This window comes from Bos grunniens, chromosome 14, assembly GCF_055505025.1.
Source record: "Bos grunniens cultivar Pamir isolate PY7600 chromosome 14, Bosgru_T2T1.0, whole genome shotgun sequence".
Taxonomy (NCBI): Eukaryota; Metazoa; Chordata; class Mammalia; order Artiodactyla; family Bovidae; genus Bos; species Bos grunniens.
The window spans coordinates 72,071,860-72,143,948 of NC_141178.1; the positions used below are offsets into that span (position 1 = coordinate 72,071,860).

The 72,089-nt window shown below is 40.2% G+C and overlaps 1 long non-coding RNA gene across 1 annotated transcript; it reads left to right on the forward strand.

The window, feature by feature from the left end:
- Window positions 1–8,534: 8,534 nt before the first annotated feature.
- Window positions 8,535–14,092, forward strand: LOC147359667 (uncharacterized). Its single transcript, XR_015140267.1, has 3 exons — window positions 8,535–8,879; window positions 9,904–10,025; window positions 14,057–14,092. It is a non-coding gene; the product is annotated as an uncharacterized LOC147359667 (long non-coding RNA).
- The last annotated feature ends 57,997 nt before the right edge of the window (window positions 14,093–72,089 follow it).

A 72,089-nucleotide genomic window follows, 5' to 3' on the forward strand; every position in this document is an offset into this window, starting at 1 on the left:
AATACCAGAGTGGGTTGCCATTTTCTTCTCCAAGGGAATCTTCCCAACCCAGGGATCAAATCCACATCTCCTGCATCAGCAGGTGGATTCTTTACCACTGAACCACCTGGGAAGCCCAGAAGATCCCAGTTTCTCCCTATTAACAGAAAAGTTATAGCCCAAGGTGATACAGGACGAGTTTGAGGAGCCAGGTTTCAAACCCAGGCAACAAGGTCTTAAAATCCATTCATTAGGTCACTATGTTACAATGCCTCTCCATTCCATGAGATGAAAACATCTCTTTAATAAATGTGCAGATGGCATAAAACCAGAATAAAAGGCAAATGACAGAATCAATGTTTGAAAACATCCAGAATGTTTCTGGATGTTTGGAATATGGTTCAAAATTTTGCAAAAACATGCAACAAATATCCCCTAATTCTATGTATTGGTTTTACACTAGATACTATTAAGAGAAAAACTTCATTAGCAAATGATTCCCGTTTTCATGAATTTTCCATAGTAAAGTCCATGTTCCATGATTAAGAAAAAACAAGGGTAAATATAGAAGTTTAAAGAGCAAACTTTGGAATCAGCCAAAACTGGACTTAAGTTTATATCAACTGCAAATCATATCAACTCACCCACATTATTTTTAGCCTTGGAAGCAAAAAAAAAAAAAATTCATCTCTGCTGGTCCAAACTTGTTCACCAAGACTAATGCGTGATATACCAAGACAGATTTCAATTCAGGATGAGGAAAGCTGCCCTAACAATTAGAGCAGTGATAAATAAAGGCTGTGCCATCTTCAACATTGGGTGCACTTACTTGGAAATTAGATGATTGTCCTCCATTGAGTGCAGAACCTATTCACTTTCTCCATCTCTTTTCCTCTCTTAGTATTCTTGATATCCTCCAGGAAAACTGAAAACCCTTGCCCTCCCTCCCCTTTCTGTCTTCTTTTTCCCCTTTTGGTTCACTCCATCAGTGCCGAGTGGTGTCTCTCTCTCTTACCTTCCCCTTTGCCCAGTGCTGGAGAGCTCCATCATATAGTTTGGTAACACCACAGGATGGACTGCCTGGGGCCATAGTACCTGGGTTCAAGTCTTAGCCCTGACTTTTACGTGTGTGTGACCTTGAGAAAGTCTTTAAACTCTTTGAGCCTCTCTGGTAAAATGAGAATGAACAGTGGTTCACACACTAGTGTGATAGTTCACTGTGATTTTACTTTGAGGACTTATTCAGAAGTCAAGTATGTGGATATGCATTTGCCTGTTTATTGTGAATAAAAATGGGTTGGAGACTATGGCTTGAGATATTATCAGAATCAAAGTTTCTCATGTAATTCCTGAGGAACAGACATCTCTATAGAACTACTGGCCTCCTCAATCCAGACTAGAGCATGGAGGAACCAAGAATCTGTGAGTCTCAAAAAAAAAAAAAAAAAAAGCTCCTCTGCAAAATTAAAGAGAAAAGAAGGTTAGATGATGCATATTAATACCTTACTAATTTCACAAACCCACTAAATAAACTTATTCCTATGGAAAGAAGTGAAAGCAGGAATGGAGGAAAGGGCCAATGCTTCTTCTGAGAATGATGCAAAGTCAATTTTATGGACCCAGACAAACACTCTAAAAGAAAACAGTACCGCCTACACAAAAAGGCAATAAATAGGAATCCAGGTATAGGATGCTATGGTGCTCTAGCTGTATGCTGCTGCTGCTGCTGCTGCTAAGTCACTTCAGTCATGTCCGACTCTGTGCGACCCCATAGACGGCAGCCCACCAGGTTCCCCATCCCTGGGATTCTCCAGGCAAGAACACTGGAGTGGGTTGCCATTTCCTTCTCCAATGCATGAAAGTGAAAAGTGAAAGTGAAGTCGCTCAGTCGTGTCCGACTCTTCACAACCCCACGGATTGCAGCCCACCAGGCTCCTCTGTCCATGGGATTTTCCAGGCAAGAAAAGAGAGCTTTGCTAGTGGATGGAGTCTTGGGGGAAAAAGAAAAGAGGTTTTCTGCTTCAGTATATTACTAGAGCAAGTGAAGTCATAAAATCTATTTAGTCTTGTACCTGAGACTACCCATGTACAAAGAAGCAACAGTTTAAGACAAGTCACTTCAATTCATAGATGATGATGTTATTGATGGAGACAGAAAGTCGGGATAATGAAAACAGTTTGCAATGAATGTACACGTTTTCAGCTTTTTATGATTATTTTACCAGTGCCACTTATTGATATTGACTATCCCTCTCTTGTACTATTTATGCTTTGCCAACATGTGAGTGCAACACATCTTAACATTTTTATTTACCTAGTAGTTTTGCTATAGAGTTCTCAAAGAGCATTATTCAGAGAGCAAAGCATTCAAGGGAGATGCTTCATGCCAGAAGATTCAAGTATTGAAACTTCAGATACTGCCTAACATATTATTTTAATATCATTATCATGCTGCTGCCTTCAATGAGGTTTTGCCACAGCTGGCTTTTTTCATTTGTTGTTTTTGGGTTATAATAGACTATAGTAGCTTCCAAGGACCAAAAAAAAAAAAAAAATCAATATACACTGCTAAAAATACCTTGGTGTTATCCCAGCTTGTAGTCCTGCCAGCCTTAAAAGGGAAGGAAAGAACAGCAGAGATAGGTTTTCAGACCTTGGCATTTAGGATTCTATTTGATGATTTCCAAATCAATGCACCAGAAATATGGTCTTTGTTTCTTTTGTAAGGACGGCTCTCCTGCCTTGTTTCTCAGTAGCAGAAAACCCATAGTAGATACTGCACTGTTGAGGTTCCACTGTGCATTTCTCTGTGTCACCCCACTTTCAGATTCTTGCTCACAAGGCTGGGCATGGTAAAGTTCCATGGAAGGGGTGTGTGAGTGTGTGTGCTGGGGCTGGGGAGGCACGTGGGCGTTGACTGTTCCCAGAAGCTCAATTTCAGAAATTAGGGGAGTCTGGGAGTAATGCCCAGAAGCACAAGTTAAAAACTCCTTTTCTCAGCCTCTGTCCAGGCAATGAGGAACTTTGCTTCTTGGGATTAGTCCAAAGTGCTCTCTGGCTTATGACGTTTTCTCGAACTAGAGAAAGTATTTTTTGGTAAATGTGCCTTCACTACTGCTGATGGGAGAAACTGGAAGTTGACAGGGGTTGACATCAAATTTGACATGATTGAGCTAAAAACAACTACTGAGACCCTTTCAGATGTCCAGAACTGTATTAGGACCTGTGGGGAATAGAAAATTTCAACAGGACTCTCACTCCCCTAAAATTCAACTTATGCTAATAGTTAGCATCAAACTATGAGTCTTGGGTGAGTTTGTGGCAGAATTCAAAGGAAAATCTATCATACATACCACCTGGATTAGCTTTTTGGATAAGGTGGTGAGTGTGATGAGATTTTAAGGATGAACAGGATTTGAATGAAATGAAGTCCAACATATAAGACATGTTGATAATACAAGGTTATGGGTTCTTCTGGATAACTTGAGCCAACTAGGGCTGAGCTTATTGTTTTGAATTACTTAGGGCAGTTATTAAAATGCCATTTGAGCCAGAATTGATTTAACTAATGAGTTCTGAAATCAACTAGGCCTAGATTTTAAGCCTGGATTTTCTCTCCTACAGTCCTGGGTAAATTAACTTAACCATTATCAACTTCACATCCCTGAAATAGGTAAGTGATACATACCATATGAGGTGGTGTTGAAGAAAAAATTTTATCATTTATTTTTTCAACTACTATTCTTTATGCCATATTTGTACAAGGTATATAAAATTCAAAAATTCTAGGCACTAAATTATACATGCAAACAGACAAAAATGATTATGTAAATTGTCCACCTCATGGCAAAAAAAAAAAGAGAAATCCACTAATGATGGCTTTTAATTTGATGCTTTGAGCTTTATGGAAAGAGGAGCTGAAGTGGGAGGAATTGTGATTAAGAAATATAGATCCATCCTGGATGAGTAGAATAGAGAGGCCAGCTAAGAAGCTATTGTAACAGACCACATAATAAGAGTGTCAACTAGGGTGGGGGGGATGAATAAGAAAATTGCTGAGGGGAAGAGTTCAATATGGCACTTTCTCCCCTAGAATTTTATGCCAACATATCCAAGAATAGTTCTGAGTTCCCAGTCTCACCCATCACGAAAGAATCATCACTAGACTTTCCACTGAGTATATATTAAGGCATCCTGACCTTTATTTACTTCTGAGAACAGCAGTTTTCCCAGGATCCCAGTTGGGAAAGAGGCTTATAAATAAACCATTTTGCTTGTTCACTGAACTAGACTGTCATTTGCAACGATATGCTGACTCAGGTAATGCTGAGTGAGTCCGACTGTTAACGTGAAGGTCTTTGAGGGGAAAAGAAACAATACTGCTCTTCCCCTTAAGTCAGACAAAGCAAAATCAAGGAGGTTGTGGTTTCAGCTCATTAAATGATCCCAAGTGTATTCATCAAATGCCTTGTCAAAAGTTGTGTTATCGACAACGGGATTCTCTTTTCTCTAATTTTGTATAGCTTGGAGCCTAAGAAATTGCCTGTTCTAGAAGCAAGTAAACCCTTTCCTCCCTGCAAAGGTAGGAATTCTTGATTTTTAAATCATAAGTACACTTGGAGGAAGAAAGCAATGACAATAGCAACAGTAAACAGTATTTATGGAGCTCTTACCAAATGCTGGAGCATTTACTATTTGTGAGGTGCGTTATACACCTAAATTAATTCAAATAACAATTAATGGAAAACTTACTATTATGCCCCATTGTAAGGAACCCAGAAACTTGATTAAGAATAAACAGTATAGTTATCATCAAGAAAAGATCAACATCATCTTAAAGTAGAAGCTTACATGTTAAACTATCCTTTCCCAGTAAAATACTGATAAGAATTTGGCAGGAGCCTACTATCTGCCACAGGGAAGCCTGACTTGAAATCCTGGAAATGCTCTGGAAAAACTGCAAGCTCTCCTCCTGTTTTCCAAGTCAGGACCTCCTGCCACACCCTTTTTTTCCTTCCTCTCTTTGACTTCATAACTTTTTGCTCCTTCTTGTCAGTCATTTCCAGTTCACCCTGATCGTTACCATCCAATCTCTTTCCTCTTTTTCTTAATATTTATTTACTTTTAATTGATTGATGACTGGTTTACAAAATTGGTTGGATTTCTGTCATACATCAGCATGAATTAACCATAGGTGTACGTATGTCCCCTCCCTCTTGAGTTGCCCATTCCCATCCCTCTAGTTTATTACAGAGCCCTAGTTTGAGTACCCGGAGTCATACGGCAAATTCCCACTCTCTATCTACTTACATATGTTAGTGTCTATGCATCCAGGCTACTCTCTCACCCTCTCCCTTTTCTCTCCAATCCTTGTCCATAAGTCTGTTCTCTATGTCTGCGTTTCCACTGCTACTCTGTGAACAGATTGGTCATGAATCCCTTTCCTCCTATTTTCCACTTCTCCACCCTGCCAGGGAGCTTAGTAGTGCAGCTGGGTGAAACCATAGAGTAGCACTGCTCTGGGGTCATAGTGTCTGTGTTCAAATCTTGGCTCTGATCTTTATTATCTGTTTGACCTTGACAAATATCCTCAACCTGAGCCTCATATGTAAAGGGAGTGAACAGTGCTTAACAAACTAGTGTGATAATTCAGTGTGATTTTAAATAGATAGAAAAATAGAGATACATACATATATATCTATATAGATATACAGGCATCTGCAAGTATATCTCAATATCTATATACATGTATGTTAATGTTGATATATACACATATAATTGAGACATAAATTACAATCTGTAACTTTCTTAATTAGCTATTTATTTACCTATTTAACAGTTTTCTACTGCAAAACTACAAGCTGAAGTAGGAAGGAAAATTGGTCTGTCTTGCTATTGTATCATCCTCAACGCCTAGAACAGTTTCTGGGACATAGTAGGTTATTTATTAAATATTTTTGTAAATAATAAATGGATGGATTGCCAATGCTTAATAAACGTTTGTTTCTTTCTGAGCTTCAAGCAAACATTGGGGAGTTTTGCTTCTGTTCCTCAGCTGCAACCTGGCGGAAAATCGCATAATCATGCTAATTAACTTCATAACAAATTTATGATTTCCAGTCTCAACCAGGCTCTAAGTGTTTCTTGATAACACTTTAATGTGTGTCTACTCAGTATCCTTTCTTTTTTCCAAACAGCTCTTTATAATGTCTTTTCTTGAGTTTTCTCATTCTCCAGTCTACTCTCCCTTCTATCCATCTACAGAGAAAGACCAGAGCCCCTATGGCTTCACTCAGCCTTTGCTGTCCCTTCAGTCTCGTGATGGTTAATTTTTTGTGGGAAGTTGACTGGATTAAATGATGCCTAGATAGATGGTAAAACATTGTGTCTGATGTGTCTGTGAAGGTGTTTCTGGAAGACTTTAGCATTTGATTCCCAGACTGAGTTAAGTCACGCCAATGTGGGTGGGCCTCATCCGGCCCACTGTTGAGGGCTGACCAGAACAAAAGGGGATAGAAAGGGAGCATTTGCTCTCTGTTTAAGTCAGGGCATCCATCCTCTCTTGCTCTCAGACACTGGTTCTCAGGCCTTTGGACAGGGGCTGAATTACAGTACTACACCAGCTTTCCTGGGTCTCCAGCTTATAGATGGCAGGCTGACCTTCTTGACCTCCATAATTGCATGAGTCAATTATTATAATAAATAAATTATACCTATATATCTAGATAGGTAGATAGATACTATTGCTCTGTTTCTCTGGAGAAGCCTGATTAATGCATCTACTTTCTGACCATTCTCCAAGTCTCTCCTACCTTCAGTCTCTTTCTTCCCCCTCAAGTTATATGAAGATACCCTCTACTAACTGCTGACAGAATTCCTCAAATGAAATTATTTCTTGTTGGCTTCACAAGTGTGAATGGAAACACAAAAGCAGACTATGAAAAAGAAAGAATGGTTGTTGTTTTAAGGATTAACATGAAACCTATAGGTGAGCAAGAACTAAGCCTAAGGATATAAAAAATATTCTTACCTATCAAAGCTACACTTCTTGGTAGCACCTGACCCCTGGGATCTAGAAGAAACAAAACACAAATATCAGATGAAAGTTGCACTATTGTATCTTAGGGGCTTCCCTGGTGGCTCAGATGATAAAGAATCTACCTGCAGTGTGGGAGACCTGGGTTGGAGACCTGGGTTCGATCCCTGTGTTGGGAAGATACCCTGGAGAAGGGAACAGCTACCCACTCCAGTATACTTGCCTGGAGAATTCCATGGACAAAGGAACCTGGTGGGCTACAGTCCATTGGATCTCGAAGAGTCGGACATGACTGAGTGACTAAAACTTTCACAAACTTTCATCTTAGGTTTATACAGCCCACTGAAATGATGCTTGCTGCAGCATCAAACCACATCAACCCTTTGAAGGTTGAGAAGCAGATGTTATTATTCCCATTTTACAAATAGAAAACAGAGGCTCAGAGGACTGAAATGATTTGTCCATGGTCACAACCTTGATAACTTTCATGTCTGCACCTGGACACTAGATTGTCTTACATGAAATCCCAGACTTCCTCCACCAGAACTCTGAACCTCTATTGGACTGAGCCTATGTCACAGACCCACAGATACTTATTTTATGTTCCAACTTTTGCCCCAGTCATTTCTTTTATGACCAGACTCCAAAAAGACTAATTCCAGATGCATCTATTGTAATAACTAAATGTACCATCTCAGGAGCTAGGCTTCTGTTTTTATAGCCTGTCTGTAACAGTCACTAGCTATGCGAGGCTTAGCAATTTCCTTGATCTAGTTGTCCCTTCTCTGTAAAATGGAGAGGATAATATCCTAATATCACACACTCATCCAAAGATAATATGAATGAATACACATATGTGTGTGTTACTCAGTCGTGTCCTACTCTTTGCAATCCCATGAACTGTAGCCCGCCAGGCTCCTCTGTCCATGGGATTTCCCAGGCAAGAATACTGGAGTGGGTTGCCATGACCTTCTCCAGGGGAATCTTCGTGACCCAGGGATTGAACCCAGGTCTCCTGCATTGTAGGCACGTTCTTTACCACCAGGGAAGCCCTAAAAGGACTCTATGTATATGAACTCATCTTATGTAACCAAGGAATGTGTGGTGAGTTTTTTCTTCCTCTGTGTTAACACATGGTTCAGTTTAAACAGCAGGTAGTCAGATACACATTTATCAAGCATCTACTAAATGGCATCTTATTTTTTTCTTGACTCCGTCCTGGTATGTTTTACCTGATTTCTGAAGTACTGATGTCATTCCTCCATTCTGCTTTGGCATATTCTTGCTGCCTGACTTGATCCCCTTTGCCTCCCTGTAAATCTTTCTCCTATCCTTGTCCTCAGTTTTAATAAAGGACTGTATGGCAGGAATTATTTTTAGGAATGGCTCCTAAGATCCCATGCCCTAATACCCAGTTTGTGAATTCCTCCTATAATTATTTTATACAGCACATTTGACCTTAAAGAGAGGTTATCCAGGTGGTTCTAATCTAATCACATGAACCTTTAAAATAAGAGAACTTTCTTCAGCTGGCTGCCAGAGAGGAAGTCAGAAAGCTTTTGAGCATGAGATAGCACAGGGACATGCTTTTATTTGTTTGAAGCTGGAAGGGGCCACATGAGAAGGAATGTGGGCAGCTTCTAAGAGCAAACAACAGTCCCTGGCTGACAGCCAGCCAAGAAACGAGGACCTCCATCCTACACCTGCAAGGAACTGAATTCTGCCGACACCTGAATGAGCTTGAAAGTGGATTCTCTTCCAACACCTCCAGATAAGAGTCCAGCTGGCTTACAACTTCGTTTCAGCCTTGTGATACCCTGAGAAGAGCCCAGCTTAGCCTGCCAGGACCCCTGACCTACACAAGGTAATGAATGTTATATTAAAACACTAAGTCTGTGACCTTTTGGTGGTGATAGAAAACTGATTATGCCAGTTTCCTCTTCAAAAAATGTCTATACTGCTGTACTGTCGGAAGGGAACTAAACGCATGGGTCTTTCTTCTTGAAAACAGAAAATCTTTACTCTGAATCTGATGTCTTCCTTTTGTGTCTGGTAATTGGGGCTGGGGAATAAGGACAGGAAAGAAATGTGGCAACAGACACGCTGCTTAATCAAAGCCTCCAGGTAGGGTTTTGGCATCTTGGCAACTCAATGACTGCTCTTCGTAGATGACATTTGTAGAAACATCTTTAACGTACGCCTTGGGAAGATGAGTTTGTAGAGGAAAGTGTTAGGGGTATCAGCTGTGGCATGAGATATCCCTTACTACCACTCAACTGCTGTGTAACCTTGGTTAAAACACCGTATCTAGTCAAGCCTCACTTTTCATATCTGTGAAACGGGGAAACTAAGAGCACCAAATATAGTCATCTGTTGTGAGAATTAAATAAGAGAATGCTTACGAAGAATTTCCTTTGATCCCTGGCACGTATTACATGCTAAGTAAATGGTTATAATTATTCATGTATTTGATGTGACGAGCCAACTCACTGGAAAAGACCATGATGCTAAAAAAGACTGAAAAAAAAAGCAAACAGAGAAGAAGGTGGCAGAGCATGAGATCGTTGAATAGGATCACCAGCTCAATGGCCACAAACTTAGACAAACTTCGGGAGATGGTGAGGGACAGGGAGGCCTGGCGTGCTGCTGTCCATGGGGTCACAAAGTGTCGCACGTGACTTAGCGACTGAACAACAACAACATTCATGTATTTATTCAAAAAAAGTATATATTAATCATCTGCTCTGTGCCAGGCATTGCTAGACAATAGAACACAAATATGAAAAAGGAATAGCCTCCAGCCTCAAAACGCTCTCAGTGCACTGTGTCCATATGTATCCTCATTCATTCATACATGTAAATTTTCGTATGTGTCTATGTGTCTTCAGGCTGTGAGTGTTGTGAACACTGCATTCCCTGAAACCACTGAAGAACAAAGCACTGCATTCAAGCCTAAGGGGAGGGTGGAGGTTACAGATCCAGCCATCCGTCTTTCTTCTTCTCCTCAGAGGTAGGCGGCTGTTTACCCTGGGAACACTGACGGTGTAACTATTAAATCATCTCAGAGCCGTGGAGCTGGGAGGTCCCAGCACGGCCTTCCCTCACACCCGCCCGGTTCTGTTCTGGCACAAAGAGGGATATGTTATGCCTCATACATGCCGAGAGCCATGCCACAGGAAAAGCGCTCCCCGTGCCAAATAATTTTGCCCAGTTCTACCCTCAGACCAGGGAAGCAAAAAGTGATCCATCAGCTTAATTGTCTGGGAGTCCCAGGGCTGTTCAGTACAGATCCATTAGTTAAAAGGATAAATATTTACTCTGGGCTCATCAGAATAACCCAGAAAAGGGATTCTGTGTTTTATCAGTAATAAAAAACACTCCCACCTAAGCTTGGATTTAGAGTTTCTTGGTCTTTAAATCTTCCCTGCCTTGAACCAGTCAGACTTCCTGTGAGAGACTAGATTAGGATTTCCTCCTGGCCTCGGAGTCGTGCTGGGGGGCCGGGGGCGGTGGGCGCGAACATGAGCACAAAGGGAAATGTTCTGACAGGAGAGCCATGTTTTCTTTTCCTGAGCAAAGTATGTGTGGCCTCAGCCTGGCTCCTAGGACACAGGTAACTGAAATATTTGCCCTTGGGAGATAAGATGCAGAATGCGCTCTCCAACGGGTGAAATCAGAGATTTTAGATAAACAGCTTTTGAAGGACCCCGTTTCCTGAGCTATGCTTTGATCACAGGACAACAGCGCCAGGGAAAACACTTTTGTTATCCTTTCAAGGGAGAGGCTCGAGAAAGAACACTTGCCTGGGTCGCAGAGGTGAGGGTATGGTCAGGATGAAGGCGGACTGGGGAGGGGTCTGGGGTGGGAGCTGGTCCCTGGCTAACCTAGGGCGCTTGTCTCACATCCTCCAGCCCCACTTTCCGTTTCTACATCCCCACCCCCCTCTCCTTTCTGGTAACTGGACTGACCTGGCAGAAAGAACTCAGACTGTAGAAGCAGACTAATTTTCTTCAAAAATAGGCCCTGAGTGGAATAGACACTCAGAACGTGCTGAATGAGTCAAAGCGTCCCTCATTTTTCTGTCGCAGGGATGTTCTTTTCCCCCTCCCTCTGAGGAGGCCTCCATTTCTCTGTCTGTATTGTGGGGATATTAATGCTACCTCGAGGGCTGTGTAAAGGCAAATAAGCAGATTTGATATATACTGAACACAGAGACTGGTGCATTGTGGGGGCCCAGTGACTATTTGTGTGTATCTCATTGTCAAAGGGGCTTTGAAACTTAGGAAATATACTGGAACCAGATAATGTGAAAACGTTCCACCAAAGGCTTACACAGGAACTCAGGCTAAGCTTTGCTAGAGATGGTGAGGAAACTTTGATCAGGCGAACAAAAGTGTCCTTTGGGAAGGTTTGCATGCACTGCCACCAGCATCCCAGGCTCTCTGGCATACAAACCAGCCAGCTTCTTTAGAGCCAGGCAGAGGCTTCCCATGCACTCACTCCAGGGCACTTTTATATCCTGCAGACTTGATCTATGGATTGTCAATGCAGTAATCAATAGGCAAGTCCTTCTCTGTCCTTCATCTACCAATAAAATGTTTCCACTCTCCTCCCACCACAGGGGAGAGTGCTGTGCTAGTTCCACAACATGGATCAGGCACCTATAGTACTATTATAATAAGTATGAAATTCAAGTTTTCATAAAGGAATGAGTGAATGTAAAGATGTGATATAAATCTCTGTAATTTCCTTTAGATTTATAATATGCTTTCTAGCCATCACGTTGGTCACTTGACTTCCAGGTTGATGTAGAGCTACTCCTAGCTGCTTTGCCATCATGTGGGGACTTTGAGCTATCATGGACGCTCGCAAAACATCCATCTCCATCTCCAGTCGTGACTGGAGAGGTGCTTAAGGAAGGGAAGGAAAGCTTGGCTCTGTCAGTGTTGTTGTTACCTAAGGATGCTCATCTTGCCCGTGTCTTTGTGCCTGTTGTGATCTGTATCCAGTGTTCCTCCAAAGACGCAAGGCATCGAGATGCCTTTCCCACATGTGATTCCACTGCAGGACAGCTTTCCCGTCTCTTTCCCTCCCACCTCATAATGAAAAATTTTCCCAGAGAGTGAAGTAAGTCTGGCTCAGATTCCAGGAGAGACCATATCCTGTCTTGGAGTCTTGAGTTGTTTGTTTTGGGAGCCTTTGAGTTTTGATCCTACAACCCATCAGAATGGAGAATGAGTATATGATTTTAATATGCTCATATCATTAGCCTATTTATTTTCTCATGTTAATATATTCATATTTATTATTATTTAATATTTACATTCTTCCTTTTTTCTAAAGATTTATGAAAGGTATAATTTGCTTGGGCATTTTTATGAACATGATTGAAGGGGTTCCTGTCATTATGGGACTTATGACTCTAGAAGAGGATACACTAAACAAATAAATGAGAAAATAAACTGTGACTACTACAGAGTTTCCCTTAGGACCATTTTTATTCTATCACTTATTCTTCAAAGTGCCTGCCATGCACAAACATCCTTTTCATGTGCTGACGATAGGGCAGTGAATAAGATATTAATATAATGTTTGTCCCCAGCAGCATATATTTAGGGAATCAGAAGTTAAATATCAAATTATACAGTTGTTTTAAAGAAAACTCCAGGGCGCTAAGAAGGTATAAAATGAAGCGTTATAATTGAGACTGTCGAGAAATGCTTCTTCGCAGATATAGTGCTGGCCACCAATGAATATGTTTTGCTGAAAACACACTCTTGTGAGGACCCCTTCTACATTGACTTTGGGATTGGTCATGGTTAGCTTTGCTCAGGAAATTACCAAAAAGAATGTTGAAAATATATCAATTTTGAAATGTTGAAAAAATATCAATTGGCCTCTTTTGTTTGATATGTTTGTTTGTTTGGCTGCACTGGATCTTAGTTGCAACATGCAGGATCTTTGATCTTTCTTGCAGTGCACAGAATCTAGTTCCCCAACCAGACATTGAACCTGGGCCCCCTGCATTGGGAGTACAGAGGCTAGCCACTGGACCAGCATGGAAGTCCCTTGATTGGCCTTTTTTTGCTACATGTGGTTAGGTACAGGAAGACAGAGATGAGCTAAAGAAAGAACTACTCACTTTGTAAACACTTTAGAGGGACAATAATGTAACCAAGACTTTCTAAGTTGGAAAATAAAACTCTTTCATAACCTTTTTTCAAGTAAGAAATGGCCTCAAGTTCGATTAAATCAAGAATATAGCTCTATAATTCTTTGTTACTATCTCTAAAACATGTAAAGTTATGCTTAATAGGCCCTCTCAGCTAGGCAAAACTGTTTCTAGAAATTTTAGCAGCATCTTCCTATGCAAGCATAATCCCAAAACAGCCTGGATAGAAGGTTATCTCAGAAAGGAATTGTGGATGTGGATTTTGACTATTAGAGTGGATGCAATGTGATACATAGCAAACCCAAAAAAGTTTTAAGAAAGTTCCACAATCTAAGATTAAAGAAAATGGGACCTTCCTCCAAACCCCCATTTTCCTTTGAATAAGATGTCTTTATTCATTATTTATTCTGTTACAGGATAACAGTAGCCTGAGGAACCTATGGGGAGCACAGTCAGAGTAGGGGGTCCTGACAACTTGCACCTGGTTGTACTTTATAATTTTGATAAATCAGTGACTATTCTTTCTTCCTTCCATCCTTCCCTTTTTGAATGAAAGTATGTATTAGTTTTTGTTTCTATTTCACCACTGTGATTAGTCATTTGGTGGTAAATAACTTGTCTTTTCATGTCTCACGTCTCTGCATCCTTAAGGACCATAGTAAAGAACTGCTCTCAAGGAGTTTCATCTGCATCTAGCCTTAATGCAGATTATAAGACTGTAGACTTTTAGACTAATACCATGATAGAATGATACTTGGGGACCCTTCTTAGGGAATTAGTATGTTTTGCAAGTTAGAGGGACATGAATCATTAGGGTCAGAGGGAAAACTGTGATAAGTCCTCTTTTTATCATGACTCCCTATACGCAGGCCTTTGGGTAGTCCTCTCACGCATGACTCTGGGCTTGGCCACGTGACTGTTCACTGATGGAACATCATAAGATGTGATGCAGGCAGTCATTTTGTGCCCTGAAACGTTCTTTCTTGCTGCTGGAGACTCTGCATCCGTCAAAGAAGCTCAGGACAGCCTGCTGGGGACATGGCCCAGCTGAAAACTACATATGCCAGGTCATGAATTTCAAACTATCTATCTTCACTTGGTGACTTGGATGACTGAAAATGAGGCAGTGATCTTAGAAGCCAAGCACAACTGCCCAACCCACGCTGTTTGCCCATAGTTTCATGAGAATAAAATGGTATTTTAAGTCACTAAGCTTTGAGGCAGTTTGTTACTCCGCAAAAGTGTAATAGATTTTCTGAGGCAAAAATATGTCAATTGAAATATGAAGGCTTCCGGGAGATGAGTTAGGCAAGGCAGAGGAGAAGCAATTTTCCAGGTAGAGGAAATAGCATTGATGAAGAACTACCCATGTGGTGAGTTTGGGCCATATGGAAGCGTGTCAGAGCAGCTACAACAAGAAGAGTGAAAACAGTAGGAAGTAAGTTTGGTGAGGCAAGAGGCAGACAGATTATGCATGGCTTCTGTATTCATTAGCTATTGCCATAATACTGTTGTATACTAAGTGTAGTGAAAAGTCTCAGTTGCTCGGTCACGTCTGACTCTTTGCCACCCCATGGGCTGTAGGACCCCAGGTGCCTCTGTCCATAGAATTTTCCAGGCAAGAATACTAGAGGGGGTAGCATTCCCTTCTCTAGAGGATCTTCCCAACCCAGGGATCAAACCCAGGTCTCTCCTGCATTGCAGGCAGATTCTTTACCACCTGAGCCACAAGGGAAGCCCTGTACACTAAAACACTCCAAAATTCAGTGGCTTTAAGTGACTATTACCCGTAATGTTTCTGCTATCAAATTTAGGAGCAGCTGCTACAGCTGAGCTTACAAGCTGAGCTCAGCAGGGCAGTTCTGTTTCAGGATTCTGGTGAATCTGGGCTTTGCTCTTCACGGTTGTTTGAATGCATGTCTTTTCCACTTGTGTTTTATGCTTAGGTCCAGGCTGTGAGGCAGTAACTACAGAGAAAACTTTTTTTATTTAATTTATTTATTTTTGGTTGCACTGGGTCTTTCTTGCTGCATGTGGGCTTTCTCTAGTTGCAGTGTGTGGGCTTCTCATTGCCATGGCTTCTCTGGTTGCAAAGCACAAGCTCTAGGGCATGTGGGCTTCAGTAGTTGTGGCACACAGGCCCTAGAACTCAGGCTGAGTAGTTGTGGTGCATGGGTTTAGTTGCCCTGTGGCATGTGGAACCTTCCCTGACCAGGGATCAAACCAAGGTTCCCTTCATTGGTAGGTTTAACAATTAATGTTGTCAACTCTTAACCACTGAACAACCAGAAGAGTCTTGGAAAACTTTTCAGGGTGACAGCAGAGATGCAAGAGAGAAACCTAACCACACAAGCTTGGTTCTGTTTATCTGTGAATATCCCATTGACCAAAGCAAGTCACATGGATGAACCCAAAGTCAAGATAGGAAGTACATTTCAATCATTACTATTTACAAGGAAATACTTTTGGCCAAAGCAAGTCACACTGCTCATAACAGCACTATTTATAGTAGACAAAAAGTGGAAATGATCCAAATACCCATTAACTGGTGAATGGATTTAAAAAGACATATCCTTATAATGAAGTGGATTACAGAGGATGAGATGGTTGGATGGCATCACTTGACTCAAAGGACATGAGTTTGAGCAAACTCCAGGAGATGGTGAAGGACAGGGAAGGCTGGCATGCTGCAGTCCATGGGGTTGCAAAGAGTCAGACACAACTGAGTAACTGAACAACAGCAATTCATATAATGGGATAGTCTTTGACAATAAAAAGATAAAAGTGAAGGTACATGATACAATATGGTTGAACATCAAAGACATTATGCTAAATGAAAGAATCCAGATACACAGGACTGCATATCGTATGGGTATATTCATATGAAATTTCTTGAAAAGCAGATTAACAGAGACAAAAGCTATATCAGTGGTTACTTGGGACTGACGGTTAGAGTGAAAAGCACTGCAAAGGGACAAAAAGTCAATGGAAATGTTCTAATACTGAATTTGGGTAACGATTATGCTGCTGCTGCTGCTAAGTCGCTTCAATTATGTCTGACTCTGTGCAACCCCATGGACAGCAGCCCACCAGGCTCCTCGTCCATGGGATTTTCCAGGCAAGAGTACTGGAGTGGGTTGCCGTTGCCTTCTCCAATGGTAACGATTATATAACTGTATTAATTTACTAAATGGGCTTCCCTGGTGGCTAAGACAGTAAAGAATCTGCCTGCAATGCAGAATACCTGGGTTCAATTCCTGGGCCAGAGATCCCCTGGAGAAGGGAATGGCAACTCACTTCAGTATTCTAGCCTGGAGAATTCCATGGAGAGGAGTGTGGTGGGCTATAGCCCATGGGGCTGCAAGAGTCAGACATGACTGAGCTATTAGCACAACAACCACCACCGCCGCCAAGTCGCCAAGTCGCTTCAGTCGTGTCCGACTCTGTGCGACCCCACAGACTGCAGCCTACCAGGCTTCTCTGTCCATGGGATTCTCCAGGCAAGAACACTGGAGTGGGTTGCCATTTCCTTCTCCAATGCATGAAAGTGGAAAGTGAAAGTGAAGTCACTCAGTCGTGTCTGACTCTTAGGAACCCCATGGACTGCAGCCTGCCAGGCTCCTCCGTCCATGGGATTTGCCAAGCAAGAGTACTGGAGTGGGGTGCCATTGCCTTCTCCAGCACAACAACAATTTACTAAAAATCATTGAGCTACTTACTTACAATAAGTGAATTTTGTTAAAAATAAATCGTATTTCAGTACCAGTATCAAAATGTATAACTAATGGAATGGAAGATACCTTGATGTTGTGCTTATAACAATGAACATTTTCCAAAGCACTATTAAATAATTAATTTATACAGTGTATAAATATTTTCAAAACTCTGGCTGACTACTGTCTCTTTAAGCAACTGCTGAGGTTAAATTTTTTCTTTAAAGGTGTTATTCCGAATTTTAGTCATTTTCCTTAGTTAAACAACTTTGGCTGTAAATAATAATCATTATTTTTTGTATTTTGTTCTTTGAGCTACTGCATTTTAAATTAGTGCATGTGGTATAAAAAATTGGCATTCATAAAAGCAGCTGCAATTAATGAAGCATGCTGTACTTATTGAGTTCTCATATAATATGTACAACAGAAACATGCTCTTATAAACAGGTCAAGAACTGTAAAATGTTCACTAATTGCTGGAATTTGTTCTTCTGTCTGAAATAAAAATGGATTTAACAGTCAGAATAGCTATTCAAGGGGTAATAGAAGCAGGAAGAAGGGACCTCTGTTATTAGCTAATCTAGCAATTATTCCCACATTGAAGCCTTGTGTTCTACATGAATATCAACCGAGTTTGTTGAGGAGGTGCAGCTGGAGAGGTGAAAGCAGCTGCCTACTCTAATGCAAAATTCCTTTGGTTAGGAGAACGCACTAACATTAATCTAAGAGATGTAGAATGAGCTTAAATCTCTGAGTGGAAAATGCCTATCTCCATCACAGGCCAACAGCAATTTTTCATACTTCCTTTCAAGGCACATGGAGAATGCACCCAACGTGACATCATCTCATTTACAAACTCTTCCAAATTATGGTTTACAAGTTAAGCATTTATACTGAAGCAAGGTGAATGTGCCTGAGAGCCTAGTCAAGAGTGACCTTAGGAAATTTTATTCTTTTATTAAGAGGCTGGGGAGGAAGTCACAACTAAGACTCAACACAAGAATAACTAAATGTCTCGGCTTACAAAACATCATCACAGGCATTGTTTCTAAGTTGATATTTATTCGATAAATATTCACTAATTCTGTTAGGTGCTCTACTCACATTATCTCATTCAAACTCTCTGAAGAAATTCTTGTTCAAATCCTTAAGTAGTTTCTATACTTGGTTCTCAGTTTTGTGAATTCTGTGTCGTTACAATGTGCATTGAAGGGTTTAGGAACTTCAGGTGCTTATGTATTTTTTTTTTTAATGAGTTGATTTACAATGTTGGTTTCACTATGCATGACATAGTAGTTCCATGGTTTTACAGATTACACCCCATTTAGAATTATATATACACACCCTGTGCTTCACATTACATACTTGTATGTTATTTATCGTATTTATTTATCGTATACTTAGTAGTCTGTTATTCATTTTGTACCCAGGAGTCTCTACCTCTTAATCCTCTTTGTCTATTTTGTCCCTCCCCTACCTCTCTCCACTGGCTATCATTAGTTTGTTCTCTATATCTATGAGTCTGTTTATGTTTCTTGTATTCATTCATTTTGCTTTTTTAGATTCCACACACAAGTGAAAATACACAGCATTTGTCTTTCTTGTCAGACTTATTAAGGATATTCTCCAGGTCCATTCATGTTGTTGCAAATGGCAGAATTTCATTCTTTTTTTGACTATGTTCCAGTGTGCATAATCATATTCTCTTTATCCAATATTCTGTTGGAGGATGCTTAAGTTGCTTCCATACCCTGGTGATTATAAATAATGCTTCTATGAATATCGGGGTGCACATGTCTTTTCTAGTTTTCATCTTGTTCATATGTATTCCCAGGTTTAGAATTGCTAGATATTGTTATGGCAGTTCTATTTTTAACATTTTGTGAAATCTCCATAGTGTTTTTCTATAGTGGCTGCAAAAATTTACATTCCCACCAACATATGTTAGAGTTCCCTTTACTCTGCATCCTCACCAGCATTTATTATTTGTTGTGGTTTTGATGATAGACATTCTGAAAGGTGTGAAGCGATATCTCATCATGCTTTTGATTTGAACCTCATGGATGATTAGTGATGCTGAGCATCTTTTCATGTGTCTGTTGGCCATCTATATGCCTTCTCTGAAAAAACGTCTATTCAGGCCTTCTCATCTTTTAATTGGGATTGTTTACTTGATACTGAGTTTATACATATTTTTGGTATTAACCCCCTATTCAACATATCATTTGTAAATATCTTCTCCCATTCAGTAAGCTGTTTATTCATTTTGTTTTTGATGATTTCCTTTACTATACAAAACTTTTTAAGTTTGAATAGGTCCCATTTGATTATTTTTGCTTGTTCTCCTTACCTGAAGAGATAGATCCAAAAAAGTATTGCTAAGACTTATGTCAAAGACTGAACTGCCTTTTTTGTTTTTTTGTTTTTTTCTAGGAGTTTTATGGTTTCCAGTCTTATATTTATCTTAATCCACTGTGAGTTCATTTTTGCATATGGGATGAGAAAATGTTCTAATTTCAATCTCTTATGTATAGCTGTCTAGTTTTCCTAACACCACTCATTGAAGACAATGTCTTTCTCACCTTGGGTACATCTCCTTTGTTGTAGATTAATTGACCAGAAGCTTGTGGATTTACTTCTGGGCTATCTATTTTGTCCAATTGATCTGTGTCAGTTTTTATGCCACTACCATATTTTGATTACTTTAGCTTTTTATCATAGTCTGAAGTCAGGGAGCATGAAACCTCTAGCTTTGTTCTTTTCCCTCAAGATCGCTCTGGTAATTCAGGGTCTTTTATAGATTATTTGTTCTAGTTCTGTGGAAAATGTCATGGATATTTTGATGGGGATTGCACTGAATCTGTAGATGGCTTTGGGTAGTAAGGACATTTTAGCAGTGTTGTTCAAAGCCATGAACATGGGATATCTTTCTATTTCTTTGTATCATCTTCAGTTTCCTTGTTCAATGTCTTACAGGTCTCAGATCATAGGACTTTCACCACCTTGTTTAAGTTTATACCTAGGTATTTTATTCTTTATGACGTGATTATAAATGGAGGGTTGTTTTCTTTCTTTCTCTTTCCAATAGTTCATTATTAGCATACAGAAAAGCAACAGATGTCTGTTTATTACTCTTGTATCTGTAACTTTACTGAATTCATGTATTACTTCTAATAGTTTTCTCATGGAGACTTTAGGGCTTTGTGTATATAGTATTATGCCATCTGGAAATAGTGACAGTTTTATTTCTTCCCAACTAAGTTGGATGCTTTTTGTTTCTTTATCTCTTCTGGTTGCTGTGGCTAGAACTTCAAATACTGTGTTAAGTAGAAGTGGTGAGAGTGAACATCCTTGTCTTATTCTTGATTTTAGAGGGAAAACTTTCAACTTTTCACCATTGAGGAGGATATTAGCCATGGATTTTTCATAAATAGCCTTTATTACTTTAAGAAATGTTCCTTCTGTATTTGTTTTGAGGTTTTCATCATAATGGGGTTTTGAATTTTGCTAAATGCTTTTTCTGCATCCATTGATCTAATCCATGTGATTTTTAAAATTTATTTATTTTTTAATTGAAGGATAATTGCTTTGCAGAATCCATGTGATATTTTATCCTTCTTTTTGTTAAAATGGTGTATCATATTGATTTTTTTGGATATTGAGCCATCCTTGAATCCCTGGGACAAATCCCACATGCTCATGAGCATGATACTTTTTATGTATTGTATTGTGGAATCTAGTTTGCTAATATTTTGAGGAATTTTACATCTCTATTCATCAGGGGTATTACCTGTAATTTTCTTTTTTGTTTTTGTAGTGTCTTTGGTATGTGTGTAACTAATCATGGCCTCTTAACAGTGAATTTGAGAACATTCTCTTCTCTTCAATTTTTTTTTTTTTCTTTTTTGGTCTTAACTCTTCTTTATATGTTTTGTAGAATGCCCCTGTGAAACTATCTGATCTTGAACTTTGTTGGGAGTATTTTGATTACTAATTTAATTTCAATACTAGTAATTTTTCTGCTTAGATTATATATTTCTTCCTGATTCAGTCTTAAAAGATTGTTTGCTTTTAGGAATCAATCAGTTTCTTCTAGATTTTCCAATTTGTTGACATATAACTGTTCAGAGTATTCTGATAATTTTTTGTATTTCTGTGGTATTGATAATATGTCCTCTTTCATTTCATGTTTCCTTTATTGGGGTCCTCTTTTCCTACCCTTTAAGATTTATTTTTATTTTATTTTTTGCCTGTGGTGGGTGTTCGTTGCTGCACATCAGCTTTCTCTAGTTGCTGTGAGCAGGGGCTACTCTCAGTTATGGTGGGCAGGCTTCTCATTGCAATAACTTTTCTTGTGGAATGCAGGCTCTAAGTGTGGGCTTCAGTAGTCGTGGCTTATGGGCTCTAGAGCACTGGCTCAGTAGCTGTGGTGCAAAGGCTGAGTTGCTCTGCAGCATGTGGGATCTTCCTGGACCAGGGATTAAATTGATATCCCTTGCACTGCAAGGCAGATTCTTAACCACTGGACCACCAGGGAAGTCCCTGTCCCTCTTTCTAATGAACATACAAGCTTAACAATTTTGTTGTATCGTTTCGAATAACAGTTCTTACTTTCATTTTCTATTTTTTTTCCTCATTCATTTATTTTATCTCTGATCTTTATTATTTCCTTCCTTCTGTTGACTTGAGGCTTTTTTTGTTTTTCTTTTTCTTATTTTTAAATGGTAGGCTATGTTGTTTATTTGAGATTATTTTTGTTTCTTGAGACATGATATAAATTTTTCGCTTAGAATTGCTTTTGCTGCATTCCATAGATTTTAGAAAGTTATGTTTTTATTTGTATTTGTCTCAAGGTTTTCTGTGATTTCCCTTTTGATTTCTCCATTGATCCATTGAATTTTTTGTTGTCATGGTAATGTTGTTCAGTCATCGTGTGTTTGTATTTTCCCATTTTTCTTCCTGTAACTGATGTTTAGTTTCAAACAAACAGAAAATGAGGCAACAGAAGGCAACAGTTTTAAATGAGAAAATAGATGTGTTGGACTTGATCTATAGGACAGTCCATCCCTAAACAGAAAAAAAACAAGTATTCATTTCAAGTGCATATGGAACATTCTCCAGGATATATTACATACTGGGCCACAAGTCTCAATAAATTTAAGAGAGTAGAAAATAATTCAGACATCTTTTTCAACCACAACTGTATTCATGGTAAAAGACACATTGGTTGAGAGTTAGGAGGGCTATGTTTGAAGGCCCTACTTATTTGCAGGACCTACAGAATCTTAGGAGATCCAATCACCCTGCTGAGTCTACATTTTCTTATTTGTATCTGAGGGCTGCTGCTGCTGCTAAGTCGCTTCCATCGTGTCCAACTCTGTGCGACCCCATAGACGGCAGCCCAACAGGGTCCCCCGTCCCTAGGATTCTCCAGGCAAAGAAGAAGTAAAACTCACTATTTGCAGATGACATGATCCTCTACATAGAAAACCCTAAAGACTCCACCAGAAAATTACTAGAACTAATCAATGATTATAGTAAAGTTGCAGGATATAAAATCAACACACAGAAATCCCGTGCATTCCTATACACTAATAATGAGAAAACAGAAAGAGAAATTAAGGAAACAATTCCATTCACCATTGCAACAGAAAGAATAAAAGACTTAGGAATATATCTACCTAGAGAAACTAAAGACCTATACATAGAAAACTATAAAACACTGGTGAAAGAAATCAAAAAGGACACTAATAGATGGAGAAATATACCATGTTCATGGATTGGAAGAATCAGTATAGTGAAAATGAGTATACTACCCAAAGCAATTTATAGATTCAATGCAATCCCTATCAAGCTACCAACGGTATTCTTCACAGACCTAGAACAAATAATTTCACAATTTGTATGGAAATACAAAAAACCTCAAATAGCCAAAGCTATCTTGAGAAAGAAGAATGGATATGGAGGAATCAATCAGCCTGACTTCAGGCTCTACTACAAAGCCACAGTCATCAAGACAGTATGGTACTGGCACAAAGACAGAAATATAGATCAATGGAACAAAATAGAAAGCCCAGAGATAAATCCATGCACATATGGACACCTTATCTTTGACAAAGGAGGCAAGAATATACAATGGATTAAAGACAATCTCTTTAATAAGTGGTGCTGGGAAATCTGGTCAACACTTGTGAAAGAATGAAACTAGAACACTTTCTAACACCATACACAAAAATAAACTCAAAATGGATTAAAGATCTCAATGTAAGACCAGAAACTATAAAACTCCTAGAGGAGAACATAGGCAAAACACTCTCTGACATACATCACAGCAGGATCCTCTATGACCCACCTCCCAGAATATTGGAAATAAAAGCAAAAATAAACAAATGGGACCTAATTAAACTTAAAAGCTTCTGCACATCAAAGGAAACTATTAGCAAGGTGAAAAGGCAGCCTTCAGAATGGGAGAAAATAATAGCAAATGAAGCAACTGACAAACAACTAATCTCAAAAATATACAAGCAACTCCTACAGCTCAACTCCAGAAAAATAAATGACCCAGTCAAAAAATGGGCCAAAGAACTAAATAGACATTTCTCCAAAGAAGACATACAGATGGCTAACAAACACATGAAAAGATGCTCAACATCACTCATTATCAGAGAAATGCAAATCAAAACCACTATGAGGTACCATTTCACACCAGTCAGAATGGCTGCAATCCAAAAGTCTACAAGCAATAAATGCTGGGGAGGGTGTGGAGAAAAGGGAACCCTCTTACACTGTTGGTGGGAATGCAAACTAGTACAGCCACAATGGAGAACAGTGTGGAGATTCCTTAAAAAACTGGAAATAGAACTGCCTTATGATCCAGCAGTCCCACTGCTGGGCATACACACTGAGGAAACCAGAAGGGAAAGAGACACGTGTACCCCAATGTTCATCGCAGCACTGTTTATAATAGCCAGGACATGGAAGCAACCTAGATGTCCATCAGCAGATGAATGGATAAGAAAGCTGTTGTACATATACACAATGGAGTATTACTCAGCCATTAAAAAGAATACATTTGAGTCAGTTCTAATCAGGTGGATGAAACTGGAGCCTATTATACAGAGTGAAGTAAGCCAGAAAGAAAAACACCAATACAGTATACTAACGCATATATATGGAATTTAGAAAGATGCTAACAATAACCCTGTGTACAAGACAGCAAAAGAGACACTGATATATAGAACAGTCTTATGGACTCTGTGGGAGAGGGAGAGGGTGGTAAGATTTGGGAGAATGGCATTGAAACATGTATAATATCATGTATGAAACGAGTTGCCAGTCCAGGTTTGATGCACGATACTGGATGCTTGGGGCTAGTGCACTGGGACGACCCAGAGGGATGGTATGGGGAGGGAGGAGGGAGGAGGGTTCAGGTTGGGAAACACATGTATACCTGTGGCGGATTCATTTTGGTATTTGGCAAAACTAATACAATTTGTAAAGTTTAAAAATAAAATAACATAAAAAATTTTATAATAAAAAAGAACACTGGAGTGGGTTGCCATTTCCTTCTCCAATGCATGAAAGTGAAAAGTGAAAGTAAAGTCAATCAGTCATGTGTGACTCTTAGAAACCCCATGGACTGCAGCCCAGCAGGCTCCTCCATCCATGGGATTTTCCAGGCAAGAGTACTGGAGTGGGATGCCATTGCCTTCTCCAGTATCTGAGGGCAAATCATAGCTATTTGTCTCCTAAGCTCATTTCAGCAAGTCAAATTTTGTTTGGAATATTTGATGGACAAATTATATAGGCTAAGTCTTCATTTCATTGAAAGCTGAAATTTTCACAATGAACTTACATCACATCTCTTTCATGGTATTTATTTGAGGCAAATGTCACGACGTGGGCTGCAATTTTTTGTTTTATTCAATTAGTCAAAAGAACCAGTAAGATATCCGGAAAACTTTTTTAAAACTCTGAATGTATTTATGTTTGGAGAAGACACTTGAGAGTCCCTTGGACTGCAAGGAGATTCAACCAGTCCATTCTAAAGGAGATCAGTCCTGGGTGTTCATTGGAAGGACTGATGCTAAAGCTGAAACTAGTACTTTGGCCACCTCATGCAAAGAGTTGACTCATTGGAAAAGACTCTGATGCTGGGAGGGATTGGGGGCAGGAGGAGAAGGGGAAGAGAGAGGATGAGATGGCTGGATGGCATCACCGACTTGATGGACATGAGTTTGGGTGAACTCCGGGAGTTGGTGATGGACAGGGAGGCCTGGCATGCTGCGATTCATGGGGTCGCAGAGTCAGACATGACTGAGCGACTGAACTGAACTGAGCATTCTTGCAGATTAGTTTTAACTAAGCTGAGCCATGGTGGCTCAGTGGTAAAGAATCTGCCTGCCAAGCAGGAGACATGAGTTTGATCTCTGGATTGGGAAGATCCCTTGGAGAAGGAAATGGAAACCCACTCTAGTATTCTTGCCTGGGAAATCCCATGAAAGAGGAACCTGGCGTGCTATAATCTCTGGAGTTGCAAAGAATCAAACATGACTTAGTGACTAAACAACAACAGCAAATCCTCTCTCTATGCTATGCAATTATTTTTTAAAGATCTCAATGTCACTGGGGGTTTAAGGTTATTCTATAACTGTCTCATCTCTCATGTAAGAAGTTGCATTAATTTTTTTTTCCAACATAGTGTTTCTGGTAAGTCAATGTATCTGACAATCACAGGGAATAAACTACTTATCTTTTCAGTTATGTTTGACTAATTTCCTTTTTCTGAGGAGAATTGAAGGAGGAGGCCTCTGGAATTGTCTTTAGCTCTGCGGTGAACTGCTAATTCGAAACCACAGGGTGCTCTTTGAGAAACTGCAGACTTGCATCTGATAACCATTTGATGGGAATGTGCCTTGGTCCTTTAGTTGTGGTTCCCCACAAAATGCCAAGATGAGTGACATGCTTCCAGCAGATGAAAGCTCCACAGGGGTCTGTGCCAGAGACCTCTGACTACATCACTTGGCATTTGCTGATTTCTGCCTATTTTCAGTATAAGTGAATGTCTCTGGGCTATGCTCTCATTTGAATCTTTGGTATTTCAGTGAAATTCACATGTGGTCTAATGGAAATGCTGTCTCCAGAATGATACAAAGTGAACCAAGAGAATTCGATTCTAATGTTTGAGAAAATATATAGAGAAGTTCTCCAATCATTGCCTTTAGGTGTCTTTTTAGGAAGAGTGTTTTATTTGTAAGATGTCAGCACCTCCATAAGCACTGGCTTTTGAATTTCTGCTCAGTTAAGACAGGGATGGAAGTAAGTCAGAATAAAAGGGAGACAAAAATTAAATAATAGTTGTTGAATCCTAGGAATATAGTATGCATTTTTAAAATATAGTATACTCTTAGGGAGGCAGTAAAATTGCTAAAGAGCCCTGCACTGGAACTAGACTGCCTGGTTCAAATCATAGCTCTATCATTTAAAGCCCCAGGACTTTGAGCAAGTCAATTCACTTCTGTGCCTTGGTTTTTGCACCTATAAAATGGAAATACTTTAGTAGTATACACGGTTCTTGTTAAGAGTACAACGACATTGGAAATTATGAAACGTTTGTGATTTCTCCTGTAACAGATTGCCTTTCATGCCCCTAGCTCCAACAGGACTTGACATGCTCACTCACACAAGAGGCAAAAGATATGTTTGACTTCTATTTATTGATGGTTTACTCTGTGCTGATACACTACATGCCAGAAAATGGGCATTAAATAATACATCCCCATTGCCCTTCAGACATTTATAGTGGGATACAAGAAACACACATAAGAACAAATATCTTACTATTGCTTTTATAAGCCTAGTTCTTTTATGGAGGAAGTGTATTAATAGAAAAAAATGTCTTGGTTTGCAGAGAAAATAACATTTGGGCTCTATCTGAAATAAATATTAGGGATCGGGCATTGCAGACAGAAGAAAAAAGCACTAACAAGACAGAGGCAGGAAAGCACATGGTGTCTGAGTACACATTTGCCAAGACTGCCTCGTCTTTGGTTGATCATGGATGTGTTGATCTCACGCGTTATATTTAAAATGGCCTAATGGCCAGCAGAGACCCTTTTATCTCTTCATTTCCTTAGCAGAATGTCTTATATGTGATATAAGTGCAAGAAATGAATAGTGGATTGGTTTTAACTGAAAATGTGACTTAGATAATAAATGCTGTAGGATTTCAGAAAAAAATAGTAATTCATTCTATCCTGGAGGTTTTATGGACAAATAAAGGATCATGGGGTTTCCCTGGTGGTTCAGTAGTAAAGAATCTGTCTGCCAATGCAGGAGAGACCATGGGTTTGGTCCCTGGGTTGGGAAGATCCCCTGGAGAAGGAAATGGAAACTCACTCGAGTATCTTACCTGGGGAAATCCTATGGACAGAGGAGCCTGACCGGCTACAGTCCATGGGGTCACAAAAGAGTCGGACATGACTTAGCGACTAAACAAAAGACAACAACAAAGGATCATGAGGATATTTTGCAAGTTAGATTTTGGTAGAGAGGAATCCAGTTAGAGCAAAAAACATAAGCAAATGAATTTTTGATCCCACCGTAGTTATCCTTTGGGTTCCAGGAGTCACAGCATCAGAAGAGTATATAAGCTAGCTCCGTGTTACTCATCTCCCCTTTGCCAACAGTCTTTCTCTTCACCTTGCAAAGTATCCTATTCCAAATCTACAGGGATGGACATACAAGATTCAAGTTGACATCTACCTGTCTTCACTGAGCATTACTTTACTAGTGTGTGAGATGAGTGCAATTGTGCGGTAGTTTGAGCATTCTTTGGCATTGCCTTTCTTTGGTAATGGAATGAAAACTGACTTTTTCCAGTCCTGTGGCCACTGCTGAATTTTCCAAATTTGCTGGCATATTGAGTGCAGCACTTTCACAGAATGATCTTTCAGGATTTGAAATAGCTCCACTGGAATTCCATCACCTCCACTAGCTTTGTTCATAGTGATGCTTTCTAAGGCTCACTTGACTTCACATTCCAGGATGTCTGACTCTAGGTGAGTGATCACACCATCGTGATTATCTGGGTTGTGAAGCTCTTTTGTGCACAGTTCTTCTGTGTATTCTTACCACCTCTTCTTAATATCTTCTGCTTCTGTAAGGTCCATACCATTTCTGTCCTTTATTGAGCCCATCTTTGCATGAAATGTTCCCTTGATATCTTTAATTTTCTTGAAGAGATCTCTAGTTTTTCCCATTCTGTTGTTTTCCTCTATTTCTTTGCATTGATCGCTGAGGAAGGCTTTCTTATATCTTCTTGCTATTCTTTGGAACTCTGCATTCAGATGCTTATATCTTTCCTTTTCTCCTTTGCTTTTCACGTCTCTTCTTTTCACAGCTGTTTGTAAGGCCTCCCCAGACAGCCATTTTGCTTTTTTGCATTTTTTTTTCCCCATGGGGATGGTCTTGATCCCTGTCTCCTGTACAATGTCACGAACCTCATTCCATAGTTCATCAGGCACTCTATCAGATCTAGTCCCTTAAATCTATTTCTCACTTCCACTGTATAATCATAAGGGATTTGATTTAGGTCATACCTGAATGGTCTAGTGGTTTTCCCTACTATCTTCAATTTCAGTCTGAATTTGGCAATAAGGAGTTCATGATCTGAGCCACAGTCAGCTCCTGGTCTTGTTTTTGTTGATTGTATAGAGCTTCTCCATCTTTGGCTGCAAAGAATATAATCAATCTGATTTTGGTGCTGACCATCTGGTGATGTCCATGTGTAGAGTCATCTCACATGCTAGTAGTAATGCTCAAAATTCTCCAAGCCAGACTTCAGCAATATGTGAACTGTGAACTTCCAGATGTTCAAGCTAGTTTCAGAAAAGGCAGAGGAACCAGAGACCAAATTGCCAACATCCACTGGATCATTATAAAAGCAAGAGAGTTCCAGAAAAAACATCTATTTCTGCTTTATTGACTATGCCAAAGCCTTTGACTGTGTGGATCACAATCAACTGTGGAAAATTCTGAAAGAGATGGGAATACTAGACCACCTGATCTGCCTCTTGAGAAACCTGTATGCAGGTCAGGAAGCAACAGTTAGAACTGGACATGGAACAATAGACTGGTTCCAAATAGGAAAAGGAGTACGTCAAGGCTGTATATTGTCACCCTGTTTATTTAACTTATATTCAGAGTACATCATGAGAAACCGTGGGTTGGAGGAAGCACAAGCTGGAATCAAGATTGCTGGGAGAAATATCAATAACCTCAGATATGCAGATGACACCACCCTTATGGCAGAAAGTGAAGAAGAACTAAAAAGCCTCTTGATGAAGGTGAAAGTGGAGAGTGAAAAAGTTGGCTTAAAACTCAACATTCAGAAAACGAAGATCTTGGCATCCGGTCCCATCATTTCATGGGAAATAGATGAGGAGACAGTGGAAACAGTGTCAGACTTTATTTTTCTGGGCTCCAAAATCACTGCAGATGGTGATGCAGCCATGAAATTAAAAGACGCTTACTCCTTGGAAGGAAAGTTATGACCAACCTGGACAGCATATTGAAAGCAGAGACATTATTTTGCCAACAAAGGTCCATCTAGTCAAGGCTATGGTTTTTCCAGTGGTCATGTATGGATGTGAGAGTTGGACTGTGAAGAAGGCTGAGCACCGAAGAATTGATGCTTTTGAACTGTGGTGTTGGAGAAGACTCTTGAGAGTCCCTTGGACTGCAAGGAGATCCAACCAGTCCATTCTGAAGGAGATCAGCCCTGGGATTTCTTTGGAAGGAATGATGCTAACACTGAAACTCCAGTACTTTGGCCACCTCATGGGAAGAGTTAACTCATTGGAAAAGGCTCTGATGCTGGGAGGGATTGGGGGCAGGAGGAGAAGGGGACGACAGAGGATGAGATGGCTGGATGGCATCACTGATTCGATGGATGTGAGTCTCAGTGAACTCTGGGAGTTGGTGATGGCCAGGGAGGCCTGGCATGCTGTGATTCATGGGGTCGCAAAGAGTCGGACACAACTGAGCGACTGAACTGTCTTCACTGATTGTCCTGAGAAGGGCAGTTACCCAATCAGACGGAATCACCTCAAAGATGATATAATCACACACCTTGATATTATCTGAGACCCTCCAAAATTTCACAATTTTCCAGGTACATTGCAAAATAATCTCTTTTTCTCTCTCTTTTTGGTTTATATTTTCTTTCTGTGCTTTCAAATAAAAGATTATACCCTAATATGAGATGAATGGCAAAGGTTGAGCAACCATCATTTGGGGAATTATCTCCTTAGAATCAGAGGTTTAAGTAGCACATGGGAAGAAATTTTGCAGGTGTGATCTTAAAAACAGCTAACCAAAGAAGCCATGATTGGACTCAACATAAATAACTGATTACTCAGGTACAATCTAATGTTGACTCTTTATTACAGATATTGGATAGCCTCATACCAGGACTTGAAAGTTATAGACACAAGCAACATCCTACAAAGACTACATATATAGTCCTAGTCTTTAGTTACCATGTACAGTTGTCATTAATTTATCACTCATTCACAGCAGTCATAAATGAATTGTCAGGCCATTCATTCAACGAATGACCATATGACCAATTTGTAGAGTGTGAGAGAGATTGGGTATATCCTAGAGAATGGGAAAGCTAACTGGTTTTCGAAATTATTTTCTTCAATTCCCTAAATTTGCCTGAAGCATACCTCCAGCCAGTGTTTCTGCCAACTACAGTTAAAATAATGTTGTATAATTGTTACAGGCTATAGTGGTATTATGACACCTGAAATATTGTCAAAAGACTTCCACCAGTTTCTAATTGCCTTCTGACCTTTACCCCTTCTTTCCTCAACCATGTACTTGAAAGAGGACCAGCACTCAACCTGATACTTTTTTAGCTACTTTGTAACACATCTAAACCGTATCTTACAGATCTTCAGTCAGCTATCATAACTTTGAAAAAACCACAGGGTACAGTATAAATATAAATGAGGGAAAGGTGGCTCACGGTGAAGTGAGCAGCATGGTGGCCCATTGCAGAGCATTCTCAACTCAGGTTAGCATGGTAGAAGTCATGTGTCATTGGCTGAGACCTTTCACAGTGTGGCTCACCAAATGTCACTGCCCAACCAACTTGCTGAGAGTCATAAATAAGTAAAAAGTATACTAAGGGCATAATGTCATGTGTTGACATATGTATACATTAAAAATATTATACGGACAAATAGCTTTCCACTAATCAATGTTGTATGTGGAGTCATTCAAGAGATGTTTTTATCATAAGTGAAGAAATTACATTAAGAAAAACCTGGTACTTAGACGTTATCCCACACACTATGCATTATGCCACAGAGCTGGTGTGATCCCACTTCTTAGTATATATCCAAAGGAAAGAAGATCAGTACCTGAAAGAGATACCTAAACTCCCATGTTAATTGTAGCATTATACACAATAGCCAAAATATGGGAAAAACCTACATGTATACTGATGAGTGGATAAATAAAATTGCTTGTGTATAGAGACAGAGTGTGTATGCCTGTATTTATCTCTTCAGCAGCAGTGGTCTTTCCTCAGATTTCTGTCTGTATGGTTCCCTCTAGTTTCAGGCTTTACTGGGTTGAAGAAAAGCTATAATCTTTCACTCAATTCTCTTTCCACTATTCTATATATTAAGTAGAAATGGAACTCTATTGTTTATCCTCTCAACAAATGTTTCTGGAGAACCCATGATATTTCAGTAACCTCTCTGTGTGCTGGTGTAACAGGTTGAAAATTTAGTTCCTACCTTTTAGATGCTCAGTCTTTTGAAATAAAAAAATGTCTCATATTTTAATTCAACTTAGCAAATTCTATTACAGGAATATAAGCAAAGAACTATAGGAATACGAAACACAAAATGAATACTTCTACATAGCGAGCTTAAACTGGGTGATAGAAACAATTACACCTGAGTTGGAGTTTAAAGAAAAATCCTTAGCTCTGCTATGCAGTAATCGGAAAAGAATTTCATGCAGAAGAAACAGCATTTGAGAAAGAACAGTGCTGTGAGAAGTCTGTTGTGTCCAAGGAGTATTCTGCAACTTAATGTGTCAGAAGCATGGGGGAGCATGTGACAGGTGTTAAGTAGAGATCATCAAGTATGTAATAGATTTTAAAGCAAAGCCATGTGGCTTCAATTGTTACTCAATGTTATTAGTTTTGATACAATACATTTGGGACACACAGGTACTCAGGTACTGCTGGGTAGATTCAAGTAATTAAACCAAGTGACTCACATTTCCTTCAATGATCAGTCTGCTTTTATAGACTAGGTAATTCATGCAAGTTTATTTCTTTCATTCACTGGAATATTTTAATTCCTATCTCCTCTTGAATTTAAAAAAAAATTAAAGTTCAGTTTATATCATGTGGAAATCTCTATTTAGAGCTTCCCACAAATAATTGGAAGTGTCAGCACTTCTGGCTGGGATTCTTGTATGGGAGTGATAGACTGGGGCTGAGAGGCTCTTGCTTCCTTTGAAAAGATCATGTGTTATCTCAGTCCCCACTGACATATTACCCAGAATCCTCAGCTGGCCTGCTTCACAGCTGGTCTTTATTCCCCTGGTCCCTGTAGCATTTTAAGCATCCTTGCTCTATTATCTTCACATACCCTTCTTATTATAGACTGGAACACAAAAGTAGGAAGGCAAGAGCTACCTGGAGTAACAGGCAAATTTGACCTTGGAATACAAAATAAAGAGGGTCAAAGGCTAACAAGAGTTTTGCCAAAAGAACACATTGTTCATTGCAAACACCCTCTTCTAACAACACAAGAGAAGACTCTACACAAGGACATCACCAAATGGTCAATACAAACATCAGATTGATTATATTCTTTGCAGCCAAAGATGGAGAACCTCTATACAGTCAGCAAAAACAAGACTGGGAGCTGACTGTGGCTCAGATCATGAACTCCTTATTGCCAAATTCCAACTTGATTTGAAGAAAGTAGGGAAAACCATTAGACCATTTAAGAATGACCTAAATCAAATCCCTTATGATTACACAGTGGAAGTGACAGATTGAAGGGATTAGACTGATAGACAGAATGCCTGAAGAACTATGGATGGAAGTTCATGACATTGTACAGGAGGCAGTGATCAAGACCATCCTCAAGAAAAAGAAAGGCAAAAAGGTTATCTGATGAGGCATGACAAATAGCTGAGAAAGAAGAGAAGCTAAAGGCAAAGGAGAAAAGGAAAGCTATACCCATTTGAATGCAGAGTTCCAAAGAATAGCAAGGAGAGATGAGAAAGCCTTCCTCAGCAATCAACGCTAAGAAATAGAAGAAAACAATAGAATGGGAAAAACTAGAGATCGCTTCAAGAAAATTAGAGATATCAAGGGAAAATTTCATGCAAAGCTGAGCACAATAAAGGACAGAAATCGCATGGACCTAACAGAAGCAGAAGATATTAAGAAGAGGTGGCAAGAATACACAGAAGAACTATACAAAAAAGATCTTAATGACCCAGATAACCACTATGGTATGATCACTCACCTAGAGCCAGACATCCTGGAATATGAAGTCAAATGGGCCTTAGGAAGCATCACAATGAACAAAGCTAGTGGAAGTGATGGAATTCCAGTTGAGCTATTTCAGATCCTGAAAGATGATGTTGTGAAAGTGCTATACTCAATATGCCAGCAAATCTGGAAAGCTCAGCAGTGGCCACAAGACTGGAAAAGATCAGTTTTCATTCCAATCCTAAAGAAAGGCAATGCCAAAGAATGTTCAAACTACTGCATAATTGCACTCATCTGACACCCTACCAAAGTAATGCTCAAAATTCTCCAAGCCAGGCTTCAGCAGTTTTTGAACTGTGAACATCCAGATGTTCAAGCTGGATTTAGAAAAAGCAGAGGAACCAGAGATCAAATTGCCAACATCCACTGGATCATCAAAAAGGCAAGAAAGTTCCAGAAAAACATCTACTTTTGCTTTATTGACTATGCCAAAGACTTTGACTATGTGGATCACAACAAACTGTGGAAAATTCTAAAAGAAATGGGAATACCAGACCACCTGACCTGCCTCCTGAGAAATCTGTATTCAGGTCAAGGAGTAACAGAACTGGACATGGAACAACAGACTGGTTCCAAATCGGGAAAGGAGTACATCAGGCTGTATATTGTCACCCTGCTTATTTAACTTATATGTAGTGTATGTCAAGCGAAATGCCAGGCTAGATGAAGCACAAGCTGGAATCAAGATTGCCAGGAGAAATATCAATAACCTTGGATATGCAGATGACAGCACCCTTATGGCAGAAAGTGAAAAAGAACTAAAGAGCCTCTTGATGACAGTAAAAGAGGAGGGTGAAAACGTTGGCTTAAAACTCAACATTCAGAAAACTAAGATCATGGCATCTGGTCTCATCACTTCATGGCAAATAGATGGGGAAAAAACAACAACAGTGAGAGACTTTATTTTTCTCGGCTCCAAAATCACTGCAGATGAAATTAAAAGACACTTGCTCCTTGGAAGAAAGGTTATGACCAACCTAGACAGAATATTAAAAAGCAGAGACATTACTAACAAAGGTCCATCTAGTCAAGGCTATGGTTTTTCCAGTAGTCATGTATGGATATGAGAGTTGAACTATAAAGAAAGCTGAACGTCAAAGCATTGATGCTTTTGAATTGTGGTGTTGGAGAAAACTCTTGAGAGTCCCTTGGACTGCAAGGAGATCCAACCAGTCCATCCTAAAGGAAATCGGTCCTGAATATTCACTGGAAGGACTGATGCTGAAGCTGAAACTCCAATGCTTTGGCCACCTGATGCAAGAAACCAACTCATTGGAAAAGACCCTGATGCTAGGAAGAATTGAAGATGGAAGGAGAAGGGGAAGATAGAGGTTGAGATGGTTGGATGGCATCACTGACATGATGGACAGGAATTTGAGCAAGCTCTGGGATCTGGTGATGGACAGAGAGGCCTGGCGTGCTGCCATCCATGGGGTTGCAGAGTCAGACATGACTAAGTGACTGAACTGAACCCCTCTCGTGTCTTTCTTCTCCCATCTCCCAGGCCTTACATGCCTGGCACAGGTCATGCCAGGATGGTCTTCATTTTTTAAAGTATTTATTGATTTATTTTTGGCTGTATCAGATCTTAATCGCAGCTCAAGGGCTCCTCTTGCATCACACTGGCTTCTCTCTGGTTGTGGCACATGGGCTTAGTTGCCCAGTGGTATGTGGTATCTTTGTTCCTGACCAGGGATTAAACCCTCATTCCCTGCATTGGAAGGTGGATTCCTAACCACTGGACCACCAGGGAAGTCCCCAGGATTGTCTTTTTTACATTCTCAAATCAGTTATAGCTCCTGAGTTGAATTTACCAGACACATTTACATTCATGATTTTATTTGAAACTCATCTATTGAGGTGTGGATAACAAATATAGAAAGTGTTTTATGTATGTGTGTGTATAAACCCATGTGTGTGTGTGTGTGTGTGTGTGTATAGTGTTGTTCAGTCACTAAGTGGTGTCTAACTCTTTGCGACCCCATGGACTAGAGCACACCAGGCTCCCCTGTCCATCACCATCTCCCAGTTTGCTCAAACTCATGTCCATTGAGTTGATGATACCATCCAATCATTTCATCCTCTGTCGCCCCCTTCTCCTCCTGCCCTCAATCTTTCCCAGCATCAGAGTTGCTTCCAATGAGTCAGCTCTTTGCATCACTTGGTCAAAGTATTGGAGCTTCAGCATCAGTCCTTCTAATGAATATTCAGGGTTGATTGTCTTTAGGATTGACTGGTTTGATCTCATTGCTGTACAAGGGACTCTCTAGAGTCTTCTCTAGCACCACAGTTCGAATGCATGTGTGCTAAGTCATCTCAGTCATGTCTGACTCCTTGAGACCCTATGGACTATAGCCCACAAGGCTCCTCTGTTCATGGGATTCTCTAGGCAAGCATACTGGAGTGAGTTTCCATGCCCTCCTCCAGGGGATCTTCCACATGGTTTAAATGTTTGAGGATATCAAGCCCATACTAGAGCTAGTAAATGACTAAAATTCAGCTAAAGACTTACATCTTTTGTCACTTAGTTTCAGACTTTTTCTCTAAGACACTGGGTTTCACATTTCCAGATTTTTTTTGTATAATTCCAACCATCACTGAGCAGTCCACTCATTGCAATAGTCTCTCACCTCACTGCCTTTCTCCAGGTTTCCACACATTTTTGGTTTCCTTATTATGTCTTTCTCACTAAATTTGAGGTAGCCTGGAATGAAGTAAATGCAAATTGTTTTAGTGGTTTAAATATTTATACTCCCATCCCCCTCCAAAATCAACAAAAGCTGCTGAGTCTTTAAATTTTAAAAGTAGAATTTAGACCAGTAATTATAGTTACAGAGTTAAAGAATTTTCAATGTTTTTTTTTTTTTTTCTTAGACTTATCATCTCAAAGTAGAAATCTGAATTCCTGATCCTCTTTTCCCAGAATTTCATCTGAGAGGAACAAATCTGTTTACATAGCATTCCTAATGACCATTAGTAGGATAAATAAGGGGAATCAATAGACTTATTATTTGAGTCTGTCTTTTGAAACCAGCAACATCACATGACACATGTTCCCAGAGGAATTAACTGCCTTTTTAAGCAAGGTATGTTTTTAAGACAAGGAATGCTTTTTTATTCTCCCCAACCCAGAGGAAAGTGTGAGAATTCAGATAAGATCAACTCAAAAATGAATAATGTAGGTATTTGCTATTGTGTGGAATAGAAATAACTCACCTTTTAAAACATCGTTATTTATGAATTTGACTTTAGCTGCTCTGTGTAAATCTTTTTTTTTTTTTTTCCTTTCCTGGCCAAGTATTTGTGACATGAAAAATGGAATGGCATTTATCACTAGTTTGATACTTTTAGAAGTATATTAAGTAGAAAGAAGTTGACCTCAGTAAGTGAAAGGACATCACACCTAAGAATTCAAGGAGCAGTTCACAGCTATCCTCCTTGTTTTACCTGATCTATTCTACTCCAAAGCTTTCCTGTTGGAAGAGATCATGGCAATTGTAGACTAGAAGACGAATTAATCCTCCTCTTTCATCAGTAAGAAAAATAAGCAAGGATAGTGTTTAAACTGGAGTAGAAAATGGCAACCCACTCCCGTACTCTTGTCTGGAAAATCCCATGGACAGAGGAGTCTGACAGGCTACAGTTAACAGGGTGGCAATGAGTTGGACATGACTGAGTGAGCATACATGGTGTTTAAAATAATGATTTTTGTCAAATAAATCATTCAGAATTTTGTATATATATGTGTACATATGTATAATGTGTGTGTGTGTATGTGTGTGTGTACATATATAGAGAGAGAAACAGTGAGAGAAGTTAACAATAAAAAAACTGGCTCCTATAATTATTAAAGTGGGCAAATTTTAAAATCTACAGAGTGAGTCAACCGCGGAGACTCAGAAAAGCCATCAGTTTATTTCCAGTCTGAAAAGGCCTGAGAACTAAGAGAGCTGATGGTGTAGTTCCCACCATAAGACTGGCAGACTCAAGACCCAGGAAGTGTTAACATTTCAGTTTGAATCTGAAAGCAGAGAAAAGAGTGGATGTCCCAGTCTGGAGTATGGGTCAACGTTTTTCTTCTAGCCAGACCTTCAACTGATTGGATGAGGCTCACTCACATTAGGAAGGGCAATCGGCTTTACTGACTCTGCTAATTTAAATGTTCATCCAGTATTCTGGCTGGGAGAATTCCATGAACTTTATGGGTCCATGGGGTCACAAAGAGTCAGACACAACTGAGTGACTTTCATTTTCACACAACTGAAATGCATGTGGAATGTTTGAGTGAGGAAAACAATACAAACATTTGAACCGGAAAAGGGGGACTTATTTCAAATTTACAAAATCTGGATTTGAGAGTCATTTTAAAAAATGTATCATGCTAGCTGTATGAGCTTGTGCGAGTTAATTACTATCATTTAGCCAATTTCTTCATTATTGAAGTGGATATGTTTTTATGCTATACTCTGTTTTTCCTCTGGTTAGATAATTTGGTTTTCTTTTTCCCTCCCATCTCAGGTCAAGTGATTAAGGTAGCGCTGATATAATTTCCCTGCTCTTTCAGGGATTGGCATAGGTCTGGCCATGCAAAGCCATAGTGACAAGCTCAGGATGGAATGCAAGATCCATTCTATGTTCAGGAGAATCAGGTATAGGGTGTTTTCTGGAAGTACTGGGCAAGAGAAAGCCTTTTCTCAGTGAGATTAAAGCTGAGAGAACATAAGCCTAAAATTGCCTGTGGCCATGTGGTTATCAAGTAGCAAAAGTCTTAAAGCAAAAGCTTTGTAAGAATAAAGCTAATAAAGAAATATAATTCTGAGATACAGAGAAAGGTGGATTCCTAAAGATACTGAACAGGTGGATCCAGCCTCGCCTGAAGCTAGACAACCCTAACTCTTATATGGGGCAATACATTTCTGCTTAAATCCATCTGAGTTGTGTTTCTGGTCATTACCTGATCCATCCAGCACCCAGAACAGAGTGCGGCACACAGCCAACTCTTTAACACTGATTAATGTGCAAGTGAGCAATTTTTGGAAGATTGACATTGAAATCCAAGGGGCAGGAAGTTGAAATATATTCCCCCGCCCTGAGTCTTCCTGAACCCTAAAATTCTGTTTGGCTGCTTCCCAGAATATTTATTTGAGACTTGTCTTTTGAACTCCTATCCAAAATATTTAGGGATGACTTAGGCGGCTCACTTCTATTCATTCACCCCTATCCCCAGGCTCACTGCCGAGTAGGTGGGCCAAACTCATAAAACTCTATCGCTCACCAGCCTCAGGCACAGGAAACTGGCTCATAGAAGTTCCAAAAGGAAAAAAAAAGAAAGAAAATCACCAAGCATATAAGACCCAGAACAGGAAGCAAAACTAATGAAAGAATGTCCTTGGCTTTCACAGGAAATTATTCTCACTCCACCTCTATAAAAAGTAACAGATTTGACCCCTCATCTCTCCCTACCTCCTTCTCTCCATAACTTTCCAATAGAGGTGATGGGGGAGAGCAGAGGCGAGGCTGAGGCAATGAAAGACAGACCACTTTTCACAAAAATCATCATCAGAAACCACTTTGTCAGAGGCTGCCACTGACAAAAAAAAAACCCCACTATAGCCAGAGGCTTCCATAGCCAGAGTAGTTAAGGCTGGTGAGTTGCTGAATTGGACAATTTTGAGTGAAGAAATTCATAGCAGTTACCAGTGATCACAGAATCAAAGTATCTCTTGCAGATAAAAAAACTAGAGACCTGAAGGGGTAGGTGGGGGGGAAATGTTCAGGTTTTTTTTCTCACTGTATTTCTTACTGTTCATTAAGGGAAATTCAAAACATTTTACATCAAATACCTTGATTGGATTTTGGTACTATGTGGAATTGAAAGGGAAAGGATAAAATGCGATCAATGATCCTAGACCAACAATGTCCCAGGCTGAAACCTCCGAAGAACCGGTTCATTCTGCACTTTTCTCTATAGCCCCAGCAGCTAGAATTTATTTTTTTGGCCAATCGGTCCAGAAAACAGTCTGCTATCCACCCCAGCTGGGGTAGGGGTGGGGACATTGTGAAAAAAGAGCCTGCAGCCATCACCGCCACGCAAAGAAACAAAAGGTTCAGGTGCAAGGTCGAGCCAACCATGGATCAAAGGAAAGTTTCAGGTACAAGATCTAACCAACCGTGGATCAAAGCATCAGACCCAGTAGAGAGTCCAAGGGAGAAGGCAGGACAGGACAGGCACTGAAGTGCCACTCAGCCCAAACCTGGGGGAGTTTCTCAAGTCTCATCCATTGTGACTGATATCCACAAGGCTCAGGGCCACTTTCCTGTTATTTCCACTCTCCAGAGTCTGCTATGTAGCTTGGCGGGTATATTTATTGGTTGAATGAATGTGTGACTTTTCTGACATGAAAGTGAAAATATTTAAGACTACATGATCAAAATGGAGTTAGAAAATGTTTTGGGGACACTTCAATAAATGATTCCTTACACAGGCACACTGTTGTGTAGTTTGGGGTTTAAAAAGAGCGTTAGTATTTAATATATGATTTGGTCATCATAATCTAAGATGTCAAACAGGCCTGATATATTATTTCATTTATTCCTGAATCAACATATGTTAAATTACTGTTACTGCAGTCAGTTGTTAGTTATTTGGCAAATAGGACTCCAAGCCAGGCTTCAGCAATATGTGAACCATGAACTTCCTGCTGTTCAAGCTGGTTTCAGAAAAGGCAGAGGAACCAGAGATCAAATTGCCAACATCCACTGGATCATGGAAAAAGCAAGAGAGTTCCAGAAAAACATCTATTTCTGCTTTATTGACTATGCCAAAGCCTTTGACTGTGTGGATCACAATAAACTGTGGAAAATTCTGAAAGAGATGGGAATACCAGACCACCTGATCTGCCTCTTGAGAAATTTGTATGCAGGTCAGGAAGCAACAGTTAGAACTGGCCATGGAACAATAGACTGCTTCCAAATAGGAAAAGGAGTACGTCAAGACTGTATATTGTCACCCTGCTTATTTAACTTATATGCAGAGTACATCATGAGAAATGCTGGACTGGAAGAAACACAAGCTGGAATCGAGTTTGCCGGGAGAAATATCAGTAACCTCAGATATGCAGATGACACCACCCTTATGGCAGAAAGTGAAGAGGAACTAAAAAGCCTCTTGATGAAAGTGAAAGTGGAGAGTGAAAAAGTTGGCTTAAAGCTCAACATTCAGAAAACGAAGATCATGGCATCCGGTCCCATCACTTCATGGCAAATAGATGGGGAAACAGTGGAAACAGTGTCAGACTTTATTTTTCTGGGCTTCAACATCACTGCAGATGGTGACTGCAGTCATGAAATTAAAAGGCGCTTACTCCTTGGAAGGAAAGTTATGACCAACCTAGATAGCATATTCAAAAGCAGAGACATTACTTTGCCAACAAAGGTTCGTCTAGTCAAGGCTATGGTTTTTCCTGTGATCATGTATGGATGTGAGAGTTGGACTGTGAAGAAAGCTGAGTGCCGAAGAATTGATGCTTTTGAACTGTGGTGTTGGAGACTCTTGAGAGTCCCTTGGACTGCAAGGAGATCAGCCCTGGGATTTCTTTGGAAGGAATGATGCTAAAGCTGAAACTCCAGTACTTTGGCCACCTCATGCGAAGAGTTGAGTCATTGGAAAAGACTCTGATGCTGGGAGGGATTGGGGGCAAGAGGAGAAGGGGACAACGGAGGATGAGATGGCTGGATGGCATCACTGACTCGATGGATGTGAGTCTGCGTGAACTCCGGGAGTTGGTGATGGACAGGGAGGCCTGGCGTGCTGCGATTCATGGGGTCGCAAAGAGTCGGACATGACTGAGTGACTGATCTGATCTGAAGCTGTGACCTGCTCCTCTGTCTTCAAGTTTACAGTGGAGTGGAGGGTGTATATATACCCACACACTGATAAAAATGACAATGAAATATGCATTTAGACAAAAAATTACAATAAAATATAGCAAGTGTTAATGGAGGAACCAAGAATGCACGTAAGATGTTGTGCAATTTGTCTATGGGAGCCAGAAAAGCTTCACAAAACTGATGATAGGTTAAATGAAGAAAACGATTTTGACAGCTAGGGCTTCCTCAATGGCTCAGCCATAAAAGAAGTCTCGTGCAATACAGGAGACATCAGTTCGATCCCTGGGTCGGGAAGATCCTCTGGAGAAGGAAATGGCAACTCACTCCAGTGTTCTTGCTGGGATGATCCCAAGGACAGAGGAGCCTGGTAGGCTGTAGTCCATGGGGTCACAAAGAGTCAGACATGACCGAGCACACACACAGGTAGGGCGAGATTTGCCAGAGAAATAGTACCTTAAACACAGAACACCATTTAATACAACAGAACGAAAAATACTTGCCAGTCAGTGGCAGAATGAGACTGGAAAAAAAGTTGAGGCCAAATCATGAAGGCTTGGGAAGCATTGAGCTTGAACCATGACTTCTAGGTCATGGGAGTCATTTAGAAATGTTAATCGGGATGTGTGTTGAAAGTGTTCAGACTTGCATTTTATTATCTAGATTTCCAGAAGAGGACTCTGAAAAACAAAGGTAATTTCTCTGGGGTTATAGGGAGAATAATAGGAAAGCCAAGGTTTTGCTGGGTTGAAATTAAAATGCCCTATGTCTACTTCCTGCTCAGTGCTTACTCATTAGAGACAATATTTGTCATGTGGAAAAAGAGTTGATTATAATCAAACTAGAAATTCATGTACCTGAAAATCTTTAGAAGGGAATATGTAGGGGAAGAAACAAGATAGAATAGCAGATACAAATCAGTTCTTATCAGCCTGGATCTGTTTTACATTTCATTCCAGGCTCTGCACATTAGCACCAACACAATGAATCTTTGTAAATTAATGAGGATAACAGCGGGAAAGAATCAATCAGCCACTCTTGTTCCAAAACCCTCCTAGGTAATAACCTGAAATGAACCTTAGAGTCATGACCCCAGACTAATAGCCTGCTTCATACTCTTTGAACAAAACAATTAAATAATCACATTTCTCATGGCCTAACTTCCTGAATGTATTAATTAGATTAAAACACAACTTGTCAGGATCCCTTGAGAGGAAGGGGTTTGCTGAGTGCATTTTCTCCTGCCCTCCAGCTGCCAATGGCACATCCTGCTTTCACAATGGAGGGAACCCATACCTGCCCAAGCAAGCCTCTTTAACACACATCTGAGCATATTCCTTCTAGACCTGGCCCCCTTACCCCTTCCCTCACCTGGGCTACTCCTCTGATCTACTAGGCTCCTCCTCATCTACTGGGCAAACATAGGCATTTCAACTCCAATTGCTTACAGATCCTATCTTAAAATATAGAAGCCAATTGATAGCTCTTCTTGGCTCAGTTTTAACATTCATTCCACATCCATTCATTCATTTATCCCTCCAGTTTCTATGAGAGATGTGCTCAAATCCTGGTACTGCTACTTCCTATCTCTGTGTTCCTAAGCAAAGTATCTAACTCCGTGGCTCAGTTCCTTGATCTGTAAAATGAAGATGATAACAAGTCATGCTTTGGGTAGTTTACATGAGGATGAAATGAGTTAATTGCTGTGAAGCCATTCCAGTGGTGCCTGGCTCATTTAATGAACAACTTCTCCTTAGTAGGATTTGGGGGATTCAAGTATGAAAATTGCACTGTTCCTGCCACAAAGTTCTAAAACACAGAATGGATCCAGCCATACATCAGGATACATGCAGTGACGGGTGCATATGTCACCCTGAGAATAACGGATGGGATGACTACAGCCAGGCCAGGGTACTCCCTGCCAGGGTTTCTGCGTGTGCTGCCACTGGTCATGTGATGCTCTTGTGAGAAACCTAAAAACTTCAGGTCTCTGCCAAGAAAAATGCCTTTTCTGATGCTCTGACCTGAAGTATCAGCACCCACCTCCCTGCATCATTCTGTCCCTTTCCTTGAATTATTTTTCTTCATGGCAGTTATCTCTAGCTGGCATTATATTACGCATTTACCTGTTGATTTGTTTACATCAGTATATTTATATTGCTCTCAAAGTGTGGTCCATGGAGCCAGGAAACTTACTAGAAAAGCAAATTCTCAGAATCTCTAGGTGAGGTGTTTAGAAAGCTGTGTTTTAACAGTTACCTGCAGGAGACTTAGATTCTTTCTAAAGTTTGAGAACCATTGGTTTATAGTTTGCCTCTACTTGAGAATGAAGTAGGAACTTCAAGAAATGAAGTTCCTTGAAGCAGAGACTTTTTGCTCACCACTGTATCCCTGGTGCTTAGATCTGCACTGAATGCATAGTAGGTGTTTAAACAGTAGTTATTGAATGAGTAATGAGTGGACAAATGAATGACTACATCTTAGTGGCTGAGCCAAAATCAGTATCTAGCTAGTTCTTTATTGCCCAGGTCTATTTCCTCACAACCTGGCTCCAAGACATAATTTCTATTAAAAATACCAGCATGCTAACATAAAAAGGTAAATCATTTATATTCAAGGTAAAAGACAGTGGGTTTTTTGACATATATATTGATACATATATCTTTTTGCTGGAGAAGATACTTAGAAAATGCTTAGTATTTATATAGAAAGATATACATGAAAACAACTGTCAGAAGCTCTTCAAAGCACAGTCTTTGGAGCTTAATGCTGAGGCTGGTTTCATAATGCTCAGGAGACACAGGGAAAAGGAGTTTGATAGAAATCCAGTTTGCAGCAGATTTTTGTTAAAGTAAACATTTTCAACCTGACAAGAATGTCTATATCCACCACAAAGAGCACAAACATATGAATGGGAAAGGAGAGGGGAGGAAGGCAGGTGTTGACGATGGAGGCAGAGGGAACAGAGATGAATGCCCGTGTTAAAGATCTATGGCCTTTTCTTTCTCAAGAAAGCAGGCATGCTGTCTCACCTGCTAGCACCATAGCAACAAGCCCACATCACGTACCACCCCCTCAGTCTTGAGGCGATTCCTTGGAAAGTTAAGAAGCCAGAGATAAGAGAAGCAGAAAGCTTTCCCTAGAGAGAAGGTTAAAGATGGATGGTGAGAGCATTCCATGTGGTGACCTGGTGCTCAGACAGCAAGTCATTCAAGTCCATTCCTAGAGAAGGAAGTGAACAAGCCCAGTCTGTGGCTAAATGTTAGCATGTGTGTAGGGTGGAAGGTCAGGGTGGGGGCAAGGCTGCAAGGCACTTTAAAGACCTGCATCTTAGCAAAGACCAAAAGCATCACAAAATACAAAGCAGTTTTTTTTTCTCTAAAGAGGAGATGTTTCTCTTCTTCCCAACATTTGATGTGTTTGATCTCAGCATAATTATACAAGCAGCAGCAGCAAGGAAAACAGTTGATCTCTCAGGCCTTAGAGTTAGCATCTTTCCATTGGGTTTAAATTTCCATTTTTAAAGTTACTTATTTTCTCACATTTGTATAGATACCATAGGTTCCTAATGTACATTATTTTAAATAAAGGTGCATGAAAAATTCTTGGTGTTGGGCACTCTTTTTAGCAAGCACAGGCTAGGTTCTGCTAAATTAAGGTATCTACCCAATTAGAATGACTTATCTAAAGTTTACTTATTGTTCAAACTACCTGTTCAATGAAATTCAGGGAAGGGGATGTGAAGCATCCTTTCCAGGTGGGTTTGGCATATCCTTCTCACTGGGCCAACTATTATAACCAATACACTCAACACCCTTTAAAATACCTGCCTAGCAACTTCTTACCAGGGGTCCCCAACCCCCAGCCTTCCAGGGTGCAGACTGATACTTCCTGTCAGATCAGTGGTAGCATTAGATGAGAAATAAAACACACGCCAAATGTAATGTGCTTGAATCATCCTGAAACCACTCCCCACCCCCACCCCTGCCCCGGTCCATGGAAAAATTATCTTCCGTGAAACCAGTCCCTGGTGCCACAAAGATTGGGGACCACTGCTCTAACTACCTGTAAAAGATGACTTTGATCTGCAGCTACAGATGACTGTTCTCATTTGTAAGAGAGAGGGCATTCTACATGAGAAGACCAGTATAATGAAAGACAAGGAGGCTGGCTTTGAGTAGATTTTATATTTAAGATATGCAAATATTTCTCCTTGAAACTTCAATGTCAAGGCATTTTTAGACACATGGGTCAATGGCCAATAAGCCACTGTGGGTCCTGATACCCTCCATTCTTTTTCTGTTAAGCATGATGTTCCCATAGCAACCAGACAGGACATCAGCTCTTTCCTTTTGCCTTCTGAATGGTTGAAGGTGCTTGGGAAGGTAGAGAGGAGGAAAATGAAATGAAAGCAGAATGTGTGTAGCCACTGAATGCCAGGCCCTTGGACATCTGCCTTTCATGCCATATTCACTCCATTCATTCCTGAAATAAGTTTTATTTCCTCTTTATTTTATTTCCTCTTGATTCTCCTGGATTCTCAGACTCCAGTTTGTCCAGTTTTCAAGATATTGCCAATTTCATCACACTCTTGTTACTCCAGATATGGTCCTCAGGCCCCCACCATGGACACGTTCTGGGAGCCAGTTAGAAATACAGAGTGTCAAGGCTTTCTCCAGGCCTAGTGAGTCAAATCTACAGTTGTACCACCTTCTCAGGTGATTCAGGCAGATTTTAAAGTTGGAGAAGCATGGTGCTTTACTCATGTTTCTCAACTTCAGGTGCCCAGGAGAATCACTTGGAGAGTTTTTAAATAATCCCCATTCCTGGATCCCACCCCAAGTCAATTAAGTCATAATCTCTGTGGTTGGGACTAGGACATCAGTGTGTCTTAAAAGCTTTCCCCACCCCAGTGATTCTAACGTGTAATCAGAGTGAAGAACTCTTGTGCACCAATTTACTTCATTATGGAGAAATGTACTAACTCTACTTATGGTAACAGAACCCTCTTTCTACTAGAGGCCTGGATACCTAAATCAGGGTTGTTGTTACATGCTCTTCTCTTAAGATAAAACCTACAATGCAACAGGACTAGGAGGACTGTTTGTTTCTGTTGGTGTCATTCTCAGGGATGTCAGTTTTCCAAGTTCAGCAAAAAAAAAACATACTTAAGGCAAATGCTTCCTTGCTTTTCATTCATATTCCAGAGCTGTTTAAAGTCTGGTGAAAACATGCTTTCTAAACATTTCACACCCCAATTACCAAAATACTAGTAAATGCTATAGAGGTCTTTAAGTCCCATTCCTTTTTTAAGAGGAAGTGACAATTTGTTGGAGGGAAGACGGTAAAATGTTGTAAAGTAAAATAGTTGAAGCCTGAAAATTAAACCCTTAAAATTATAATGACTTTCAATCTCAGGATAATGAGAAAATGTTCTTTCTTTTAGCATCTGGTGGGAGATTCCTCTTAGGGAAAGACCAACCAGTATAGTGAAAATATGAGTGGTGCTGATTTGTTGGTTTAGTCACTGAGTCGTGTCTGACTCTTGTGACCCCATGGACTGTAGCCTGCCAGGCTCCTCTGTCCATGGGATTTCCCAGACAAGAATACTGAAGTGGGCTGCCATTTCCTTCTCCAGGGGATTATCCCAACCCAGAGAATGAAACTGTGTCTCCTGCATTTCAGGTGGATTCTTTACCAACTGAGGGTTTGAACCCGGGATGCCTGAATTGCAGACAAACACTTTACCATCTGAGACACCAGGGAAGCCCCCCAAAATATGGGTATCCCCTGCTCTCTGAAAGCAGAGCATTCCTATGAAACTTTTTTGAAGCTGAAATGTCTAAAGTGAAGAAGCGATTGCCTTAGGACACCTCTTACTAACAGATGCACAAAATAAATCGAGCTAAAGCACAGATGCTCACAGACACAGTCAGAGATATGACAGCCTGATGCTAGATGCTGAATGTAGTCACTGCAGAAGGAGCTTGATGGAGCTACTCTTGCTGCTCAGAGCATGTGTTGCCTCTGTGACACTCCCTGCAAAACGAACGCTAAATGTTGTTTTCATTTTTCTCCTTTTTTCACAAAAGCAAAATTCTTCTCTGAATTTCTTTTGGTTAGCAAAAAGTATAGGTCTTTGGTAAACACAAACTGGTGTACAGAAAATTTTGAAAACCAGGGAATACGTGTATATAAAAAAAAAATGCCCCCTTGACGTACGTGAGTCCTAAGTGATGTAGGTAGGACTGCTGGTGTGGCTTCAGATGTAGGGAATACTTCTGCTGTATAGGAGGAAAAAAGAGAGAAAGGAATTCTATGATTCTTTGTGCAGAGAGACATGTCTCCTTATAATGAAACAGTGAAACCTAGTCCAGTGCTGGGTGTGACCGGGTTTCTCTTAGACAATGATTAAGGGACTTGGAACTTAGTTCTGCTTTTAGGTTTATATGGAACCAATTCAGAACAGAGGCTGAAAATAGAATCGTTAGTTCTTGAGCATTTTGCTAAAATCTTGGAGAAAACGTTCGGTAGTCCAAGCTGTGGAATTTAGCAGACTGAGGAAATTCATCCTAAAAGGAGAAAGTTCTGACTGACTGTAGCCTAGTACATTGGGAAAACATGTTGCTTTCTTCCCTGCATTATCATAGTAACATTTGGGGATTTTGTTGTGGTAGTTAGTAGATCACATCTCCACCAAAAGTTGAGAGTCATCTCCCCAAATGATGATGTAGATTTTTAAAAAATCAGGAGTTCACAAGGCAGTATGCAGTATGGGTATTTACGTAAAGTAGGGGCATCTTCCAAGGGACTGGAGAGTGGGTCCTTCAAATACCCTCTTTCTTCAGGGAGTGCTTTCCATTGTCTGTCATTTGGTAAGCCCACATGAACTTGTCAGTTTCCCTTATTTGCTTTGTTCCTCAATCTTTGTTAGTGTCTGGTCTTCACCTGGGGTCTGAGGTAGACCTGACCAGGACATTAGCAACCCATGAGCTACTAATTACCTCTGAGAATGAAGGAAGTTTTCCACTCAAAATCACACATACACACACATGGACAAAAACAGATGTAACTGAGAGCCAAGTTCGAAATACTTCAAGAGGGTTGCGTATCAGTACAGGTAAATTGCCCAAAGTTCTAGCTAGAGCTGGAAAAAGACAATGAAAAAAGTAAAAAAAAAAAAAAAAAGCTATGCACAAATGAAACACAGTCTTGAAGTGTATAATGCATTAGACTGTTTACCGTACCCCACCCCCCATCCTCCGCCAAAAGATATGTTCATGTCTTTATCCTTGGAACCTCAGAATGGAAATGTGTTTGAAAAAAGGGTCCTTGGAGATGTAATTACATTAAGATGAGGCCATACTGGATTAGGGTGAGCCCTAAATCCACTGGGGCTGCACAAAAGTCAGACACGACTGAGCACACACACACACACACACACACACAGACTAAATCTTAGAACTGGAAAAATCACACACAAAGGGACAAACACAGACAAGAAGTCCTTGGGAAACACTGGAAGAGACTGGAATGATGCAGCCACAGGCCAAGAAAAGCCTAGCGATGGCTCAGTAATAAAGAATCCACCTGCCAATGTAGCAGTTGGAATTTCAGTCTCTGAGTCAGGAAGATCCCATGAAGAAGGAAATGGTTACCCACTCCAGTATTCTTGCCTGGGAAATTCCATGGCCAGAGGAGCCTGGCCAGCTGCAGTCCATGGGGTGTCAAAGAGTTGGACACTACTGAGAAACATGCAAAGAAGAAAAAATTCTTCCTTAGAAACTTCAGAGGAAACACAATGATGCCAAAACCTTGATTTTGGACATCTAGCCTCGAAAAATGTGATAATAAATTCTTTTATTTTAAGACACCCATCTTGGGGTCCCTTGTTACACCATCCCTGGGAAACTAATACAGGCTGGAGTATAATTGGGGACCATATAGGAAAATATATCTAGAAGTAAGCAGGTTATATTTAATCAGTAGTATTTCTTGGACTGGCTAGTTCAGATGTCCTATAATATTACACTGTATTGTAAATGTCCATTCATATATCCCAACCCTGGAGACTCCACTCACTGACAGGAGAGATCATGTCTGTCTTGTTCAGGGCGTATCTTCAGCAGTAGGCCCAGTGCCTGCCACATAGTAGGTGCTCAATAACTCTATTCAGCTGAATCAATAGGTTGACCTGAGTCAGGCAGATCCCTATCTGGACAAAAGGCAAGCACAAAGATCCTCCTGATGCTGTGTTTCCTTGCCATCAAAGCAGAAACTTGCTTCTTCAAGTACCCAGTTTCTCGTGTTGGCTGTCTTCCTCCCTTTTGTTTCGCCTGCATTTAGATACAGTGATATGCCTGTGGAAGCAGAAAACAATCTGTACCCTATCTACGTGCACACAGCATCAGTATCTCAAAGGATCTTTGTGTTGCTATATGCCAAGTGTTACCACATATGCACTGGCATCCTCTAGGATCTATAACCTGGATGCTGCCAGCCATTGGGATTCATCATTTTGACTATCCTCAGACCTCTCCCTTTCAAAAGCCAGTGGGTCTGATGGATGGGATGGCCTCTCCCAGGGGCTCTGCCTGCCTGCGATGCAATTTTGCAAGTCTGGCAAGAACTGGCTTTCATTTCAAGCACGTCTCAAGGATGGAGACTTTTAGAGGGGAAAGCAAATTTACCAAGGAGGAAAGACTGCAAAACTCCAGGTAATAAATGGGGTTTCAAATAAGCTTTATCTTCCTCCTTTTTAACACCCTGCCTGCATCTAACACCATTAAGTCTGTGTCTAGTTATTGGAATTAAGCAACAATAAACACAGTTTACAATATATAAAGTATAGGTGTTTCTGTTCAGTTTTTTTTTTTTACTGTCTTCTTCACAGTTGCTACAGAAAATTGAGGAACAATCAGTAGTTTCATTCAAATACAGCAAAGCTGTATCCAAAATAAATAAGGGGTTCAAGTGCTCACCACACAGGCATGTGCTGATAATGGCTAAGCTGTGCCCTTGAAAAGACATGATAAAACATAGTTTCGCCCTCAGCTTGGCAATGGATCTTGACTCTTCCACCTAGTACTAGCATTATCCCAGCAGGAAAGATTCCCCTAGACACCTCAAGGTTACTTTGATATACCTATTTAATTAAAAAAAAAAAGTAAAATATGCTTATAGTGACTTAGTCTTTATTAACCAATCACAAATGAGTTTTCACACTATAAAATAAAATCATCATAATTCTATTTAGACACCAATAGAAAATTATATGATATACCTCTCATATATTTCTCTTTCTAGATTTATAGACTTGCAAACAGTCTAAAATAAAGTAATAAATACATACATGTGTATCACAGACAAATAGGTCTGTGTGAGTATATAAATGCTTTACACACAACCGATCAGCATCTTTATTTCAAAGCAAGATTCTCTCTAATAAAGTCAACTCATATATTATGCTCAGAATCAACATGTCTTCCTTTAGGATTATATTGAGTATGGAATGAGTTAATGTGTGTGAACCATTAGAAGAATGTCTGGCTTGATAAAGGTCACTCATTTTCATGCTTGTTTGTATCATTTATTCAACTAACTTGTAGTTAGTTTGTTGAGCACCTATTATATTTCAAGGCAAAGGTAGCCACCTCTGTTCTTTTGGAGTTTAAAACCTAGAGGAAAAATGAACACTAAATATCATTACTGTGTCCAATCAATGTAATTTAGAAGATGTGTGGTGCCTTTGTAAGAAGAGATTTGTACTGACATTCAATATCACTTGTGCCCCAGGCCTCCTTCTAAACTATAGGTGCCTTAACAAGGTCAGACTTACACTGAATCGAATCTAGCCATCAAGATCCCTTTTCCACAGAGGGGTCATAGACCAGTGAATTTCTACTGGTTTCCTGCCATTCTTGGCCACACCTCTGCCCTTCACTGTCTCAACAGCTCTCAATGGTTCAACTGAGCTTTTGGTCAAGCAGCGCACTCTCTCTTTCCACTCTTACATCAAATATTATTTTAAGAAACATCATCTGTGTTGATCATTCATCACATTCTCTTCTTTTAACTTTCCTTCACCTCCCTGACTCCAGCAGACATCACATTCTGTTGCTTTTCAAGACCATTTTCTAATATAGACCATTGTAACCACTCTACTCCTGAAATGAGTTTTCCCATCTATAAAATCTTAAAGGTCAGCCTTTCAGGGTTTGACCATGACTCCCTATCCTCTGAGATTTCCCTCTGCCATATTTCCACCAGGCCCGATCTTTGGCTTCATTTGCCCTTTAAGTCTATGAAATTTTGCTTTGCCCCAGAAGAATTTTTGTCCCTCTCTAAGTTTTCCTTCAGCTCCTACTGAGCCCAGGTCCCTAGGCACATCTCCAGTGAATCCTTAATGTCTTTGGGCAACATTTCCACTTGTGTGCCCAGGGAATCCCACCGGAAGAAGGTGCCACAGCCCCATTGCACGTTATCCTCTTTAACGATGCCAGCCGATCACACAGCGCCACGTGGGGGCCCTTTGTATACTTCTGGATGTGTTCTCACCATTCTTCCTGAAATACAAGCTTGGGTCTCGCCCACCAAACGCATATGTTTTGAAACCCTCTCCTTCAATGTGATGGAATTTGGAGGTGGGGACTTTGGGAAGTAATTATGTTTGCATGTGCATGCTAAGGCGCTTCAGTCTTGTGCTACTCTTTGCAACACTATGAACCATAACCTGCCAGCTTCCTCTGTCCATGGGATTCTTCAGGCAAGAATACTGGAGTCAGCTGCCGTGCCCTTCTCCAGGGGATCTTCCTGACCCAGGGATAGAACCCAGGGTCTATTGTGTCTCCTGCACTGGGAGGCGAGGCGGGTGGGTTCTTTTACCACTAGCGCCTCCTAGGAAGCCCATAATTATGTTCAGGTGAGGTCATTGGAATGGGGCCCAGTGGGGGATGATAGGATTAGTGTCTTTATGAGACAAGGAAGGGATTAAAGTCCTCTTTCTCTCTCTTTGCCATGTGAGGTGGCGGTCTGCAAGCCAGCAAGTGAGATCTCACTATACACATCCACCAACCGCTTGACCTCAGGATTTTCAGCCTCCAGAACTGTGAGAAGTGTTTTTTAAAACATTAAATGTTTTTTTAAGGTCACCTAGTTGATGCTATTTTATAATAGCAGCTCAAACTAAGATATATCTCAACCAGTCTTCTCAAATTTTCTCCATCAGCATATTTTTGCTTCCTTCTTTTATAAACAAAATTAGTCCACATCATCTGATCCATCTCATCTTTATATTGTCAAATGAGGATTCATAATAATCTATGTTGATTAAAGTGGGATTTGTTTTCCAGACCGTTTTTTTCTTTTTTCCCTTTTGTATACTTCACCAGTGTGTGGACATCCTAAATTTAATCTGTTATTATCTTGTAAACTTATTTTTTTCTGTGATCTTTGTTCTATACTATATGACCAACCTCTGAATGTCATTAGATTCTAGATGCTGAAGAACCAGAATGACTGGTAGAATATTTCATCTGATATATTCAGAGACACTCATACAAGGATATTACCATTTAAGAGGCAAATGAAAATCTTCTGACTCAAATTCTGTCTATTAAGCAACTATGGGACGATAAACACATCATATTCCAGCATTTGAGTTGTGATGAAAGAACCACTGTCCATCAGCCAATGCTTATTTAAGATCAGGATACTATGTTCTAGCTCTAAAGCCAACTTCTGCCATTAATTGACTGTATGACTTCATGCAACTTGTTTCTACTTTCTAAACCACTAGTCAATCATGTAGAAATTAAGTGAACTGGACTAGGTGACCCCTGAAGTTTTCTTTCAACCTAAAAATAGTTTAAAATTGATACTTCTATCATGATATTTGTGTGCAGGCATGTTAAGTCACTTCAGTCTGTCCAGCTTTTTGCAACCTCATGGACTGTAACTTACCAGGTTCTTCGGTCTATGGGATTCCCCAGGCAAGAATACTGGAGTTGGTTGCCATGCCCTCCTCTAGGGGATCTTCCTGACTCAGGGATCAAACCCGTGTCTCTAATGTCTCCTGCACTTGCAGGCAGGTTCTTTACCACTAGCGCCACCTGAGTTTTAGTAATGTGTTTAATGTGGGTTCCACGTGTAGCAAGTCATATGGAAAAGTGGAGAAAATATAAAATGTTGAGAATCTTAGACCCTGCTTTTGGGGCCTAAGATTATAGAAATTCAGTTTATTGGAGCACAAGTGAGGAAATCTGCATTCTAGTTCTAATTGTGGCACTAATTTTTGAATATCTGAGGGTAAGATACTGCCTTTTTTAGATACTGCCTCAGTTTTCCCTTATATAAAATGTGATGATGAGCAGTTAGTCTTTAAGTTCTGTGATGCTATTGTCTAGCTACAAGACAAAGATGAAGACATCAATTAATTCAAGAATAAAACACAGTGGTACAAAATTATCTCTCCCTATCACTGAGCTGCTTCTACGAAGGATACAGATGTGGAGTAATTTATTCAGCCACCTCTTTTCGAATGCTTGCTTGAGCTCTGCGGGAGCTGAGCCAACCCCTCAGTGTTCTTCACTCAATAGCTTGTCAGTTCCTCTGTTAATAGTAACATTGCACCCTCAATGAAGTGCTAAGGCATTTTTTCCCTTGCAAGATGAAAAGAGGTGGCCACAGACCTGGCACAATTCTGGGCTGCAGACAGCCTTCCAAATCTCTTTTCTCTGAGGAGCCAAATGATTCATTCAGGAAATGTACGAGTGCCCAGCATGGAGGAAATTAGGAAGATTATCTCCTCTCCCCTCCCTCAATTTCCCCCATCCTCTTGATGTTTGCATTTTGGTAGTTCTCAAAAGGTTTACTATCTGGTTCCTCAAATTTTCTTTCAGGGGTAGGGAGCATGAAATCACAATCTAATGAATGCAGTGAATAAAAGCTATGTTTCATTTCTGAAAACTTGGTCATATGGAGGAATATATGAAAAAGATACTGTTCAAAGATATAGCTGTCTATTGAAGAGGGGCTCTAACCTCTGCCTTTAAAGCCTCATCACTTTCCTGACATCTGTCCAGTAGCTTCCTGTGGCACTGAGGTTGGGGGCCAAAAAGCTCAGCTTCAAAAGCATAGATGACCTCACTTCCTTGTCTTTTCTCTTGTTCCTGCCTCCTCCCCTTTCTGCTGCCAAGTGCGTACATTCTTCCAACAGATCTCTGTGGAGTGTCTGAGAGAATGCATGGTGTCATGGCCGTTGGCTTGGGTTTGGATGGGTGACTGGAGTTCGTGTTCCAGACCCGGATCTGTGTCCTATGTAACCATGGTAGGGCTGTTCTTTTCCCTGTGTTTCAATCTGTCCATCTGTCATATTGTATTCCTCTGCCCATAATTAGTCACCCCAGGACAAGCTGTGACAACTCTAACTGACCAGAAACTTTTTAAAGACAGAAATGTGAAATCTTTTACCTCTGTATTCCTCACCTCTAGCAAATGCCTTACTCACAGAAGGTATTCACTGTAAATCTGCAAAATGAATAATTTAATGGCTAATCCTGGGGCTTCCCATCCTGCTGCATAAACTAAGGTGGTTGAGAGCTTCTGACAGGCAGGCAGTGGGATTCAAATGGAAGGAATGCCTCCAGCTATAGCATGGCATGTGTGCGCGCACACACAGACACACACATACACACACACGAAGCTCATATAGGTGCTCAATTGGTTGCTCCTATCAACAAACCTGGCCTTTGTCTATCTCACCTATTTCCATTAGATATATTTTTTCTCTACAATGATCTTTGTGAATAATTTTCTGTGATTTTACATAAGAATATAAGAAAGCAGAAGACATGTCTAATGCTGTATTTACCTGGGACTCATGAGCTCCATATATGATGGGTCTATGGGTGGCAAAATGCTAGGGCTATGGAAATTATGAAATGAAATCTAGCAAAACAGAGGCTGTGGGTCATTTCCCCTTGGGCTCATCCCAGCAATTCAACCTCCTTAACCAAGGATCTAGATATTTAAGTCCAAAAATATAAGATTCATCCCAGATATCAGATGACTATAATAAACTAGAGCCAAGCTACTTCAACATTACCAAATACATATATATATATATATATCTCTCTCTCTTCCTGGCACATCCTAAGGGATGTTGACTCACCAGGTAGCTTAAGCATGGGCTTTGACATTGGACAGTTCTGGGTCAAAACTTAGCCCTGCCACTTTTTCAAATAGTGCTTTCTTTTTTTTTTTTTTTCAAATAGTGCTTTCTTGAAAGTCACTTAACTTTCCTGAGCTTAAATTTCTTCATCTCTAAGCAGAAGCTAGTGTAATAATAATATATTTATAATTGATGAAATCATATGGAAAATCAAGGTGGAACGTGGAATTTTTTTAAACTCTAATATGTGTTGATGATCATCAAGACCCTGGAGCCATGGTTTGTTTTGGGGGGCCCTATACTCCCTGGTGGCTCAGAGGTTAAAGCGTCTGCCTGGAATGTGGGAGACCCGGGTTCAATCCCTGTGTCGGGAAAATCCCCTGGAGAAGGAAATGGCAACACACTCCAGTATTCTTGCCTGGAGAATCCCATGGAGGGAGGAGCTTGGTGGGCTACAGTCCATGGGGTCACAAAGAGTCAGATACAACTGAGCGCTTTCACTTTCACTTTCATACTCCAAATGGGGAGACAGAGTGTCATCTCATGAAAAGGCGTGTCAACAAGTGAGGAAACATTGCAGGAGATGACACGAGGCAGTGGCAGATTGAGTGCTAAATGAATGGATGGAATCTATCAGGCTGTGTTTTCACAACTCACTGCTGTGCCTGGCTCTCAGGGAGCCTTAGTTGTTTAAGTAGCTGTCTAGGGTTCCATAAAACATGTAGGAGCTTTGTCCAGTCCCACACAGAGAGCTTTAAAAGTTTAAATGGACTTTATCCCAACCTCAGGTTTCAGCTGAACATCTATGGAAGGATTCAGTTTAGTATCTTTGAGAGATTAAGGAGTCTCCGGGGGCCTTCCTACTAGTTCCAGAATCTTGCTACAGAAAAACACACTGGCTCAATTTCAGAATTAAAGAGACAGATGCTCCAAAGTGATCTTCCCCTAACGTCCTGTGCAGGTTGGATGTCCAAGCCTCGTGCCAACATTTCTCTTATTGGGGAAATCAGTGCTTGGACATTATCCTAACCTCCTGCAAAAGGATTGCACGGCTTGATCACTTGCAGAAGAGACCTCAAGCACATAACTGACATTGTTGAGTGAGACTGACTAGGACATATTTATAACAGTGATATAGTCATAACAATTATTTATCGAGGGGTACTGTCAGCCACAAACTGTGCTAATCCCCCTTGATACTGTATTATTGACAAGACTGAGCAAGAGCTTTGTGAGCTGGGTATTTTATTTCTTATTTTCTGGAGGAGGTAACAAACTTCAGGAGGTTTTATAACTTTCCCACAGTTGTTTGGGGCTGGTAAGTGTCAGAGCCTAGACTCTGGCCCATGTATTTATAATGATATGTATTATTATAATAATCAAAATGTAATAATTACTAATATATCAATGACAAGAAAAGCTGTAAATGACAATCCACTTTTCTTGAAATAGTAATGATTGAATCTTTATAACAATTCCATCCTTTCGGTACCACCATCCTGTCATGTTTGAGGAAAATGGGCTTTGAGAATTTGTAGGTACATGGTCCACGGTTATGTAACTGGTGAAGCGTTGTTTCATTCCCACGCCTCTGCCCTTTACACTACTCTGCACTCCATTCAAAGAGAAAACATGATTTATAGTCTCCCTAGGCAGGAACTTTGCCATTTCAATCAAGAGCAGGCTGCCTTGTAAGACATGTAGGATTTGTCTGATGGTGAGCGGGAGAAGTGGACTGTTTGGGTGTGTCTGGACAAAGGGCATAGAGTGAGGGATTTCCTACATACAGAAACTCTGCCGTTTGATTTCATGTTGAGGGTATTTGCCCAGATGGTTCTGAGGATAAAGAACAGCTCTACATTTTCCTTCTGTGGTTTCCGAGCTCACAGCTCAAGTGAGGTTGATGACCATCAGATGTGAGGAACACACAGAATGGGCTTGGAGTTGAATTCAGACAAGGGCTCACAAACCAGGGGCTTGCAGCCAGGCCCCACTAACAGACAGATGGTTTTTATTTATTAAGACTGTGTGAACAAAAATGGAACTGGTTAACAACTTTTAAAAATCAAGAGATTCCATGAGAAAACCCAGATTGCAAGATTCTTGAGGAAAACAACAACAACAAACAAACAAAACTCAAAAGTTCTGGTGGCTCTGGGCCTGCACACCTGCATGGCAGTGATCAGGCCTCTTGAGATGATGGATGCTCCCATTTGCTATAATGTCCTTCCTGCTCATGTCACTTATCTAGGATGCTTGGTGCTATAGATATTTGAGTTTGCCTCTCCTGTTCAAGCGTCAAATCTGCTACTAGCTAGGTCAACATAGACGAATCTCTTAGTCTTTCTAAAAACAAGAGAGCATTGGATGAGATTAGCAGTTTTGAAAGTATTTTTGAGGCATGAATCACTTTCTGTTAATAAAACTTGCCCTTGAAACTCAAGAGTAGTAAAGGTAAAACATATTTACAATGAGTGGAGAGGATAGTACCATTCTCTCCCCTACTCATGGAAATACTCTGAATTTTAATTTTTTTTTTTTTTAGTGGGTTGCAATGGGTCTTCATTGCAATATGAGGACTCAATAGTTGCCACATGGGTTTAGTTGTTCTAAGGAATGTGGCATCTTAGTTCCCTGACCAGGGATTGAACCCACATCCCCTGCAATGGAAGGAAGATTCTCAACCACTGGACCACCAGAGAAGTCCCTGGAAGTACTCTTTAAACATGCAGTGTTGAGTCCCCTGGTTCTAAAAACTGTAGACTTAAGGCTGTGTCAGAGTTGGGAGTGAAGGATTGGGAGGTTATTCTTCACTGGTATCTGCAAACTGATCATTCTTGTATATCCATGGCTATCCACTGTCCTCTCATCTCAATTCTTTTTTCTGTTCCTTCTTCATTGTTTTTTTCTTTCTTTTGTTGTTTCTTAAAAGGGCTTAATTTGGTGTGCATATCACACAATAATATTTTTCAGTTCTTAAAAATAAGTCAATAATTTACATGCAAAACATTTATCATTTATTTTACAGCCTGAGTTTTAACAAATTTATACAATACTAGCACCACAGTGTCAGACTTTATTTTTGGGGGCTCCAAAATCACTGCAGATGGTGATTACAGCCCTGAAATTAAAAGACGCTTACTCCTTGGAAGGAAAGTTATTTCCAACCTAGATAGCATATTCAAAAGCAGAGACGTTACTTTGCCAACAAAGGTCCGTCTAGTCAAGGCTATGGTTTTTCCTGTGGTCATGTATGGATGTGAGAGTTGGACTGTGAAGAAGGCTGAGCACCAAAGAATTGATGCTTTTGAACTGTGGTGTTGGAGAAGACTCTTGAGAGTCCCTTGGGCTGCAAGGAGATCCAACCAGTCCATTCTGAAGCAGATCAGCCCTGGGATTTCTTTGGAGGGAATGATGCTGAAGCTGAAACTCCAGTACTTTGGCCACCTCATGTGAAGAGTTGACTCATTGGAAAAGACTCTGATGCTGGGAGGGATTGGGGGCAGGAGGAGAAGGGGATGACAAAGGATGAGATGGCTGGATGGCATCACTGATTTGATGGACGTAAGTCTGAGTGAACTCCGGGTGTTGGTGATGGACAGGGAAGCCTGGCGTGCTGTGATTCATGGGGTCACAAAGAGTCAGACACGACTGAGTGACTGAACTGAACTGAACTGAGCACCATCAAGATATAGAAGAGCTTCATCACCTCCAAAATCTCTTCCTGCCTGAAACTAGTCTGTTCCCAGTCCCTGGCAATAATAAGTCACAAGTTTTCTGTCCCTATAGTTTTGCCTGTGCAAGGATGTCATATAGAGAGGAGCTACTCCATGTTCAAGGTCAGGAGGGGCAGCCATGAAGAGATACCCCTCATCCAAGGTAAGAAGCAGTGGCTATGCTTTGGTGGAGCAGCCGTGAAGAGATGCCCTACATCCAAGGTAAGAGAAACCCAAGTAAGACAGTAGGTGTTGAAAGAGGGCATCAGAGGGAAGACACACTGAAACCATAATCACAGAAAACTAGCCAATCTGATCACATGGACCACAGCCTTGTCTAACTCAATGAAACTAAGCCATGCCGTATGGGGCCACCCAAGACAGATGGGTCATGGTGGAGAGGTCTGACAGAATGTGGTCCACTGGAGAAGGAAATGGCAAACCACTTCAGTATTCTTGCCTTGAGAACCCCATGAACAGTATGAAAAGGCAAAATGATAGGATACTGAAAGAGGAACTCCCTGAGTCTGTAGGTACCCAATATGCTACTGGAGATCAGTGGAGAAATAACTCCAGAAAGAATGAAGGGATGGAGCCAAAGCAAAAGCAACACCCAGTTGTGAATGTGACTGGTGATAGAAGCAAGGTCCAATGCTGTAAAGAACAATATTTCATAGGAATCTGGAATGTCAGGTCCATGAATCAAGGCAAATTGGAAGTGGTCAAACAGGAGATGGCAAGAGTGAACGTCGACATTCTAGGAATCAGTGAACTAAAATGGACTAGAATGGGTGAATTTAACCCATATGACCATTATATCTACTACTGTGGGCAAGAATCCCTTAGAAGAAATGGAATAGTCATCATGGTCAACAAAAGAGTCAGAAATGCAGTACTTGGATGCAATCTCAAAAATGACAGAATGATCTCTGTTCGTTTCCAAGAAAACCATTCAATATTACGGTAATCCAAGCCTATGCCCCAACCAGTAATGCTAAAGAAGCTGAAGTTGAACGGTTCTATGAAGACCTATAAGACCTTTTAGAACTAACACCCAAAAGAGATGTCCTTTTCATTATAGGGGACTGGAATGCAAAAGTAGGAAGTCAAGAAACACCTGGAGTAACAGGAAAATTTGGCCTTGGAATACAGAATGAAGCAGGGCTTTATTGACTATGCCAAAGCCTTTGACTGTGTGGATCACAATAAACTGTGGAAAATTCTGAAAGAGATGGGAATACCAGACCACCTGATCTGCCTCTTGAGAAACCTGTATGCAGTTTAGGAAGCAACAGTTAGAACTGGACATGGAACAAAAGACTTGTTCCAAATAGGAAAAGGAGTATGTGAAGGCTGTATATTGTCACCCTGCTTATTTAACTTATACACAGAATACATCATGAGAAACGCTGGGCTGGAAGAAGCACAAACTGGAATCAAGATTGCCGGGAGAAATACCAGTAACCTCAGATATGCAGATGACACCACCCTTATGGCAGAAAGTGAAGAGGAACTAAAAAGCCTCTAGATGAAAATGAAAGAGGAGGGTGATAAAGTTGGCTTAAAGCTCAACATTCAAAAAACTAAGATCATGGCATCTTGTCCCATCACTTCATGGCAAATAGATGGGGAAACAATGGAAACAGTGTCAGACTTTATTTTTGGGGGGCTCCAAAATCACTTCTGATGGTGATTGCAGTCATGAAATTAAAAGACGCTTACTCCTTGGAAGGAAAGTTATGACCAACCTAGACAGCGTATTAAAAAGCAGAGATATTACTTTGCCAACAAAGGTCTGTCTAGTCAAGGCTATGGTTTTTCCAGTTCTCATTCTTTTTTTGCCAACAAAGGTCCGTCTAGTCAAGGCTATGGTTTTTCCTGTGGTCATGTATGGATGTGAGAGTTGGACTGTGAAGAAAGCTGAGCACCAAAGAATTGATGCTTTTGAACTGTGGTGTTGGAGAAGACTCTTGAGAGTCCCTTGGACTGCATGTAGGTCCAACCAGTCCATCCTAAAGGAGATCAGTCTTGGGTGTTCATTTGAAGGTCTGATGCTAAAGCTGAAACTCCAACACTTTGGCCACTTCATGTGAAGAGATGACTCATTGGAAAAGACCCTGATGCTGGGAAGGATTAGGGGCAGGAGGAGAAGGGGATGACGGAGGATTAGATGGCTGGATGTCAGCACTGACTTGATGGACATGAGTTTGAGTGAACTCTGGGAGTTGTTGATGGACAGGGAGGCCTGGCGTGCAGCAATTCATGGGGTTGCAAAGAATTGGACATGACCAAGTGACTGAACTGAACTATTTCATTTAGAATAATGCATTTTGAGATTTATCTATGTTATCATGTATGTCAGTCATTTCTTTTCACTGTTGAGTGGTATTCTGTTATATACCAATTTTTTCATCCATTCACCAACTGATGACTTTTGGAGTTGTTTCCAACTTCTTCCAAACAGGAATAGAGCCATAACAAATATATGCATACAGGATTTTATGCAAACAAAAGTTTTTATTTCACTTGGGTTTTTACCTAAGAGTAGGATTGCCAAGTCACTAATAATATACTGGTTTAAAGGCTGAGGTACCATTTTGCTTATATGTTAGCATCCGTGAGAGATTCTTTTTCCACATCCCCACAACCTTGGAATTGTCAGTTACAGAGAGATTTTGTTTAATGGCTTGTCTTGTCATTTCAATAGTCATATAACAGTATCGCACTGTGACTTTAATGTACATTTCCCTAGTGACTAATGATGCTAAAAAATTTTATGTAATTATTTGCCATCTATGTATGTTCTGAGCTGAAGTGTCTGTTCAAATTTTTTGCCATATTCTTTTGGGCTGTGTGTTTTCTTATTATGGGTAGAAAGAGTTCTCTACCTTTTTAGGTCCTTTAACAGATGTGGGATTTGTAAAAAATTATCTCCCAGTCGGTGGCTTCCCTAAATATCCTCTTTCGGTATCTTTAGAGGAGCATAAGTTTTTTATTTTGATGAAGTCCAGTTCTCATTCTTTTTCTTGTATAGATGGAGCTTTTGCTGTCAAATTGAAGAATTATTGGCCTAATAATAGTTTACAAACATTTTTTTTCTGTGTTTTCTTCTTGAAATTCTTTTCATTTAATTTTTTCTTTGTTATTTTTCCTTCTGAAATTTTTATATTTAGTTCATTGTCAACTAACTCTTATGTGGATAGAGGTTTCTTTTTGCTCATGGATATATAAATATTCCAGTTCAAGACACTATCCTTTTTTCAATGAATTGCTTTTGCACCTTTGTAAAAAATAATTTGACCATATATGTGTGTGTCTATTCCTAGACTCAATAATATTTTGAAATGAAGTATCTTCTACTTAAACATAGACATGATATAAATATATAGCCAAGATTTCACTGTGTGGCAGAGAGAATAAACACAAAAAGAGTAGGGGGAGGACTTGTGGAACATAAAACTTTGCATCATCTCTAAAAGTAATGAGGATCCTGTGGATTATATAAGCAAAATTAGAAAGATCTTTACCTAGGCACGAGAAGATCTGCATTAGAGTACGAGTTCTGCCACCAACTAACTTCAAGAACTTTTGCAAGTTATTATAGTGGTTATCTGCCACAGTATTGAGAAAGACTATGTACACAGTTTAGTCTAGTGCCAGAGACATAGTAAGTATTCCAAAAAAATAAACAGTGCAATGATTACGAAAATATGGTCTCTAGGATTCATTCTAGCTCTAAATTAGGAATCCAACAAGGTCCAGTGAACTCAAGAGACCTAATTCTACTCCACAGTCTGAGGCCCACTGGCCTTGTGGTGAAGCAGTAACATTCAACTTTTTGAACGTTAATCTCTTTACATGTAAAACGGGGTAATTATGCCCCATCTGCCAACCACTAAAAGTGCTCATGAAGATTAAATGAATTTCTTTGTGAATGTATTTTTAAAATGCATATTGTATTGAAGGAATATGAAAGGTCTTTACAATTATCTGGCTGCATGAAAAACAGAATGATGAAAGGGTGTTTAAAATAACATCTGGGTAATAATTTGTCTTATATTTTGAAGTTTTAACTAAGTTATTTAAAACTTACCAAGAAACCAACTTACACGGAAAGGTCTTAAACAGCAAACAAGCTGTTCAGTTTGGAAAAGCATAGACTGTAAATGTCTGTGCCAGAATAATGGAGTGAGATTGCGATCCACAGAAAGCGGTGAGGAATGAGATGCAAGGATAATGGGTAAACAGGTATTGTTAAAAGATAAACTAAGGCATATTAGAAAATTTTAAGAGTTTATTTCTGCAAACATGGATTCAACTGGGCAGCATGAAAAGCTTTTAATAGAAAAGACACAGAAGCAAAGCAAGGAAAGTATTTGACCGGCTATAATGTAAGCAGTTGCCTTACATGGGAAAGTCCATTTGGCTTTTTGTGATGGGTTGTCTTCAGGTTTCAACTTCTTTTTTTTTTTTTTAATTTTATTTTATTTTTAAACTTTACATAATTGTATTAGTTTTGCCAAATATCAAAATGAATCCATCACAGGTATACATGTGCTCCCCATCCTGAACCCTCCTCCCTCCTCCCTCCCCATACCATGCCTCTGGGTCGTCCCAGTGCACTAGCCCCAAGCATCCAGTATCGTGCATTGAACCTGGACTGGCATCTCATTTCATACATGATATTTTTCATGTTTCAATGCCATTCTCCCAAATCTTCCCACCCTCTCCCTCTCCCACAGAGTCCATAAGACTGTTCCATACATCAGTGTCTCTCTTGCTGTCTCATACACAGGGTTATTGTTATCATCTTTCTAAATTCCATATATATGCATTAGTATACTGTATTGGTGTTTTTCCTTCTGGCTTACTTCACTCTGTATAATAGGCTCCAGTTTCATCCACCTCATTAGAACTGATTCAAATGAATTCTTTTTAATGGCTGAGTAATACTCCATTGTGTATTGTAATGCCTTAGCAGTTTCATGAACAAACCAAAACCTACGACTGTAAATGCTTCAAGGATAAGAAGTTGAAACCTTAGTGCGCCGGTTTTACACCAAGGTTTCAACTTCTTATCCTTGAAGTATTTATAATCTTAGGTTTTGGTTTGTTCATGAAACTGCTAAGGCATTACAATAACCTCAGTCTAATGGCCTCTTTATTTAATTAATTTGACAACATGAAGACATTATCCAGAGGTCGAAGGTCCAGATGAACTTGTTAAAAAAAAAAAAAAAAAGTTCAAGACAAACAATATGTTAGAAAATAGATGTCGGAACCACAGGAATATAATGGTGAGCAGGGGAAAACAGTATTAATATTTAATGTTTTGAGCGTTTGCTATGTTTCAGGTACTGTCCAAAGCACTTGACATGTATGAACTGTTTCAATACTCAGAACAGTTCTATGGCAAAAAGTAACTATTATTGCTCAGTCCACTCCCATTGTGAATGAGCAACCAGAGCAACAGGAGGGGAGGTGATGCCCTGGACTTCCTCCGTTTGCTTCTCCATCATGTTCCGTGCACCATCTCCTCCACCGTGGAGCCAGTGTGCTGACACATGCTTCCTTGCCCTGTGACACCCAGTTGGGTTCAAAGCAACAGAAAACCTCACCAGGAGACCTCAGGGAGGAAGAAAGGGCCTGCACCCCTCCCAGCTAAGTCATGTAACTGACTGCATCCCTCAACCTCTGTGCTGAAGGCTCAGCCTCTTGCTTCCCTAGGCAAAGAGGGTCACAGTAGGCTCCTGCCCAGAAGAATTATATGTCCCAGTTCTGGAGGATTTGGTGAGGAAATGGCAACCCACTCCAGTATTCTTGCCTGGAAAATCCCATGGATGGAGGAACCTGGTAGGCTACAGTCCATGGAGTCTCAAAGAGTCAGACTGACTGACTGACTTCACTTTCACTTTATATCCATCTGTTCAAGGGTGGGGTTGCTGATAAGATTAGCTCGTGTACAGGGTCTGCACTCTTTAATCTTGCCTTGGGTGGGGTGGGGGTGGGGTGTCTCTGGTTGTCTCAGTCTATTCTGACTCTTTGCAACTCTATGGACTGTGGGCAAGAATACTGGGGTGGATTTCCATGCCCTCCTCCAGGGGATCTTCCCGACCCAGGGATCGAACTTGCCTCTCTTGCATTGGCAAGCTGGTTCTTTACCACTAGCTCCACCTGGGAAGCCTCTGTCTCTACAGGCTATCAAACCATGACAAGTGTCTCTGGAATGAGGATTGCTTCATCTTCCATTTGTTGGGGGGTTTACTTCTATAAGATCATTTCTTGGTGGCTCAGATGGTAAAGAATCTGCCTGCAATGCAGGAGACCCGGGTTTGATCCCTGTGTCAGGAAGATCCCCTGGAGAAGGAAATGACAACCCACTCTAGTATTCTCGCCTGGGAAATCCCAAGGACAGAGGAGCCTGCTGGGCTATAGTCCATGGGGTCACAAAGAGTCAGACATGACTGAACAACTAACACTTCAGGTCTGTAAAGAGTTCAAATATTGTCCCCCTGAGGCAGAACCCAGGACCCTGCCCCAGAGCTGCACTATCGTTTCTTGGCGGCTGGCTCGTCCCTTGTCTTTGCATCCCCCACCTCTTCCCTGATTAGCAACTGTTTGAATCTGCTCTGTGGAACTCAGGGAAGGTCTTGGAGACTGGACTGTGTTCCCTAAAACAAGGACCAGGGAACACAGAAAAGCTTCCATGCCCAGGAGCCCCACAGGGTCCTGCTCAGTTTCACCTGGGGGCTCAGGATCCCTTCTCTTTGGACAGTTCTCTTTGCCTTCTTCCTGAAGGTTTTAGGACAGTAAAGGAAACCACCTAGTAGTAACCCTGGGGTTCTGCATTGTGAACAATCAAACAGGCTCTCACTTGGCGCCTGAGAGCAAGGTGAAGCCATTTTTCATATTTTAAACAGGGAAGTGTTAATTCCATTTAGGATGAAGGCACTGCTTTAAGTGCTGAGCAGAGAAAAAAAAGTAAAATTCTGCTCTCAAAGGACTGGCAGACTGGCTGTGCACATGGACAGAGTTAATATGAGCTCATAGAAGAGGAATATATGATCTCTGGAAGAAGGCAAATGAATGTGGTGGCTGGAGCAAGCTTAGAGGGCATGTGGCTTGTGTAAAATGATGTAGTGATCTTCCAGGCTCTTTGGATGAGGGCTTCTGAATGCAAAGAATTGCTTAGAGAAAGGTAATTCTTTTCTTTCAATGTTAAAAGATTTAACTATAAGTTAAATCATGATATAATCATGACAGATATACATTATTTTTTTAGGTTATGAAATATAATAAAAAATCAGATAATCAAAACCTATCCAAAACATATGAAACAATATAAATACTTTACATATATGAATATTGTTTATATATAAAACAATTATACAGGGTATAATACACCCTGTTCATTTTCATTTTAGAATATATGATGAGTCTTTTACACTGAGTTATTTTTATGTTATTATAGAAGCCACCCTAGTTTGCCTGCAAAATTGCATTTTATTTCTAGTACAGTATTTAACCTATGATTTAATTTGACAGGCTCCCAACTTTTCTGAAACATATCCTCATAGTTAGAGGAGTTTTTGCCAGTATTTCAGGAAAATTTCCACATAGCTGTGTCTACTTAAGACAAATGTTTCCAGCCACAATAAATTATAGGGCCACAAAAATATCAACCATCTTTCAAAGAATGCCTTTTGGCCTAATAAGGCAGGTACAAGTCCTTTATCTATACACTTTTGGTTCATGAATAACCCATTCTTGGGAGACCTAGTCATGGTCATAATAATAAATAAGGTACTAATACATACAGTAAACAGGGAAGGTTCAGCCATCAGATTTTCATCTATTCATTCCTTCACTTATTTCTTCATTTATTCAACAAATATTTAAAAGGTGCTTCTATAATTCTGGTCCTGGAATGGCTTTGGGTTTGGGCTGTGCTGAGTCCAAGCTTGAGATTGTATGTGATGTGCTTTCCAGTGCTTGGTCTGTAGACTTGGTTCTGGAAACATCTGTGTCATCTGGCATTGGATACTTGAAGCATTTCAGACTAAATACTTTTTCATCAAGGCTACACCTCCCTGTCTATGTCCATGATTTTTGCCTCTTTTGCACACTAACTTAAATGTCCCGTTACATAAGGCATTATTTACAGATGTTTTAAGTGTCAACACAATGTAAAAGTGAGGATTTGGGGTCATACCAATGCCTGAATACTACCTTTGCTATATATCATTGTATTATTTGGGTTAGGTCTGTAGCCCAGGTTTATATCACAATATTCCCAACCTAATAAGGGTAATAACAATAAAAGATAACTCTTATGATTATATGGATTAAATAAAATAATCTGAGCATTCAACATAGTCTCAGGAATGTAGAAAAGTCCAGTATCTATTATTTTGAATATTTTCACATTATTGACCAGGGGATTTTTGTAGAAATGAATGTCTGTAGCCTTAATATATCCCTAGTCAATATGGTGCTAACAATATGAGGGAAAAATGCAAAGTGATTTTCAAGTGCTATGCAAAATTAGTCCCAGCAATCTACTGCACATACTCTGCTTCATTTCTCCTCAGTCACTAAGTCATGTCCGACTGTGACCTCATGGACTGCAGCACACCAGGCTCCTCTGTCTTCCACTATCTCCTGGAGTTTGCTCAAATTTACATCCCCTGAGTCATTAATACTATCTAACCATCTCATCCTCTGCCATCCCATTCTCCTTTTGCCTTCAGTCTTTCCCACCATCAGGGTCTTTTCCAGTGAACTGGCTCTTTGCATCAGGTAGCCAAGGTATTGGAGTTTGAGCTTCAGCATCAGTCCTTCCAGTGAATATTCAGCATTGATTTCCTTTAGGATTGACTGGTTTGATCTCCTTGCAGTCCAAGGGACCCTCAAGAGTCTTCTCCAACACCACAATTAGAAAGCATCAATTCTTTGGTCCTCAGGATTCTTTATGGTCCAACTCTCACATCCATACATGACTACTGGAAAAATCATAGCTTTGACTAGACAGACCTTTATCAGCAAAGTGATGTCTCTACTTTTTAATACGCTGTCTTTGTCTGTGATAGCTTTCCTTGCAAGGAGCAAGCATCTTTTAATTTCATGGCTGCAGTCACCATCTGCAGTGATTTTGGAGCCCAAAGGGGGAAAAAAAAATCTGTCACTACTTCCATTTTTTCCCTTTTTATTTGCCATGAAATGTTGGGACCAGATTCATATTCTGCTTATCCAGTCTCTACTTGACATTTCGTCTTTGAATCTAGTATAGAAAGCTGGCTCTTGAGGTTTTGTGTACGAGATTCAGTCAGATACCTGAACTGAAGAAGAAACTGTGAGGAAGCATAGTCTTTCTTTTAAAATATGTAGAAATACTTTTCTCAGTGGAATCTTCTGTTTTACGGGAAAGAGTATCTTCTTTCAGGTTTTCAGAATTCTTCATTGCCAATCACATGGTGAGCAGCCCTCATGGAATTCACCTTCACTATTTACTTAAATAGATCTGAAATTACAAAACTGACTCTTAGATTATTTCTTTAAATTCTCTCCAGACCTAGCCTTACTTTCATGTTTTTATCTTGATTTTGCAATCTGGACTGGGGGGAAAAATACACATTCATATGATCTCTGATTTAGCATGACAACCTTCTTGGTGATACAGGAGGAAAATGCTTTCCCTATAAAACAAGACAAAAGCTTTGGACTCTGTAGAACCGTCCAAAATGATATATTCCAGGTTTTATAAATTAGCTCCAGGATATCAAGGTCAGGCTTCCGCTATCTCCCATCTTTCGGATGTGGTTTAACTACATGATTTAAGATGGCTATGTGTCCTTCAGCTAACAATGCCTGCCTTTCAGGCAGCAAAATGGAAATACGGAAGAAGAAAGCTTGTCCCTTCTTTTAAGAAGAATCCTCCAAAGTTACACAAAACATGTAACTTGATTTTAATGAAAATATCTTCAACAATGGCCATAATTTAAATAAAAGGGAGCAGGAAATTATAGTCTTATACTGTGGAGGAGGAAATGGCAACCCACTCCAGTATTCTTGCCCAGAAAATTCCATGGACAGAGGAGGCTGCCAGGCTACAGTCCATGGGGTCTCAAAGAATCAGACATGACTGGACACACACACACATACGTAGGTGGCAATATGACCAGCTGTAAATGAAGGTTGAACTTCCCAGTTGGCTCAGTGGTAAGAATCCTCCTGCCAAGCAGGAGATGTGGGTTCAGTCCCTGGGTTGGGAAGATCCCCCAGAGAAGAAAATGACAACAGACTTCAATATTTTTACTGGCAAATCCTGTGGACAGAGAAAAACTGGCAATAGTCCACAAGATCTCAAAGAGTTAGACACACTTAGCAACTAAACAACAATAAATGAATGTTATATAACTAAAGAGGAGAAGGCAATGGCACCCCACTCCAGTACTCTTGCCTGGAAAATCCCATGGGCGGAGGAGCCTGGTAGGCTGTAGTCCATGGGGTCGCTGAGGGTCAGACACAACTGAGCAACTTCACTTTCACTTTTCGCTTTCATGCATTGGGGAAGGAAATGGCAACCCACTCCAGTGTTCTTGCCTGGAGAATCCCAGGGATGGGGGAGCCTGGTGGGCTGCTGTCTCAGGGGTCGCAGAGTCGGCCACTACTGAAGTGACTTAGCAGCAGCATATAACTAAAGAAGAATGTAAAATTGTTATTAGAAGGGAACATATAGATTTACCTTCCACACATAATAATACCTAGGTCTTCCAGACTCACTCACCTACTCCAGCACACAGGCCTGGGCTCAAAATTAGGAAGAACAGATATTATCTGTTCACATTATCTTAATTCTTTTTTTAATAAAATTATTGCATGCAATTCCAGTTGAGTTATTTCAAATCCTAAAAGATGATGCTATGAAAGTGCTGCACTCAATATGCCAGGAAATTTGGAAAACTCAGCAGTGGCCACAGGACTGGAAAAGGTCAGTTTTCATTCCAATCCCAAAGAAAGGCAATGTCAAAAAATGCTCAAACTCATCTCACACACTAGTGAAGTAATGCTCAAAATTCTCCAAGCCAGGCTTCAACAGTGCGTAAACCATGAACTTCCAGATGTTCAAGGTGGATTCAGAAAAGGCAGAGGAACCAGAGATCAAATTGCCAACATCCACTGGATTATCGAAAAAGCAAGAGAGTTCCAGAAAAACATCTATTTCTGCTTTATTGACTATGCCAAAGACTTTGACTCTGCAGTTTACCACAAACTGTGGAAAATTCTGAAAGAGATGGGAATACCAGATCACCTGACCTCCCTCCTGAGAAATCTGTATGCAGGTTAAGAAGCAACAGTTAGAACTGGACATGGAACAACAGACTAGTTCCAAAAGGGAAAGGAATACATCAAGGCTGCATATTGTCACCCTGCTTATTTAATGTATATGCAGAGTATATCATGAGAAATGTTGGGCTGGATGAAGCACAAGCTGGAATCAAGATCACTGGGAGAAATATCAATAACTTCAGATATACAGATGACACCATCCTTATGGCAGAAAGCAAAGAACTAAAGAGCCTCTTGATGAAAGTGAAAGAGGAGAGTGAAAAAGTTGGCCTAAAGCTCAACATTCAGAAAACGAAGATTATGGCATCTGGTCCCATCACTTCATGGCAAATAGATGGGAAACAGTGAGAGACTTTATTTTGGGGGGCTCCAAAATCACTGCAGATGGTGACTGCAGCCATGAAATTAAAAGACACTTGCTCCTTAGAAGAAAAGTTATGACCAACCTAGACAGCATATTAAAAAGCAGAGACATTACATTGCCAACAAAGGTCCATCTAGTTAAGCTATGTTTTTTCCAGTAGTCATGTATGGATGTGAGAGTTGGACTATAAAGAAAGCTGAGCACAGAAGAATTGATGCTTTTCAACTGTGGTGTTGGAGAAGACTCCTGAGAGTCCCTTGGACTGCAAGGAGATCCAACCAGTCCATCCTAAAGGAAATCAGTCCTGAATATTCATTGGAAGGACTGATGTTGAAAATGAAACTCCAGTACTTTGGCCACCTGATGCGAAGAACTGACTCATTTGAAAAGACCCTGATGCTGTGAAAGATTGAGGGTGGGAGGGGAAGGGTATAACAGAGGATGAGATGATAGGATGGCATCACCAACATGATGGACATGAGTTTGAGTAAACTCCAGGAGTTGGTGATGGACCGGGAGGCCTTGAGTGCTGTAGTCCATGGGACCACACCAGTCAAATGGCTATCACTCAGTTGGAAATGACTGAGTGACTGAACTGAACTGATTGCATGCAAATTGTTTTCAAAATAGAGGAAAAAGTAAACCCAGGAGTGTAATATGATACACAAGCAAATTTTTTCTTTCCTTTTGGATTGATAGACCCTGATTCCATAAATGTCTCTTTATCAAACATTTTGTATATTCATCCAGAAAAAAATTTAACCCTAGTAATGTACCTCACAAATGTTCTTACCTTTGTGTTTTTGTTTAAATAATGATGTATTTTTGTTTAACCATGTGTTCTTTAAAGGTTATATGGAACTCAACTATGAAACTGCATTGCTCTGATACACCTATTTTCCTGAGTATACCTTTAATCATCTTTCTAATTTCATTATCATTGATCTATTCAATTTTTCTGCTTCTTAAGAAGACATTTTGGAAATTTCCCCTAGATTTACAAATGTCTTATGTAGTCTTATGGAGCATATGAGCATACTTTAATCTCTTCATTCTTTTTTGTTCTTTAAATTTTCTTTTTTTTTATTGAAGGATAATTGCTTTAC